Below are 72,089 nucleotides of genomic sequence, written 5' to 3'. Positions count from 1 at the left end.
TCGATTTCAGGGCACACATTCGCGTGGATGACGCGGACGCATGGGAGGCATTTTTTCCACATGACGCGGACGCGTCAGCGACGCGGTCGCGTGGACCAATTTGTGCTAAAGGCACGCCTCCAGCCACGCTTTCGCGTGAATCTCTGTTCAATTTTCTTTTTTTCCCAATGCAAATATGACGCGGACGCGTTGGCGACGCTGTCGCATCGCGTGCGTGAATTTTTTTTTAATAATGCAGTATGCAGAATGCAATGCTTAATATGAATACTATGCATGATTCCAGGTTCAATCAAAACTCAAAAACAGACTAAAATTAAAACAGAAAAAGGAACGATTATACCATGGTGGGTTGTCTCCTACCTAGCACTTTTAGTTAAAGTCCTTAAGTTGGACATTTGATGAGCTTCCTGTTATGGTGGCTTGTGCTTGAATTCGTCTAGAAATCTCCACTAGTGTTTGGAATGCCAGCATCCTCCGGGGTCCCAAACAAGGCATGTAAAGCCTTTGAGCAGTTTCAAACAGGTTTCTAGGCTCCCGGGGTGTTGAATGTCAGAATAGATTCTAGGATCCCAAACTCTACTTTTACACCCATGTTTGTCTTGATCTGCATTTTTCCAGTCGGGTGGTGAGTAATCTGAATTCTCACTAAAGTGGCCAAACAACTTCCTAGACCCATTCAGTTGAGCTTTATACCAACCCTTGCATTTAAACCTTGAGCACACAGCCATGTTGAACCTTGCTTGACAACTTCTACCACTGACCATCTCCCTCTTACGCTTAATGCCACAAAGGGCTCTAAGCTGACCATCCGTCTCCAGTAGCCCATATTCAAGTGGAATTAGAAAGCTAAGGGATATGAATTTTACCCACTTGAATGTTGTGAAGGATGATGGCAACTTAGGGGGATGGGTTTCTAATGAACTTGCAAGCTCCACTCCCTTGTGCTCTTCTTTGACCTCTTCCACCTCTTTGCAAGCTTCTTCAATTTCAACCTCTTCCTCTTATAGCTTTCTTCTGATTCAATTTCTTCTTCATTGTTCACCAAGGGCATGGGAGGTTGTGCTTCTTCTTCTTTAATCTCCATGTCAAGTCCAATGTGATATGATTCAAATGTAGATAAGAATTCATTAATGATTGAATCCATCTCTTGATCATCCCCTTTAAAGTCTTCAACCATGAGATGCCTTGGAGGTTGTACACCCTCCTCAACATCAATTTCAAATGTCTTTGAAGGAGGCTCTATGAATGGACTTTCCAATGGAGGTTCAGCATCTCCTAAGTCTTCAACCACTTCCTCTTCTTCAATAATTTCGGCTTCCTCCACTTGTTCCAGTACAAATTCATGCTCCTTACTGTTCACCGGAGTTTCTAATGTCTCCTTCATGCTACGTTCTTCATTAGATTTTCCACATGAAGCCATGGGGGTTCCTTGAGTGTCCGAACGTCGGGAAGGTAATCGACTTATCACTTGATCCAGGTGTTTAAGTATGAAATTGTATTCCTCCTTGATGGCCTCTTTTCTATGATAACTCCCTTCAACTATTCTTTTATCTTCGAGGGTCTCTCCTATCTCCACATTTTGGGCCTTTTCTTGCTTTAAGACAAAATCAGACTCCTCCTTGATGTCTTCCTTCACTGATTCTTCAACCACTCCTTCGACTTCAATGGTCTTAACTACCTTCACCTTCAAGGCCTCCTCTAGCTCCTTATGAATTATCGATTCGCGAAGATGATCCCTTCTCTCTTGTTTCATGTCAATAGCATCATTGGGATCATGTTGCTCTTGGATTGATGGATGTGGGTGCTCTTCCATGGATGGTGGTGATGGGATAGAGAGATCATTCTGTGGTTGAAAAGAAAGTACACTAGAGCTGGAGGGTTGATTGTTGAAGGTATTTAGTGGTCTGATTTGGGTGGCAAGAGCTTGTATCGTAGAGTTTAGATCAGCAAATGCTCTCTCCATGGAGGTTTGGGGTGGGTAGGAAGGTTCATTTGTTGGGAGAAAAGGTTCATGGTAGGAAGGTGGTTTATCTTGATAATGATAAGGAGATGGTGTATATTAAGGTGGTGGTTCTGTGTATGGTTCATTTGGTGGTTGGTGTGGTGGATAAGGGTTAGGGTCATATGGGGGTGTTTGGTGGTAAGGGGCTTGTAAGTGTGGTGGTTCAAAGTTATGTTGTGAGGATGGTCTCTGAGCATACGGTGGGGCTTGTTGGTAGCTACTAGGCGGTCCACCATATCTATCAGCTTGGTATGTATTCTAGAATGGTCTTTGTCTGTGATATCTAGGAGGGTGTTGTTGCCTAAAGGGTTGATCAGATCCTCTTGGCTCCGTCCATCTTTAATTGCCTTGACCTTGATGCATATTCCTGTTATAGCTTCCTCTTCCTGCAACATAGTTGTAACCAGACTCATAGCCAAAGGGGTGAGAGTTCATAGTAGTAGAAGAAAACAAAAACAAAAACTAACAAAAAGAAAATATTTTGAAAAAGATATGATTTTTGAAAAAAAAGATAAGACAAGATTTTGAAAAAGATGTGATTTTTGAAAAAGATTTGAAAAATATTTACAATAACCAATAATAAAGCACACGTTTGCAATTCCCCGGCAACAGCGCCATTTTGACATTAGGATTTTTGCTAGTAAAGAAAAAATATAGTCTCGTTGTAAGTATATATTTTAAACCAACAAAAAATCCCTTCGTACAAACATTTTGGTTGTCACAAGTAACAAACCCCTTTAAAATTGATAACCGAGTATTTAAACCTCGGGTCGTCTTCTCAAGGAATTGCAGGGAGGTGTTCTTATTATTGGTTATGCAAAGATATATTTTGGGGTTTCAAAAGAGTTGAACAAGTAATGTAAAATAACAAGTCATCAAAATAAAAACTAATAAAGCTCCTGGCAAGGTATGAGAACTAGAAGTCCTATCCCAGTTATTCTTATCAATTGTGATGAGAATTGGATTTTTCTCCCACTAAGTCAACCTCTAACTATGAAGGTAAGTTAAGTGGATGAATTAATTTTTATTCCTCAAGTCCTTGTCTTTCCTTGGGAAAGGCTAGAGTTAGTGGAACTCGAATTAATTCTTGAAGAATTCCAATTTTCAGTCAACAATGAGTTTGATAACTCAAGAGTCACCAATTAATCAACCAGAGCCAAAAGGCAGAAAAATCTAAATTATTTATATCATAAATAAAAGAGACAAATCATAGATCTGAAAATACCTCAAATTATATTAACCAAAGAAAATCATAACATGAATGGTCATTAAACAAATAAAAGAGAAAATAAATAAATAATAACATTGAACCTGAGATGGAGAAGAAAATATTCCTAATGTCTAAAAATCCTAATCCTAATCCTAAGAGAGAGGAGAGAACCTCTCTCTCTAAAAACTAAATCTAAAACTAAAATTGTGAATTATGAAAGCATGATGATGAATTCCCCCCTCTGAGTCTTTGCATGTTCCCTGACTTTAATCTGTGTTTCTAGGCCAAAAACTGGGTTGAAATGCGGCCCAGAATCTCTGCCAGCGACTTTTGTAATTCTGCAGATCACGCACGTCACGCGGCCGCGTCATCCATGCGATTGCGTCACTCAGCGTTTTTCGTACCACGCGTACGCGTCGTCCACGCATTCGCGTCATTCGTGCAGCTTCCAGTCCGCGCGGTCGCGTCAGGCACGCGAACGCGTCACTCTGATTTCTTCTATTTCGCGCGGTCGCGTGAGCCATGCGACCGCGTGACTTCTCGCTGGTCATCTCCTCAATTCTGTGTTCCTTCCATTTTTTGCATGCTTCCTCTTCATTCCTTATGTCATTCCTGCCCTATGAAGCCTGGAACAGTTAACATACAGATCACGGCATCGAATGGTACGAAGGAAGATAAAAATATTCAACTAAAAGGTCCTTAGGAAGCAAGTTATTAATCATAGGATATTTTTAGGAAGGAATTGTAAATACATGCAAATCATATGAATAAGTGGGTGAAAAGCTTGATAAAACCACTCAATAAAACACAATATAAACCATAAAATAGTGGTTTATCAAGCATTCGACTCTACACTACTCCTACTCCTATGGAAGCTTCCTAAAGCTAAATTAGAACCTCAAACTATGTCTATAGCCTAATGCCTTCATATGTGTTGAATTTTCCTTGATATAGCATCAATATTCAGCCTTCAAGCCTTTCAAAATGGGCCAAAAGCCCTCAAAATTTGTGTAGCACGTGTTTCATTGATAAAATCACGTGCAGGGTGCTGTGTGTATGCACGGGTAGTTGTGCGCACGAACACATGCAAATCTCTTCTTGTGCGCACGCACAGATGCTTGTGCGTACGCACACTTTGTTGTGTGTGCTTTTCCTTGTTTTCTTCATGTTTTCTCCCTTGTACATGCTTTTTTCCACTTTTGCCTAGCCAATCTTGCCTAAATGACCAAAAATCACTCACAAAATATATCACGGCATCGAATGGCATGAAAGTGGAATTAAATTGCTAAATTTAAGTACAAAATTGCATGTTTTCACATTTAGGATCAAATTAGGGATCAAACACAAAAGCATGCTATTTTAGTGAATAAGTGTGAGTTTATGTGTTAAAATCCATCCAAATTGAGTCAAAATATATCATCAAATATGGACTCATCAATTTCCCCACACTTGAACAATAGCATGTCCTCATGCTAAACCAACAAGGGAAATATTAAAATGGGTAATCAACTTATTAAATGCAACTATCTGTATGCATGCAAATATCTATCTATCTATCTATCTATCTATCTATCTATCTATCTATCTATCTATCTATCTATCTATAGTATCTATAGTTCCCTATGAAGATTGGTGTAAACAAACAAACAAATTCCAAGCAGGAGTATTGCCAAATAGGGCTAAGCAAAGAATTAATTCAATGCAATCAAAATCAAGAGAATTGATTTAACTCATCAAAATGAAGCAACTTGCAAGAATACATGATAAGAAGTGTGGAAACATAAAGTTGAGTAATTGAATCCTCACTAGGTGTGTATACACTCTAATCACTCGGTGTCTAGAGTTTAATCACTCAAATCTCTTCCTAATCATGCTTTCAAAGATTTTCTTTTCATCTAATAATCAACAACCAAGTGATGCATGAACGCAATTATCATGAGGGCTTCATATGATTGTAACAGAAAGGGTCAAGGTGGGATAGATATGGTTAAGTGGACTAACTTGATTGGATCCTTGATTAGTTTAAGTATCCGACTCAACCTTTATCAACCCAATAACAAAAATATGCAATCCTAACCTCCCACCATTTCCTTTTCACAAACACTCATGTATGCTTATCATTGACATCACATATGCATTTCTTATTCATTCTTCTTCTCTTTGGGGTAAATTTCATCCCCTTTAATGATGATGTTTTTTTTTTTAAAAATGAATGCATATGGTTTAATGGTTCATACATGAGTGTTCCCATTTTCCAAAATTTTCAATAAGTACCCAAAACAAAATTTTCATTCACTACCAATGTTTCTTAAACTTCCTCCACACTTAAATGAAACACATTCTTCAACCTAAGCTAGTCAAGGATACAGTCAAAGGGGGTTAACAATGGTAAATGTAAAGGGTAGGCTATATGGGTAAAGTATGCTTAATCAAAGATGGCCTCAATCTTGCTCAATACAGTATAAAACATCAATCAATGGAAATAAAGAATCAAGCAAAACCAAGATTACAATCATAGATGAGATATAACACACAATGAAAAAAATTAGTGGTTAAAATGTATAACCACTCAGTATGAGCTTAAAAACTTACAAGGTATTTGTTCTTTACTTTTCTATATTCCATAGAAATTATTCAAGCAAGTTTTAAAAACAATGTTCCAAATCAATCCAATAGAATGCCCTTTAACAAGATTCTTGGAAGTTTTGTTGTTTTTCACCAAAAATTATTTCCTATATGTATATACATGTATGTATGTTGTGATGGATGCAATTTTTTTCAAAATTGCCGAGTTCCTTTCCTAATTTTCAACAAACAAAAAAGTAACATGAACAATTAGGATTAAAATGAACTAGGCATATGCTATTTACATAATCCATTCACAATGAATGCCTATACTATATACCAAGCAATATAAAAGTGCAATATATATACCAAAACGAAAGTGCACTGCTAAAGATACTAGAAACAACAAATACATACCAAAGTACCAAAATGTAGTGCATAAGTCAAAGTACTAAAATATTCAGAAAAAAGCATAATAAAACTCAAAATAAACTAAATGATAAGTGTTAAGGAGAGAATGTTTACACCAAAAAAAATAGTAGATCCCCCTACACTTAGATGATGCACGGCCCTCCGTGCCAAGAATCGAACCGGGGTGATCAAATCTGCTAAGCTCCACCGTCTGGTCGTGGTGGGTGGTAATGACGCTGATATACAATCATGGCTCGGGAGGGCTCTGCGGTGGTCTCAACTGCTGGCTCCTCAGCTACCTGGCCAACTGTCTCTAATGTCTGCTCGGCTCCAGCTGTCGGCTTCTTAACTCTCTGAACTCTATCCTCCTCAACCGTGGGCTCCTCTGCTCTCTGCTCAGGGGCCTCGACTGCCTGGCCGGCTTCATCCGCTGGCTCCTCCGGTGTTTCCTCCTCAGTCTCAAGCTCAAGTGTATCCGGAGGAGGTGGCCTAGGGTCTGTACCCTCAAACTTTGCCATAATCCACTGGAAGTGGTGAGAGTTACAGCGCTCAAAATGGTGGAGGGTCTGAAGGATCTCCCGACCCTGCTCATAAGGTGTCTGAGGTCGGGGTGTAGGTGCAGGAGGTACTGAGGGTGCTGATGGCTCTGCTGATGATGGTGGCTCAGTCGTCTTCCTCTTCTTCTGTGGCGACGGTCCCCATACTTGGCGTATGGTAGGAATGGCTGGTTACTGATAAAGACAGACGTCCTGTCTGTTGGGTGTCTCTCCACTCCATAATAAGTGGCTAATCTGGTGATCATCGATGGGAAGGGAATATTGTACTTCAGTTGTTGGTTCACCTTCAACATCAATCTCTGATAAGGGGAAGAACAGAGATCCTCTTCCCCTCCAGAATAGCCCATAGAAGAACGGCCACATGGACGTGGATATGAGTGGCATGCGTACTCGGTAGGATATAGTCAGGGATGATCTGCTGCCAGATCCTCGCCTCAGTATGTAGGTCAGAGCACGCAATGCTCAGCGGGACCGCATTCTCTCTTCTACTGTACTCCCATTTGGCCTCAGGTTGGCCAATCTTCTTTAGAACCACGTCCAATGAAAGCTTGCTGGATGTCAAGTCCTTCACTATTTGAGGGTAAGCATCCCAAGCCGGAGTAGTATGCGGTATCTGCAAGTGGGCTTCCAAAGCATGGTCGAAGGTGTCAAGTGTGACCTCTTAGAAAACAGTTGGGGCATCCCTCTTTAGCAGATTTTCGTAGAATTCCCTGACCTGGTGTTCATTGATTTTCACCGGGTCGAATCCCACGAACTTTCATTGGTAAAAATTTAGTCTGTCAAGTATTTGGTCTGCATATTTCTCTGGTAAGTTCAGCTTCCTCTCATAGTGAAAGGCTCGCTTTTCTAGTTTCTTGTACTGTTCTTTGGCTGTTTCATTGATGAACGTGTCCGGTGAGTACTCGGAGGGGCAGGAGGAGGATGAGCCAAAGGATTGGCTTTTTCCTTTCCCTTCTGAGTCATCCTGAAAAAGACAAAAACTGAATACAACTCAGGAGAAACAGATAGAAATCACAAAACAAAGAGGAAATAGTCAAACAATGTAAATCAGAGCCAATAAGGTAAACAAACACTCAATTAAGGGAAAACATTTATAAAACAGTCTAATGCTAAAAGAAATGTATTTTCCCACAATCAAGCAACATAAGTAACATAAAAGAGAATGAACAGCAATTAAAGGACATATATGACTTAGGTATCAAAATGCAAGTAAATTGAGTTGAAAGGAATTGATTATTGCAATTTGCCATTGAATTGAAAAGATTAGCAAAAATTGGCACAAAAGGCAATAATCAATTCAATATATGAAGAACCGGCCTATTCATGGTAAAAAAATTGGAAATGATCACATATTAAACCTTTGTTCAAAAGCAATACTTAATCAAAATTATATTGCATTGCTCAAAAAGAATTTTAAGAGAAAGGTTATTGTACATGATCATTGATGTTAAAAAATATACGAATAAGCACTTATTCAATTCACTAAACAAAATAAGGCTATGCACTTATAATGCACCAAACATATTTCAAAATTTGCCAGTTTAAGGTAAGTTTGGTGTTTAAGCAGAAATAACACAAGGTGCATAATCAAATTCAAGCTCAGGCAGCATCCAAAATTACAGAAATTTGCACAAGTATAAAATAAAATGCCAAATGAAAGCAAAATCCAAGGTCTATGCTGATCAGACATAGAAATTAGACAAAAAAACTTTATTTAGGCAACATATCAAGCATGTTATGTGCATCAATGAAAACTAACAATCTCAGTTCAAGGTAGCATTCTAGCAACCCATAAAATTCAACAACAATCAACCAACATCAACATTCAGTCCAAAACACAAAAGTCATCTAACCTATAGCCTTCTAATCACTAAAATAGAATTAAAAAGCAGTTAAAGTAAAGGAACTAAAATAGAAACAGGGGAGAAGCAGGTTACAGGGAAAGAAAATGGAACCTGTAATGTAGAAAGGGAAAAGGGGAACAGACGGAGAAGGAGGGTGGTGGTAGATGTTGCAGTGGCACAGAAGCTTGCCGCTGCTAGCGGTGTTCACCGGACGGAGGTGGTTCTGACTAGAGCTGGCTGGGCACGGGGCTGTCGTAGAGACAGGGGATAATGGGGGCCGGGGGGGGGGAGGGGGAATGGAATTGGAGAAGAAAGAGAAGAAGCAAAGAGAGAGAGAGAGGGTGACGGTGGTGTGGTCAGACAGAGATGGAAGTTGGTGGTGGCTTGGGTTGAATAGTGGTGTTGCTTCAAAAAAGAAGAAGAGAATGGGTTGTGGGGTTTTGTGGAAATGAAGCGCGATAGGGGTTTCTTTTCGAATTAACGTTCGAAAAGTGACTTGTGCGTACGCACAGGATAGTGTGTGGATGCACAGAAGGAAAGAATGATGGGTGTGCAGGCGCTGCGAATAGAAGGGTTGTCGCAACTTGTGTGGATGCACAAGGGCTTGTGCGCGTGCACGGAAGGGAAACGAGGGGGGTGTTCATACGCACAAGGGATGCGTGTGCTGTGGACAGAAGGGTTGTCACAAGCTGTGCGGACGCACATGGGCTTTGCGCACGCATATGTGTTTTTTTTAACGTAAAGGGGTAGAGCATGCGTGTGCACGTATGGTGTGCGGACGCACAGAAAGAAAGGAAGGAAGGGTTCACACGCACAAGGGGTGCGTGTGCTGTGAGCAGAGTGGGTGTTCAAGAGTGTGTGTGTGCACAGATATGTGCGTACGCACAGAGACTGGAAAACAGTGGAACTATGCGTGCGCACGAGGCTGTGCGTACGCACAGGACTCTGTTCCTACAAAAAATTTTTTTGCCTCTAAGGCATCAACCATGACATCCAAAACAGGTTTTCAAGTCCTAAAACATGATAAAACTCCAAAAACACGTTATTCCATTGAAATTACCCAACAAACATCAAAATAAAGCTAACCAACTAAGAAAATTAACCAATTATTCAATGGATAAAAGCTAAAAGAGAGAAAGTTAGGAGGATATTACCATGGTGGGGTGTCTCCCACCTAGCACTTTGGTTTGAAGTCCTTAAGTTGGACTTTGAGGAGATCCTTGCTAGGGTGGCTTGTGTTTTCACTCCTCCTTGAATCTCCAACCAAGTTTGCTCTTGATTTGACCTCCGAGGTCCCAAATAATTCGCATCAAACTCGAGAGAGATTTCAAGCTAGCAACTAGGCTCCATGAGTGTTGACTCCTAAAACTAATACCCGGATCTCATATTCTAGTATCTCTATCACCATCCTGTTGGTTTTCACTTGTGCACCTGGATGAGCAACCTTTTTAATCACCTTTGAAGCACCCAAACAATCCTTGGAATCCTTTAATTGTATTTTGCACCATTTATGCCTTGAATTCCTTTTGCAACCAACATCCAATTCTTAATTATTTAACACACCAAGAAGTACCCTAAGTTGATAATCCATTTCCAAGAGAACAAACTGATACGGGCCTATGAAGTTCATTGAAGAAATTGTTACCTACTCAATTTGTCATCAGTTTGGAATTGCTTCTTCACCCACTTCTTCCTCCTCTTTCCCATCACTTAAGTCATAGCAAGGAGGTTGCGAGAAGTCTACCTCCATGTCTCTATCAAACTCAATGGGAAGAGGCTTATTAGGATCATCGAGGGGATGGACCAAGGAGGAAAAAAAATCACTGATGATGGAATCCTCATCTTGATCAATCTCTCTCAATTCTCCCTTTCTTTCCCCCGGTTCACATACTTCCCTTTCTTCCTCCTGTTGCACTTCAAGCTCTAACTTTTCTTCTTTTCCTTGAGGCTCCATGTTATTCTCCTTTCTATACTCCTTCATTGCTCCTCTACATTCCTCAAGGAGAACGTCTTGATTGCTTGAGCGTAGTGAGGCTAGGCGGTTTATCGCTTCGGCTATGGTAGCTATGAATTCACATTGCTTCCTTCAGAACTCTTCTTGCTCTTGGAAGAGTGCTTGATGGTCTTGTTCTTCTTGGGGCAAGGATTGGAAAACTTCACATTAAGGTGGAAGAGAAGGTTCAAAGGTTGGGAGAAAGATTGTATATATGGGAGGTGGTTCATATGGGTGGAGATATTGAGGTGGTATATAAGCGGGTGATGGTTCATATGGTTGGTAGCAAGGTCTGTAGATATTTTGATTCCATGGAGGTGCATGGTATAGTGCTTGAAAGTTTAGCGGTTGAGGGTTGTGTATGGGAATATCTTTCATATCTTTGGGGTTGGTATGCATATTGGGGAGGGCTTGGTGGAGGATTTGTCTCGTTGTAGCATGGGGAAGATCGTTCCTTCCTCCATCGCTTCTCCCATTCCATGACGTAATTCCAATTTGAATTCATCATACCTACAAAACATTCACAACCAAGCTCCAAGCAACAAGGGTGATATCTCATAACGAAAGTAGGAAATAAAAGCAAAAGACATTAACAAACAAGAAAATTAAACACCCAAATATTAACAAAAACAACCAAACAACCAAAAAAAGCAAGATATTCACACTATGGACATATTTACAAAAACCAAAAGATAGCAGTAAATTCCATCCCCGGCAACGGCGCCAAAAACTTGATGGTTTGAGAATTTGCACTGATCTAGAATTTCTCAAAATAAGATCGCTTTGTTGCAAGTTGGTGCACAAAATTGTGATTTACATGTTTCACAACTCCAGTGCCACTAACCAGCAAGTGCACTGGGTCGTCCAAGTAATACCTTACGTGAGTAAGGGTCGATCCCACGGAGATTGTCGGCTTGAAGCAAGCTATGGTTATCTTGTGACTCTTAGTCAGGATATCAATAATAATTCTTAGTTTTATTTATAAAAAGTAAAAGAACATGAAATAAATAATACTTGTTATGCAGTAATGGAGAACAGGTTGAGGTTTCAGAGATGCTCTACCCTCTGAGTTTCTGCTTTCCTACTGCCTTCTTCTTCAAACACGCCCAGATCCTTCTATGGCAAGCTTTATGTTGGTGGATCACCATTGTCAATGGCTACCATCCGTCCTCTCAGTGAAAACACGTCCGCTACGGTTTCCCGCATGGCTAATCATCTGTCGGTTCTCACTTGTGTTGGAATAAGATCCATTGATCTTTTTGCACACTGTCACTACGCTCAACAGTCGCGAGCTTGAAGCTCGTCACAGTCATCCCTTCCTAGATCTTACTCTGAATACCACAGACAAGGTTTAGACTTTCTGGATCTCAGGAATGCCGCCAATTGATTCTAGCCTATTCCACGAAGGTTCTGATCTCATGGAATTGAATGCTCTATTGTCAGGAGAGATAATGAAACTCGTGAATCAGGAGCCCAAAAGATACACACTCAAGCTGTTGCAGGTAGAACGAAAGTGGTTGTCAGGCACGCGTTCATAAGTTGGGAATGGTGATGAGTGTCACGGATCATCACATTCATCATATTGAAGTACGAGTGAATATCTTAGAACAGAAGCAAGCGCTATTGAATAGAAAATAGTAGTAATTGCATTAATTCATCGAGACACAGCAGAGCTCCTCACCCCCAACCATGGGGTTTAGAGACTCATTCTATCAAAGGTACAATAAGGAATGTAAAAATGTCATGAGGTACAAAGTGAATCTCTAAAAGTAGTTTTTATACTAAACTAGTAACCTAGGTTTACATAGAATGAGTAATTAGGTGCAGATAGTGCAGAAATCCTCTTCTGGGGCGCCATTGGTGTGTGTTTGGGCTGAGCTTCCTAGCTTTCATGAGAACAGGACGTTCTTGGAGTCTAGAAGCCAGTTTTGGTGCCAGTTTGGGCGTTTAACTCCAGCTTTGGTACCAATTCTGGCGTTTTACGCCAGAAAAGGGTCTTTGGTTGGCATTTTGACGCAAGTTTGGGCCATCAAATCTCGGGCAAAGTATGGATTATTATCCATTTCTGGAAATCTCAAGATGTCTACTTTCTAATGCAATTAAGAGCACGCCAATTAGGCTTCTGTAGCTCCATAAAATCCACTTCGAGTGCAGGGAGGTTAGAATCCAACAGCATCTTCAGTCCTTTCTCAGCCTCTGAATAAGATTTTTGCTCAGGTCCCTCAATTTCAGCCAGAAAATACCTAAAATCATAGAAAAACACACAAACTCATAGTAAAGTCCAGAAATGTGAGTTTTGCATAAAAACTAATAAAAATATAATAAAAAGTGAGTAAAATATGCTAAAAACTATGTGAAAATACTACCAAAAAGCGTATAATTTATCCGCTCATCACAACATCAAACTTAAAGTGTTACTTGTCCCCAAGCAACTAGACAAATAAAATAGGATAAAAAGAAGAAGGCTATGGTGCAATAACATCTTTGAGTCTTTAATGAAGCTCAAATTAAAATTAGATGAGCGGGGCTTAGAGCTTTTTGCTTCTGAATAGTTTTGGCATCTCAATTTATCCTTTGAAGTTTAGAATGATTGGCATCCATAAGAACTCAGAATTCAGATAGTGTCATTGATCCTCCTAGTTAAGTATGTTGATTCTTGAACATAGCTACTTATGAGTCTTGGCTGTGACCCTAAGCATCTTGTTTTCCAGTATTACCACCGGATACATAAATGCCACAGATACATAACTGAGTGAACCTTTTCAGATTGTGACTCAGCTTTGCTAGAGTCCCTAGTTAGAGGTGTCCAGAGTTCTTAAACACACTCTTTATGCTTTGGATCACGACTTTAACCACTCAGTCTCAAGCTTGTCACCTGGACCTTCATGCCACAAGTACATGGTTAAGGACAGCTTGATTTAGCCGCTTAGGCCAGGATTTTATTTCCTTGGTTCCTCCTATCCACTGGTACTCAAAGCCTTGGATCCCTTTCACCCTTGCCTTTTAGTTTAAAGGGTTATTGGCTTTTTCTGTTTGCTTTTTCTTTTTCTTTCTTCCTTTTTTTGTTTTTTTTTGTTTTTTTTTCACTGCTTTTTCTTGCTTCAAGAATCAATTCTATGATTTTTCAGATTATCAATAACATTTTTCTTTTTTCATTATTCTTTCAAGAGTCAACAATTTTAACATTCATAAACTTTACTATCAAAATTATGCACTGTTCAAGCATTCATTCAGAGAGCTAAAGTAATGCCACCACATATAAATAATTTGAATTTTTCTTATTTTGTACTCAAAATATTTGCACCCTTGACCTTCTAAAAAAAGTCTGCTATTTTATTCATGTTTGATGATGATAATAAAATTAAATTATACCCAAATTGATAAAAATAATACTAATGCTCATGCAATCCTAATACTAGTGCTTATGGAACTCTTAATATAGGTCCCTAATGACAGAAGTTATCACAAAGTTAGGACTCAACAATCTTGATTTTGGGAGATAGGTGCTCCTTCAATCTGTGGGACACCTGGTGCTTCAAGGGATAACCTCTGGCGCTTCAGCTCCTGTAGCTCACGCCCTTGCAGCTCTTGTTCCTTGAGCAATTTGCAAAGCATGCTGTTCTAGTTCTGCTGCCCTTCTTTGAGTTGATCCATAGCTTTTTGCAGCTTCGTGACAGATGCTTCCAAGCGGGCCCAATAGTCAAATTGGGGGATTTCTGGGAGAAGCTCATGCGCCCTCCTCTTAGTGGGGTTGTCTTGAGGTTGAGATCCATCCATTATCTTTTTAGTGATTGAGTGCTCAGTTGGGACGAAGTCATCCACTCCCATCTGTACCCTGCATCCTTATATAACAAATAGATCAAGTTTGGTGATGAGCGGATAATTTATACACTTTTTGGCATTATTTTTAGGTAGTTTTTAGTATGATTTAGTTAGTTTTTAGTATATAATTATTAGTTTTTTATGCAAAAATCACATTTTTGGACTTTACTATGAGTTTGTGTGTTTTTTTGTGATTTTAGGTATTTTCTGGCTGAAATTGAAGGACCTGAGCAAAAATCTGATTCAGAGGCTGAAAAAGGACTGCAGATGTTGTTGGATTCTGACCTCCCTGCACTCGAAATGAATTTTCTAGAGCTACAGAAGCCCAATTGGTGCGCTCTCAATTGCATTGGAAAATAGACATCTTGGGCTTTCCAGTAATATATAATAGTCTATACTTTTCCCGAGTTTTGATAATGAAAACTGGTGTTTTAACGTCAGCTTTCTATCCTTTTATGGCGTTAAACGCCAGAACTGGCATAAAAGTTGGAGTTAAATGCCCAAACTGGCACTAGAGCTGGCGTTTAACTCCAAGAAAAGCCTATGCACGTGAAAGCTTCAATGCTCAGCCCAAGCATACACCATGTGGGCCTCAGAAGTAGATTTCTGCATCATTTACTTATCTCTGTAAACCCTAGGTTACTAGTCATTATAAATAGGGCCTTTTACTATTGTATTTTCATCGGAAGATCTTTAGATCATTTTTGAGACTATCTTTGTATCACTGTTGATCTCTTGATCACGTTTAGGGGGCTGGCCAATCGGCCATTCCTGGACCTTCATCACTTATGTATTTTCAACGGTAGAGTTTCTACACCTCATAGATTAAGGTGTGGAGCTCTGCTGTTCCTCATGAATTAATGCAATTACTACTATTTTCTATTCAATTCAAGCTTATTCTTGTACTAAGATATTCATTCATACTTTAACATGATGAATGTGATGATCAAGTGACACTCATCACCATTCTCACTTATGAACGCGTGCCTGACAACCACTTCCGTTCTACCTGAAAATAAGATTGAATGTATATCTCTTGGCCTCCTGGTCCATGACACATGTTTGCCTCTCCTGATAACAGAGCCTTCCATTCCATGAGATCAGAGTCTTCGTGGTATAAGCTAGAATCAATTGGGAGCATTCTTGAGATCCGGAAAGTCTAAACCTTGTCTGTGGTATTCCAAGTAGGATCTGGGATGGGATGACTGTGACGAGCTTCAAACTCGCGAGTGCTGGGCGCAGTGACAATGCACAAAAGGATCATTGGATCTTATTCCAACACAAGTGAGAACTAATAGATGATTAGCCCTACGTAACCCGTTGCTGGACCATTTTCACTAAGAGGACGGACGGTAGCCATTGACAACGGTGATCCCCCAACATACAGCTTGCCATGGAAAGGAGTACGCATGACTAGATGAAAATAGTAGGAAAGCAGGGATTCAAAAGGAACAAAGCATCTCCATATGCTTATCTGAAATTCCTACCAATGAATTACATAAGTATCTCTATCCTATATTAGGTTTTATCTATCTTTTAATGATCAAAATCCCATATCCATTTGAATCTGCCTGACTGATACTTACAAGATGACCATATCTTGCTTCAAGCCGACAATCTCCATGGGATCGACCCTTACTCACGTAAGGTATTACTTGGACGACCCAGTGCACTTGCTGGTCAGCTATGCAGTGATGCAAGGGCATCTTGGCCAGTTTCACTGACCTTTTCTTTACTATTTTTAGGGTAGTTTCATGCATTTCCTTAGGAAATAAGCTAGTTTTGGGTAGTGATGAGCGGATAATTTATACGCTTTTTGGCATTGTTTTTAGGTAGTTTTTAGTGAGTTCAAGCTACTTTTAGGGATGTTTTCATTAGTTTTTATGTTAAATTCACATTTCTAGACTTTACTATGAGTTTGTGTGTTTTTCTGTGATTTCAGGTAATTTCTGGCTGAAATTGAGGGACTTGAGCAAAACGCTGAAAAAGGCTGACAAAAGGACTGCTGATGCTGTTGGAATCTGACCTCCCTGCACTCGAAATGGATTTTCTGGAGCTACAGAACACCAAATGACGCGCTCTCAACGGCATTGGAAAGTCGACATCTAGAGCTTTCCAGCAATATATAATAGTCCATACTTTATTCGGAAATTGATGACGTAACTTGGCGTTGAACGCCAAGTACATGCTGTTGTCTGGAGTTAAACGCCAGAAACACGTCATGATCCGGAGTTGAACGCCCAAAACACGTTATAACTTGGAGTTCAACTCCAAGAAAAGCCTCAGCTCGTGGATAGATCAAGCTCAGCCCATGCATACACCAAGTGGGCCCCGGAAGTGGATTTATGCATCAATTACTTACTCATGTAAACCCTAGTAGCTAGTCTAGTATAAATAGGATAAGTTACTATTGTATTAGACATCTTTTGACAGTTTAATCTTTTGACTGTTTATTTTCTGATCATTCGGTCTCTTGATCATTCAGGGGGGCTGGCCATTTGGCCATGCCTGAACCTTTCACTTATGTATTTTCAACAGTGGAGTTTCTACACACCATAGATTAAGGGTGTGGAGCTCTGCTGTACCTCAAGTTTCAATACAATTACTATTACTTTCTATTCAATTCTCTTTTATTCTTATTCCAAGATATACGTTGCACAACACTTTGATGAATGTGATGATCCGTGACACACCCTGGAGGAAGCACAGGCTGGCGTTCAACACCAGTAAGGAGCATCTGGCTGGCATTCAACGCCAAAAAAGAGCATCAACCTGGCGCTGAACGCCAGAAACAAGCAACATTCTGGTGCTGAACGCCAGGAATGTGCCTAAGAGGAAAAGCTGGCGCTGAACGCCAGTAACAAGCATGAAACTGGCGTTCAACGCCAGAAACATGTTACATGTGGGCGTTGAACGCCCAGAATGTGCACCACTCGGCGTTTAAACGCCAGAATGGTGTGCAAAGGCATTTTACATGCCTATTTGGTGCAGGGATGGAATTCCTTGACACCTCAGGATCTGTGGACCTCACAGGATCACCTCAGGATCTGTGGACCCCACAGGATCCCCATCTACTATATTCCCACCTTACCTCCTAATCCTATTTTGTGATGAGTATTCCCCATGTGACACTTCCTAACACTTTTCACCAATCACCTCAATTCCTCTTCCCAATCACCCCCTTCACCACTCACATCCATCCACTCTTCCCCATAAACCCCACCTACCTTCAAAAATTCAAAACCATTTTCCCACCCATTCCCCCCCTAAATGGCCGAACATACACTCCTCCCTCTCCCTATATATACCCTTCCATTCCACTTCATTTTCACAAAACCCAACCCCCTCTTCTTCACCTTGGCCGAACCTACATCTCTCCCTCTCTACCATATTCTCTTTTTCTTCTTCTTATCTTCTTTCTTCTATTTCTCGAGGACGAGCAATATTTTAAGTTTGGTGTGGTCAAAGCATAATCTTTTTTGTTTTCCATTACCATAAATGGCACCTAAGGCCGGAGAATCCTCTAGAAAAGGAAAAGGGAAGACAAAAGCTTCCACCTCCGAGTCATGGGAGATGGAAAAATTCATCTCCAAAAGCCATTAAGACCACTTCTATGATGTTGTGGCAAAGAAGAAGGTGATCCCTGAGGTCCCTTTCAAGCTCAAGAAGAATGAGTATCCGGAGATCCGACATGAGATCCAAAGAAGAGGTTGGGAAGTCTTAACCAACCCCATGCAACAAGTCGGAATCTTAATGGTTCAAGAGTTCTATGCCAATGCATGGATCACTAGGAACCATGATCAAAGTATGAACCCGAATCCAAAGAATTATCTCACAATGGTTTGGGGGAAATACTTATATTTTAGTCCAGAAAATGTGAGGTTGGCGTTTCACTTGCCCATGATGCAAGGAGATGAACGCCCCTACACTAGAAGGGTCAACTTTAATCAAAGGTTGGACCAAGTCCTAATGGACATATGTGTGGAAGGAGCTCAATGGAAAAGAGACTCCAAAGGCAAGCCAGTTCAACTAAGAAGACTGGACCTCAAGCCTGTGGCTAGAGGATGGTTGGAGTTCATTCAACGCTCCATCATTCCTACTAGCAACCGATCTGAAGTTACTGTGGATCGGGCCATCATGATTCATAGCATCATGATTGGAGAGGAGGTAGAAGTTCATGAGGTCATCTCCAATGAAATCTACAAAATAGCCGACAAGTCCTCCACCATGGCAAGGCTAGCTTTTCCTCACCTTATTTGCCATCTATGTTACTCAGATGGAGTTATCATAGAAGGAGACATCTCCATTGAAAAGGATAAGCCCATCACCAAGAAGAGGATGGAGCAAGCAAGAGAGACCCCTCACGGCTCTCAAGAAATGCATGAGGAAGCTCATCATCAAGAAATCCCTGAGATGCCTCAAGGGATGCACTTTCCTCCCAACAACTATTGGGAACAACTCAATACCTCCTTAGAAGATTTGAGCCACAATGTGGAACAATTAAGGGTGGAACATCATGAGCACTCCATCATTCTCCATGAAATAAGAGAAGATCAAAGAGCAATGAGGGAGGAGCAACAAAGGCAAGGAAGGGACATAGAAGAGCTTAAGGATATTGTTGGTCCTTCAAGAGGAAGACGCCACTAAGGTGGATTCATTCCTTGTTCTTATCTCTTTCTGTTTTTCGGTTTTTAATGTTGTGTTTATCTATGTTTTGTGTCTCTACTTCATGATCATTAGTATGTAGTAACCATGTCTTAAAGCTTTGAATAAAATCCATTAATCCTTCATCTCTCTTAAATGAAAAATGTTTTTAATTCAAAAGAACAAGAAGTACATAAATTTCGAATTTATCCTTGAATTTCGTTTAATTATATTGATGTGGTGACAATACTTTTTGTTTTCTGAATGAATGCTTGAACAGTGCATATTTTTGATCTTGTTGTTTATGAATGTTAAAACTGTTGGCTCTTGAAAGAATGATGAACAAAGAAAAATGTTATTGATGATCTGAAAAAACATAAAATTGATTCTTGAAGCAAGAAAAAGCAGTGAAAAAGCAAAAGCTTGCGAAAAAAAAAGTGGCGAAAAAAAAAGGTTGCAAAAAAAATAGAAAGAAAAAGAAAAAACAAGCAGAAAAAGCCAATAGCCCTTAAAACCAAAAGGCAAGGGTAAAAAAAAAAAGGGATCCAAGGCTTTGAGCATCAATGGATAGGAGGGCCCAAGGAAATAAAATCCAGGCCTAAGCGGCTACATCAAGCTGTCCCTAACCATGTGCTTGTGTCATGAAGGTCCAAGTGAAAAGCTTGAGACTGAGTGGTTAAAGTCGTGATCCAAAGCAAAAAGAGTGTGCTTAAGAGCTCTGGACACCTCTAACTGGGGACTCTAGCAAAGCTGAGTCACAATCTGAAAAGGTTCACCCAGTTATGTGTCTGTGGCATTTGTGTATCCGGTGGTAATACTGGACAACAAAGTGCTTAGGGCCACAGCCAAGACTCATAAGTAGCTGTGTTCAAGAATCAACATGCTTAACTAGGAAAGTCAATAGCACTATCCGAAATTCTAAGTTCCTAGAGAAGCCAATCATTCTAAACTTCAAAGAAAAAAGTGAGATGCCAAAACTGTTCAGAAGCAAAAAGCTACAAGTCCCGCTCATCTAATTAGAATTAATATTCATTGATATTTTGGAATTTATAGTATATTCTCTTCTTTTTATCCTAATTGATTTTCAGTTGCTTGGGGACAAGCAACAATTTAAGTTTGGTGTTGTGATGAGCGGATAATTTATACGCTTTTTGGCATTGTTTTTAGGTAGTTTTTAGTGAGTTCAAGCTACTTTTAGGGATGTTTTCATTAGTTTTTATGTTAAATTCACATTTCTGGTCTTTACTATGAGTTTGTGTGTTTTTCTGTGATTTCAGGTAATTTCTGGCTGAAATTGAGGGACTTGAGCAAAACTCTGAAAAAGGTTGACAAAAGGACTGCTGATGCTGTTGGAATCTGACCTCCCTGCACTCGAAATGGATTTTCTGGAGCTACAGAACTCCAAATGGCACGCTCTCAACGGCATTGGAAAGTAGACATCCAGAGATTTCCAGCAATATATAATAGTCCATACTTTATTCGGAAATTGATGACATAACTTGGCGTTGAACGCCAAGTACATGCTGCTGTCTGGAGTTAAACGCCAGAAACACGTCATGATCCGGAGTTGAACGCCCAAAACACGTTATAACTTGGAGTTCAACTCCAAGAAAAGCCTCAGCTCGTGGATAGATCAAGCTCAGCCCATGCATACACCAAGTGGGCCCCGGAAGTGGATTTATGCATCAATTACTTACTCATGTAAACCCTAGTAGCTAGTCTAGTATAAATAGGATAAGTTACTATTGTATTAGACATCTTTTGACAGTTTAATCTTTTGACTATTTAGTTTCTGATCATTTGGTCTCTTGATCATTCAGGGGGGCTGGCCATTTGGCCATGCCTGAACCTTTCACTTATGTATTTTTAACAGTGGAGTTTCTACACACCATAGATTAAGGGTGTGGAGCTCTGCTGTACCTCAAGTTTCAATACAATTACTATTACTTTCTATTCAATTCTCTTTTATTCTTATTCCAAGATATACGTTGCACAACACTTTGATGAATGTGATGATCCGTGACACTCATCATCATTCTCACCTATGAACATGCGTGACTGACAACCACTTCCGTTCTACTCTAGGCCGGGCGCATATCTCTTAGATTCCCCAACAGAATCTTCGTGGTATAAGCTAGATAGATGGCGGCATTCATGGGGATCCGGAAAGTCTAAGCTTGTCTGTGGTATTCCGAGTAGGATCCCGGGAATCCGGAAAGTCTAACCTTGTCTGTGGTATTCCGAGTAGGATTCCGGTATTGAATGACTGTGACGAGCTTCAAACTCCTGAAGGCTGGGCGTGATGACAAACGCAAAAGAATCAATGGATTCTACTCCAACCTGATTGAGAACCGACAGATGATTAGCCATGCTGTGACAGAGCATTTTGGACCATTTTTATTGAGAGGATGGGATGTAGCTATTAACAAGGGTGATGCCTCCAGACGATTAGCCGTGCAGTGACAGCGCATAGGACCATTTTCCCGAGAGGATTAAAAGTAGCCATTGATGATGGTGATGCCCTACATACGTCTTGCCGTGGAAAGGAGTAGGAAGGATTGGATGAATGTAATAAAAACGTAGAGATCCGAGAGGAGCACAGCATCTCCATACGCCTATCTGAAATTCCCACTATTGATTTACATAAGTATTTGTATCTTAGTTTATTTATCTTTATTTTCTATTTATTCCATTAATCAAATTTAAACCAATAATCCAATTATACTTGAATCCGCCTGACTGAGATTTGCAAGGTGACCATAGCTTGCTTCATACCAACAATCTCTGTGGGATCGACCCTTACTCACGTAAGGTATTACTTGGATGACCCAGTACACTTGCTGGTTAAGTTGAACGGAGTTGTGAGCTTCTCTAACAGTGCCTGGAACTCTTGTATCACAATTTCGTCCACCAGGTAGATATTCACTTACACCTTGATTCAAGCATACATTGTGCATTTTACATGATTTCATGAGGATTTTGCATAAATTTAGTGACAAATTGTATGTTGCATTACCCATGTCTTGGACTAGAACTTTGATGCACTCTATTGCTTGATTTTAGGACCAAAGGAAGCAAGGAGGAACCACTTAGCAGTCACGTTAATCTAATTAACGAGGCCACTAACGTGGAATGGGAGGTAACTTGCAAAGTTAATGAGAAAAGTGATTGCCAATAACGCTCTCGAAGCCATCATTGCCCATGTTAAGAGTCATGTTAACTAAGTTAACGTGAGCTCTAACGTGAAGAAAGGATTTTGAGCCAACGTTAGTGACACTTAACATTATCACTAACGTTGGCCAATGATCATAAGTGGCCTCTAACGTTAACAAGGGGAAGGAAGCCAACGCTAGTGACATTCAACATTGTCACTAACGTTGGCCTAAGGTGCAATGTACCACGTTAACTTCCACGTTAACTTGGTTAACGTGGGAGCTAACGTGAAAGGCAAGAATGGTCGACAACGTTAGTGACACCCAACATTGTCACTAATGTTGGAAGCAACCACAAAACCCCAAGGAGCCACGTTAACTTCTATGTTAACTTAGTTAACGTGGAAGCTAACGACAATGAGTGAAAGATGAGCCAACGTTAGTGACACTCAACATTGTCACTAACGTTGGAAATGGTTTGCAAAGCCACGTTAGAAGCCACGTTAACCTAGATAACGTGGACTCTAACGTCAATAGGGGCATATTGGAACGTTAGTGACAATGTTAAGTGTCACTAACGTTCTCGAAGATTGGCATGCCTACGTTAAAAGAGCCACGTTAACTAAGTTAACGTGGACTCTAACGTGGGAAAGGGGGAGGCTCTCAACGTTATCGGGAAAGTTGAGTCCCAATAACGTGTGCGAAGGACAAAGAGGCAATGTTAGTGGCAACGTTTGTGCCACTAACATTGAGGTTAATGTGGCCTTTACTTGGGGAAGAAATGTTAGTGAAAAAGTTGAATGACACTAACGTTTTCGAACCCATTTTCTCACTGAATGTTAACACCTCTAACGTCCTGAGCTAAAGTCTCTGCCCACTTCACACTTTCTCTCTGCAAGTAAAACCAAGCCCAAGTGAAGAAGAGAACTGCTCCAAACTGAAGATCCAAAGGCCCAAAACTTGAAGAATCAACTAGAAGAATAGAAGAATAGTATATATAGGAGTAGCTTTGAATTATATTGGGAGGTTTTTGGGGGAGAGAGTTGGAAAAGAGTCTGAAAGGAAAAGAAAAGCATTACTCTCTATATTTTTACTTTCTCTGCTCTTCTAGTTCAGAATGTATTCTCCATCTTTGTTTTCATTTTTTAGAGCTATGAACAACTAAACCCATTTCATTGGGTAGGGAGCTCTGTTGTAATTTGATGGATCAATACTAGTTTTCTTCATTCTTCTTCTATCTTTTCTCTTGATTTTACTTGAAAGCTTTCGATCTTCATCCCATTGGGTAGTTATCTTGGAAAAGAAACTATTCAAACTTGGATCCCTTCTGAACCTTGAAAGAGGAATGAAGAGATCAAGCTAGAAATGCTTTCTCATGCTGGACCAAATTGGGTTTGGATGGATATGTGACTATAATCCTCTCAAAACTTGATTTGGGAAATGCATGTGGTATAATCAGTGACCACACTTCATCTCTTCTCATGAGCAATTAACCAAGGAATTGGCTATTGATCAAGATTTGAGAGATTGAATTGCAAGAAATTGTAATTCAATCAATTAAGATTGCCAAGGAGATTAATGAATGCATTGATTGAGGAAGAGATGAAAATGAACTTGATCCGGAGAATTGCAACATCTCCTGTGCCCAATGAACTCCCCAAATTCTGATCTCACCCATTCTCTTTAATTTCTGCGTTTATTTTCATGAGCAAACACCCCATTCCCATTTACAATTCTGCAATTTAATTTCAGTCATTTACTTCCAGTTCTTTAATTATAGCATTTACTTTTCCGTCATTTACATTCCGCCATTTTATTTTCTGCAACTCTCAACCCAAATTCTGAATTCGCACAACTAGAACAATCTTCTAATCAAAGTTGCTTGATCAATCAATCCCTGTGGGATTCGACCTCACTCTATTGTGAGTTTTTACTTGACGACAAAATTCGGTACACTTGCCGAAGGAAATTTGTTGAGAGACAATTTCCACCTGCATCAAGTTTATGGCGCCATTGCCGGGGATTGATTGTGCATCAACAATGATTAGATTGGAAGATTACTAGATTGAGCATTTTTGTTTTGATTTAATTTTCTGTTTAAGCAATTTACTTTCTGTCTTGGTTAACCTCTTCCCTTCCCCCTCTACTCTTTCATTTTCTTTGTTATTTACAACTCAGTTTGCTAACCCACTAACTGTTTGATATATTGCTTCACTCATAACTAACAGTAATTTTGACAATAATACTATCTGCACATAGTTTTTCTTTGCTTGTACTTGTTGGTTGTATGATAGGGAGTAGAAGTGGGGCTTCAACTTCTTTCGATTCTGAACCAGAGAGGACCCTCCTTAGATTAAGAAGGGAAGCAAGAGGGAAACGTGCAATCGGTGCTGAAGAGGAGGAGGAACACTTTGAACTAAACATGGAAGGCAACATAGAAAACCAACATGAAGAAGAGGCTAATAACCATGGGGGAGGAGGTAGAGCAAATCATATTAGGGAGGATAGAAGAGTGTTAAGCTCTTATATCAATCCCAACCCAGGCAATTGTGGGAGCAGCATTCAGAAGCCCACCATACACGCCAACAATTTCGAGCTAAAACCTCAGCTCATCACTCTTGTGCAGAATAATTGCTCATTTGGAGGAGGTGCTCAAAAAGATCCGAATCAACACTTGACCATCTTCTTGAGGATTTGTGACACAGTGAAGTCCAATGGAGTCCACCAGGATGTCTATAGGCTGCTCTTGTTCCCTTTCTCACTCAGGGACAAGGCATTCAAATGGCTCGAATCCTTCCCAAAAGAAAGGCTGACAAATTGGGAGGAGGTAGTGAATAAGTTTTTGGCAAGGTTTTACCCCCCGCAAAGGATCAATAGGCTGAGAACTGAAGTACAGATGTTCAGACAGCAAGATGGGGAGACACTTTATGAAGCTTGGGAAAGGTTCAAAGACCTAACAAGAAGGTGTCCACCAAATATGTTTAATGAATGGGTGCAGTTGCATATCTTCTATGAAGGCTTGTCATATGAATCAAAGAAGGCAGTAGATCATTCATCTGGAGGATCTTTGAACAAGAAGAAGACCATTGAAGAAGCCATAGATGTCATTGAAACTGTAGCTGAGAATGACTACTTCTATGCTTCCGAAAGAGGGAACACTAAGGGAGTAATCGAGCTAAACAATGTGGATGCTCTGCTGGCTTAGAACAAGCTCATTACCAAGCAGTTAGCTGACCTCACCAAGAAGATGGAGAGGAACCAAGTGGCAGCAATCACCACCTCATTAACAACCCAAGAAGAAGTTGAAGAAGAGGACCTTGAGCAAGCCAACTACATTGGGAATTCACCTAGACAGAACCATGATCCATACTCCAAGACATACAACTCTGGATGGAGGAACCACCCAAACTTTGGGTGGGGGAATCAGCAAGAGGAAAGCCAAAACCAGAGACGTTACAACTCCAACAACAATGCAGCTCATCAACAATTCACACAGAGGACATATCAACACCCCCACAACAACACCTCTCATCTTTCCACCTTTAATCCCAATTTACCATCAATTGATGACAGACTCTCTATGCTTGAAACCTTACTTGAAGAAATATGCCAAGAGATTCAAGAAGATAAGGTGTTCAAAGAAGAGGTGCGAGCCAACATTAAGAACCAAGGAGAGACCATCAAGAAGCTGGAATTCCAAGTGGGATGCTTAGCGGAGAAGATTCCCAAACCTACTGATGGCTTCCCAAGTGACACGGAGAAAAACCCAAGAGGAGAAGCAAAGAAAGTAAGATGGGAAGATTGCAAAATGGTCACTACAAGTGATCAAGAGGATGAAGACGAGAAAAGCAACCTCTCCCAACAGCCTGAAAACAACTCAACAGAGGAGGAGGATAGAGATCACCAAGAACCAGAAATCTCACAACAAGAGTTGCTGAAGCTCTATGCACCATTTTCCCAACTGCTCAATGGTGCTGTGGGGAAGAGAATATACTCAAGGTTCCTAAACTTGTTTGCATCTCTGCATGTGAACATACCATTCATCAAGGCCATACAACAAATGCCTGCATTCATCAAGTACATGAAGGAACTTCTTCCCAGGAAAAGCTCACTCAAAGGAGGCCAAACTATAGTGTTAAAGAAGGAATGTAGTGCCCTTATTCAACCTGAATTGCCTGCAAAAAGAAGAGACCCAGGGAGTTTTCACATCCCCTATGCCATAGGGGAAACAATGTTTGATAAAGCACTCTATGATTTAGGGGCAAGCATCAACTTACTGCCCCTATCCCTGGCGAAAAGGCTATAGATCAATGAGATAATACCCACAGATGTGGTCATCAGACTGGCTGATAAGGCTCAAAAGCAAGCAATAGGAGTGGTGGAAAATGTGTTACTAAAGGTTGGGAAATACTTTCTCCTAACAGACTTTGTCATCTTGGACATGGAAGAAAGTCACACTCACCCAATCATATTGGGAAGACCCTTCCTAGCTACGGCCAGAGCACTCATAGATGTGGAGAAAAGAGAGCTAATATTGAGGATCCATGATGAACGGCTCAGCTTTAATGTCTTCAAACCCTCACAAGAAGTAGACCAAGAGCACAAGGAACCAAGTAAAGACCATGATGAGATGCTAAAGGAGGAAGCAAGCACAGAAGCACACCCAACCTATCTGGAGACTCCTTTGGTTGATAAACAAGGGAAACAGCAACTACCACAGCTCAAGGAGAAGTTAGAAGAACCTAAACCTCTAGAGGCATGTGAAGACAACATCACAAATCCCTTAGAAAAAGAAGTCATCAAGAGCAAGGCAATATCAAAGGACACAAGGAAGAAGGTACCAAGGAAGTGGAGGAACAAAAAGATCCCTACGGAAGACTTCTCTCCAGGAGATAGAGTGATCTCAGCTTACTTTCCAGATATCCCCCCTAATCTCCCTACTGTACCATCTCAGTTACCTAAAGTCTTCAGAATCAACCGAATTCTCTCCCTGGAACATGTAGAGATCATTGATACAACCAATGGATACAAGTCCACAGCAAGAGGGGAGGACTTCAAGCATTACCAACCACCCTGATGAGGGAGAATCGTCAAGCTAGTGACGATAAAGAAGCGCTTTGTTGGGAGGCAACCCAACCTTAGGTAACTACCTTTTCAGCTGCATTTCAATAAAGATCACAAGTTGTTTCCCCTGCATTGCAAGGAGCTAAGTTTGGTGTTCCACACCAAAACAATTCAAGAGTGAAAGTGCGATTCTAGGTTTGGTGTCCCACCAGAGGATGCTAGTTAGAATCACACTATACTCTCAAAGCACATTGCTAGCTCTAACCAATTAAGGGAACCACTTGGATATAGATTAGTCTTTAGTTAATTTGTTGCTAACAGCAAGATACGAGGTTCTACGCATGCATGCAAGGTTTTGTAGTAAGCAAGGAACTAAGTTTGGTATTCACACACCCAAAATAAGTTCAGAAATCATAAGCATACATGCGAGCTGACTATTCCTCAAGTGCTTGGGAAACAAGCAACTTCCAATAACCTTGCAGGAAGCTTATGAGGAGATGGTGCACCTTCAACTAAGAAAGTAAGGCATCAAGAACTATGACAATGACAACAAGAAGGCAACTGGATTGGCGGAGCAAACCATCTTTCAAAGGTTGTATTGCTACTTAATTCCTTCTACTCATCTTGTTAAAAATTAGAAGTCCGAATGCACTGTTAATTAATAGTCATGCGCTGATTGGAACCTAGTTCAACTCTGCATTTTAAGTTTTATTGCTTATGTCTATGATTTCTGGTTTAAGTGTCACTGCATCATATCTTTACTTATTGTATGCTTGTCTTTAAAATCAAATGAAGGAGAGAATGTTTATGTTTCAAAAGACCAGAGTGGAGTTCATACTATGGAGTAATTTTCTGAATCTTTGGTGTGATCATAAGTTAGCTAAGTTGGTTCAACCACGAGGTGGGAATACAACTATCTGTCCTGAATACTTTGCTTTGAATACACCCATAAGACTAAGTAAATAGCAAGATCCTAATAAGAGAAAGGGAAAGAACACTTAAAGTGAAAAACAAAAGAAAAAGAGTAAGTAATAAGGCTAGGCACCAATAGTTTTAATCTTGAGGCATGTGTCTGTGGTGTTCCTTTGTGAGGGATCTACTTGGATGAATAAGCTCTTAGGGGTGCCTTATCACTTGGTAACTTGGGTTAACTAACTCGGGATTATCAGCTGAAAGTCCACTATCAAGAGTAACCTTCACTACAGAGCATTTAGTAACCCAAAGAGGTGCTGGACACCAAGGTCTCAAGAAAAGAAAATAAATAAACCATATGCCTGTGGTGTGTATGTATGGGGGGAGAGACTTGAGGAAGTAAGTCCGTAGGGGTGTTTCAACACCTAGCACCTTGAACCAACTGGTTCGGGAGTGTTGGCTGAAAGCTTATTTTAAAGAGTTGCCCCCTTACAGAGCACCTAGCCTGAAGAAAACAAATAAGCCCTGAAATGACAATAAAAGGATCAATATAAGTCTCATGGTATGTAAGCAAAACCAGTGTTTTAGAACATGATAAAGGTCTGAAAGCCAGTAATGGAATGAGCCTAAGTTGCTATGCATGAAACCACCATAAAATCAGTAACATGACCTCCACAAGAATGACTCATTTCTCTTGGCATTCCATTCATCATTCTCTTGTTCCAGTACTTGCTTAGGGACAAGCAAGCTTTAAGTTTGGTGTTGTGATGCAAGGGCATCTTGGCCAGTTTCACTGACCTTTTCTTTACTGTTTTTAGGGTAGTTTCATGCATTTCCTTAGGAAATAAGCTAGTTTTGGGTAGATATTCACTTACACCTTGATTCAAGCATACATTGTGCATTTTACAAGATTTCATGAGGATTTTGCATAAATTTAGTGACAAATTGTATGTTACATTACCCATGACTTGGACTAGAACTTTGATGCACTCTATTGCTTGATTTCAGGACCAAAGGAAGCAAGGAGGAACCACTTAGCAGTCACGTTAATCTAATTAACGTGGCCACTAACGTGGAATGGGAGGTAACTTACAATGTTAATGAGAAAAGTGATTGCCAATAACGCTCTCGAAGCCATCATTGCCCACGTTAAGAGTCAAGTTAACTAAGTTAACGTGAGCTCTAACGTGAAGAAAGGATTTTGAGCCAACGTTAGTGACACTTAACATTATCACTAACATTGGCCAATGATCATAAGTGGCCTCTAACGTTAACAAGGGGAAGGAAGCCAACGCTAGTGACATTCAACATTGTCACTAACGTTGGCCTAAGGTGCAATGTACCACGTTAACTTGGTTAACATGGGAGCTAACGTGAAAGGCAAGAATGGTCGACAACGTTAGTGACACCCAACATTGTCACTAACGTTGGAAGCAACCACAAAACCCCAAGGAGCCACGTTAACTTCTACGTTAACTTAGTTAACGTGGAAGCTAACGGCAATGAGTGAAAGATGAGCCAACGTTAGTGACACTCCACATTGTCACTAACATTGGAAATGGTTTGCAAAGCCACGTTAGAAGCCACGTTAACCTAGTTAACGTGGACTCTAACGTGAATAGGGGCATATTGGAACGTTAGTGACAATGTTAAGTGTCACTAACGTTCTCGAAGATTGGCATGCCTACGTTAAAAGAGCCACGTTAACTAAGTTAACGTGGACTCTAACGTGGGAATGGGGGAGGCTCTCAACGTTATTGGGAAAGTTGAGTCCCAATAACGTGTGCGAAGGACAAAGAGGCAACGTTAGTGGCAACATTTGTACCACTAACGTTGAGGTTAACGTGGCCTTTACTTGGGTAAGAAACGTTAGTGAAAAAGTTGAATGACACTAACGTTTTCGAACCCATTTTCTCACTGAATGTTAACACCTCTAACGTCCTGAGCTAAAGTCTCTGCCCACTTCACACTTTCTCTCTGCAAATAAAACCAAGCCCAAGTGAAGAAGAGAACTGCTCCAAAATGAAGATCCAAAGGCCCAAAACTTGAAGAATCAACTAGAAGAATAGAAGAATAGTATATATAGGAGTAGCTTTGAATTATATTGGGAGGTTTTTGGGGGAGAGAGTTGGAAAAGAGTCTGAAAGGAAAAGAAAAGCATTACTCTCTATATATTTACTTTCTCAGCTCTTCTAGTTCAGAATGTATTCTCCATCTTTGTTTTTATTTTTTAGAGCTATGAACAACTAAACCCATTTCATTGGGTAGGGAGCTCTGTTGTAATTTGACAGATCAATACTAGTTTTCTTCATTCTTCTTCTATCTTTTCTCTTGATTTTACTTGAAAGCTTTCGATCTTCATCCCATTGGGTAGTTATCTTGGAAAAGAAACTATTCAAACTTGGATCCCTTCTGAACCTTGAAAGAGGAATGAAGAGATCAAGCTAGAAATGCTTTCTCATGCTGGACCAAATTGGGTTTGGATGGATATGTGACTATAATCCTCTCAAAACTTGATTTGGGAAATGCATGTGGTATAATCAGTGACCACACTTCATCTCTTCTCATGAGCAATTGACCAAGGAATTGGCTATTGATCAAGATTTGAGAGATTGAATTGCAAGAAATTGTAATTCAATCAATTAAGATTGCCAAGGAGATCAATGAATGCATTGATTGAGGAAGAGATGAAAATGAACTTGATCCGTAGAATTGCAACATCTCTTGTGCCCAATGAACTCCCCAAATTCTGATCTCACCCATTCTCTTTAATTTCTGCGTTTATTTTCATGAGCAAACACCCCATTCCCATTTACAATTCTGCAATTTAATTTCAGTCATTTACTTCCAGTTCTTTAATTCTAGCATTTACTTTTCCGTCATTTACATTCCGCCATTTTATTTTCTGCAACTCTCAACCCAAATTCTGAATTCGCACAACTAGAAACAATCTTCTAATCAAAGTTGCTTGATCAATCAATCCCTGTGAGATTCGACCTCACTCTATTGTGAGTTTTTACTTGACGACAAAATTCGGTACACTTGCCGAAGGAAATTTGTTGAGAGACAATTTCCACCTGCATCATGCGGAGTTGTGAAGAAAGTGTGTGAGATCACAATTTCGCGTACCAAGTTTTTGGCGCCGTTGTCGAGGTTTGTTCGAGTTTGGACAACTGACAGTTCATCTTACTGCTTAGATTAGGTATTTTTCTTTTTTATTTTTTTTCTTTAGAATTTTTAAGAATGAATTCTAGAGTTTCAGATGATGCTTTTATCATCACAGGAGCCTTTTTGATTCCCCTCAATTTGGCTATTGTATGTAATGCTCTGCTAAAGCTTGGCTAGCCATGTCTAATCTTTTTAGACTGAAGCTTTAAACTAAACATTGCATGATTCTTTGAATTCTTATTAAAAATTTTGAGTTTCTTATTTTCTTTTTCAAAATAATTTTCGAAAGAATACAAAAAAATTTATAAAATCATAAAAAAAATATATATAATATTTTGTGTTTCTTGTTTGAGTCTAGTGTCAAATTTTAAGTTTGGTGTCAATTGCATGTTTCTATTTTTCTTGCATTTTTTGAAAATATATGCATTGTGTTCTTCATTGATCTTCAAGTTTTTCTTGATGATTTTCTTTGTCTGATCTTTAAATTCTCTTGTTTCGTGTCTTTTGTTATTTTTCATGTGCATTCCCAACTTGTTAGTGTCTCTAGTGTGAAAATTTCTAAGTTTGGTGTCTTGCATGTCTTTCTTTTCTTAAAATTTTTTTTCAAAAATATGTTCTTGATGTTCATTGGTGGACGAAATTGTGATAAAAGAATTTCAGGCACTGTTAGAGAAGCTCACAACTCCGTTCAACTAACCAGCAAGTGTACTGGGTCGTCCAAGTAATAAACCTTACGTGAGTCAGGGTCGATCCCACAGAGATTGTTGGTATGAAGCAAGCTATGGTCACCTTGTAAATCTCAGTTAGGCAGATTAAATTGGTTTATGGGTTTTCGAAAATAGAAATAAGAAAATAAATAATAAAAGGGATAGAGTACTCATGCAGCTTCATTGGTGGGAATTTCAGATAAGCGAATGAAGATACTGTATGGCTCAAGGACGCCTGCTCTCCCACTGCTTCAACTCAATCCTTCTTACTCCTTTCCATGGCAAGCTGTATGTAGGGCATCACCGTTGTCAATGGCTACATCCCATCCTCTCAGTGAAAACGTTCCTATGCTCTGTCACAGCACGGCTAATCATCTGTCGGTTCTCAATCAGGTTGGAATAGAATCCCTTGATTCTTTTGCGCTTGTCATCACGCCCAGCCTTCAGGAGTTTGAAGCTCGTCACAGTCATTCAATCATAGAGTCCTACTCGGAATACCACAGACAAGGTTTAGACTTTCCGGATCCTCATGAATGCCGCCATCTATCTAACTTATACCACGAAGATTCTGTTGGGGAATCTAAGAGATACACATTCAAGCTCTTGTTGCATGTAGAACGGAAGTGGTTGTCAATCACGTGCGTTCATAAGTGAGAATGATAATGAGGGTTACTTATCATCACATTCATCATGTTCTTGGGTGCGAATGAATATCTTGGAATAAGAATAAGAGAGATTTGAATAAAAGAGAATAGAATTGCATTAATACTTGAGGTACAGCAGAGCTCCACACCCTTAATCTATGGTGTGCAGAAACTCCACCGTTGAAAATACATAAGTAAAAGGTTCAGGCATGGCCGAATGGCCAGCCCCCAAAACGTGATCACAGGATTCAAAATACAATCCAGGATATCTAATACAATAGTTAAATGTTCTATTTATAATAAACTAGCTCCTAGGGTTTACATGCGTAAGTAATAGATGCATAAATCCACTTCCGGGGCCCACTTGGTGTATGTTTGGGCTGAGCTTGATGAATTCACGAGCTGAGACTTCTCTTGGAGTTGAACTCCGAGTTATGACGTGTTTTGGGCGTTCAACTCCGGATCATGACGTTTTTCTGGCGTTTAACTCCAGACAGCAGCATGTACTTGGCGTTCAACGCCAGGTTACGTCGTCAATTTCCGAATAAAGTATGGACTATTATATATTGCTGGAAAGCTCTGGATGTCTACTTTCCAACGCCGTTAAGAGCGCGCCAATTGAAGTTTTGTAGCTCCAGAAAATCCATTTCGAGTGCAGGGAGGTCAGATTCCAACAACATCAGCAGTCCTTTTGTCAGCCTTTTTCAGAGTTTTGCTCAAGTCCCTCAATTTCAGCCAGAAATTACCTGAAATCACAGAAAAACACACAAACTCATAGTAAAGTCCAGAAATGTGAATTTAACATAAAAACTAATGAAAACATCCCTAAAAGTAGCTCAAACTTACTAAAAACTACCTAAAAACAATGCCAAAAAGCGTATAAATTATCCGCTCATCATTCATCATGATATTCAAAGTGTTTTGGGTGTTCATCTTGATATTCAAAGTGTTCTTGCATGCATTGTTTGTTTGATCTTAGTTTTTCATGATTATTTTCATTTTGTTATTTTTCTCTCTCATCATTAAAAATTCAAAAAAATTCAAAATGATGTCTTTTCAAGTCAATAATACCGAGAATTGAAGATTTAGAACATACAGCAGAGGAATCACAGAGAAAAAGCTGGGCATTCAAAACGCCTAGTAAAGAAGGATTTTCTGGCGTTTAAACGCCAGCCACGGTACCTGGCTGGGCATTTAATGCCCAAAGAGGTAGCATTCTGGGCGTTAAACGCCAGAATGGATAGCATCCTGGGCGTTTAACGCTAAGATGACACAAAGGAGGTGATTTTGTTTCCAATTCAATTTTTTTTTTCAATTTTTCATGTTTTAATTCATATTTTTTTGCATCAAACATATTTTAAATTTCTATTTTTCATTTTTCTTTTAATGTTTTCAAAAAATTTTCAAAACTAATTTTTCAAAAATCTTTTTCTTAATCTTATCTCATATTTTCAAAAATCCTTGCTAATAATTAATGTTTTGATTCAAAAATTGCAAGTTTGTTACTTTCTAGTTAAGAAAGGATCAATCTTTAAATTTTAGAATCATATCTTTTAATTTCTTGTTAGTCAAGTCATCAATTTTTAAAAATTAAATCTTTTCAATCATATCTTTTTAAAATCATATCTTTTTCAATCAAATCTTTTTTTTTCAATCATATCTTTTTCAAATTTTGATTTCAAAATCTTTTTCTAACTTCTTATCTTTTCAAATTTATTTTCAAATCTTTTTCAACTAATTACTATTTCTTATCTTTTTCAAAACCACCTAACCATTTTCCACTTCTAATTTTCGAAAATCACTAACCACTTTTTCAAAAATCTTTTTAGTTTTCAAAAACTCTCTCTCCCTCTGTGTTCGAATTCTTCTCATTCTCTATCTACCTCATCCTTCTATTCTTCTTTTCTTCTGACACATCAAGGAATCTCTATACTATGACATAGAGGATTCCATACTTTCTTTGTTCTCTTCTTTTTCACATGAGCAGGAACAAGGATAAAGATATTCTTGTTGAAGCCGATCCTGAACTTGAAAGGACTCTGAAGAGGAAGCTATGAGAAGCCAAAGCACAACTCTCTAGAGAGGACCTTATAGAGACTTTTGAAAAAGAAGCAGACATGGCCGAACCCAACAACAACAATGCAAGGAAGGTGCTTGGTGACTTTACTGCACCAACTTCCAACTTTTATGGAAGAAGCATCTCAATTCTTGTCATTGAAGAAAACAACTTTTAGCTTAAGCCTCAATTAGTCTCTCTAATGCAGCAGAACTGCAAGTTTCATGGACTTCCATAAGAAGATCCTCATAAATTCTTGTCTAAATTCTTGCAGATCTGTGGTACTATTAAGACCAATGGGGTTGATCCTGAAGTCTACAGACTTATGCTTTTCCCTTTTGCTGTAAAAGACAGAGCTAGAACATGGTTGGACTCACAACCTAGAGAAATCATGAACTCTTGGGACAAGCTGGTCAATGCTTTCTTGACCAAATTCTTTCTACCTCAAAAGATGAGTAAGCTCAGAGTGGATGTCCAAACCTTCAGACAAAAGGAAGGTGAATCCCTCTATGAAGCTTGGGAAAGATACAAGCAATTAACCAAAAGGTTTCCTTCTGACATGTTTCCAGAATAGAGCATCATATGTATATTCTATGATGGTCTGTCTGAGTGATCCAAGATGTCATTGGACCACTCTGCTGGTGGATCTCTTCATCTGAAAATGCCTGTAGAAGCACAGGAACTCATTGAAATGGTTGCAAATAACCAGTTCATGTACACTTCTGAGAGAAATCCTGTGAATAATGGGGTGACTCAAAAGAAAGGAGTTCTTGAGATTGATACTCTGAATGCCATATTGGCTCAGAACAAATTATTGACTAAGCAAGTCAATATGATTTCTTAGAATCTAACTGTATTACAAGCTGCATCCAGCAGTAATAAAGAAGCATCTTCTGAAGAAGAAGCTTGTGATCCTGAGAATCCTGCAATGGAAGAGGTGAATTACATAGGAGAACCCTATGGAAACACCTATAATCCTTCATGGAGAAATCATCAAAATCTATCATGGAAGGACCAACAGAAGCCTCAACAAGGCTTCAACAATAATAATGGTGGAAGAAATAGGTTTCGCAATAGCAAGCCTTTTCCATCATCTTCTTAGCAACAGACAGAGAACTCTAAGCAGAGTCGTTCTGGCTTAGGAACCATAGTCTCTAATCTATCTAATACCACACTAAGTTTCATGAATGAAACAAGATCCTCCATTAGAAATTTGTAGGCACAAGTGGGTCAGCTGAGTAAAAAGGTTACTGAAACTCCTCCTAGCACTCTCCTAAGCAATACAGAAGAAAATCCCAAGAGAGAGTGCAAGGCCATAACCATGACCAACATGGCCAAACCTGGAGAGAGTGAGGAGGACGTGATTCCCAGTGAGGAAAACCTCATGGGATGTCCTCTGAATGAAAAGAAGTTCCCTTTTGAGGAACCAAGGGAATCTGAGGCTCATACAGAGACCATAGAGATTCCATTAAACCTACTTCTGCCATTCATGAGCTCTGATGAGTATTCTTTCTCTGAAGAGGATGAAGATATTACTGAAGAGCAAGTTGTTAAGTACCTTGGAGCAATCATGAAGCTGAATGTCAAGTTATTTGGTAATGAGACTTAGGAGGATGAACCCCCTTTGCTCACCAATGAATTGAATGACTTGATTAGAGAGACATTACCTCAGAAGAAACAGGATCCCGAAAAACTCTTAATACCTTGTACCATAGGTACCATGACCTTTGAGAAGGCTCCGTGTGACCTGGGGTCAGGCATAAACCTCATGCCACTCTCTGTAATGGAGAAACTGGGAATCTTTGAGGTACTGATGACTTGCATCATCTACCCTTCTTTCTTTTATAAAGAAGACCATAAAAGAGCACAAATCTCATTTGATTAGTACAATTCATGCATTATTTGATGAATATTATGGTACACTACTTTGAGATGAGTTGTGCTGAATTGCAGGTGAAAAAGGTATAAAAAATGGGTAGAAGACAAGCAAGAAGCTGGGCGTGTGAAATTGATGTGCCACTTGAGGGAAAACGCCACAAAAATGCACTGGCGTGGCACGCCAGGAACTAAGCGTGGCACGCCAGTACTAAATTCCAGAAGGTAGATCCAAGCATGCATGTAGGCGTGGCGCGCCAGGGACTGGGCATGGCACGCTAGTAATAGATTCTAGAGAGCAAAAAGAGGAAACACAAGAAGGACGTGGCACGCCAGGCTGGGTGTGGCACGCCGGATCCATCAACTACTATGGGCGTGCCACTTGAAGACCCAGGCGTGGCATGCCAAGCTTGAAGAGTGAACAAATACATTGGCGTGCCACTTTAAGTCGAAGGCGTGGCACGCCAACCTCTCAACCTCACTTAGGCGTGCCACTTAAGCAACCGGGCGTGGCACGCCAATGCACGAGACAACACAAGCAAGAACTGGGCGTGCCACTTGGTATCAAAGGTGTGGCACGACAGTTCCAAAAAGTCACTTTGGCATGACAGTTGAAGGTCAAGGCGTGGCACGCCAACCCCTAGAACAAGACAAGATCATGGGCGTGGCACGCTGGTATAACTCTCCAAAGAGGGTGGAAGAGGCCAATTACATGGGGCGTGCCACTTGAGCTCGAAGGCGTGGCACGCCATTTACTATTCCTCACTTAGGCGTGCCACTTGAGCAACAAGGCCTGGCACGCTAGTGTCATCCAGAGGCAGAGAAGCATTGGGGCGTGCCACTTGAGTTCATGGCGTGGCACGCCAGGCAGAGGGATCATTCACCTAACAAGGGCGTGGCACGCCAGTTCAATTTTCCAGAAGCAAGGAAAGTGGAGAAATCAAAGGGCATGCCACTTGAGCTCGAAGGCGTGGCACGCCAACACAAGAATTCCACTTCGGCGTGCCACTTGAGTTCGAAGGCGTGGCACGCCAAGGTTGAAAGAGGGACGAGCGTGCCACTTGAGGGATTGAGCGTGGCACGCCAAGCCAATTTGAAAGGCACGTGACACGCCTGAGAAGCGCCAGCCACACGCCAGCTAAGGGGTCATGTTTATTGAGTTCTTTCTTTCCCTCTAAAATGTAATTTTCCTTTTCACTTTTGTAATTCTTTTATTTTACTAGGAGTAGTATATATACCCTAAAAGAGTACTGAAGAAGGGGTTAAGCAGTTAGTTCTAGATTCACTTTTACATTCCACTTTTGAGTACTTTCTAAGCTCTGAGTAGCTAACTTCCCTCTCATTGAGAGAGGGAGCTCTGTTGTACTTGATGGATTGATAATAGTGAAATTCTTCTTCTCTTCATCTTCTCTTTGATTTGCTAGAAGGAATTTCGTTCTTAATGCTTAGTGTTCAATTATCTTGGGAAAGAGATTGAATACAATTGGGTTTCATGGGAACCTTGGGAAAGGAAACATGAAACTATGCTTGAAATCCCTTCTCACATTTGAGTAGATTATGGGATTTGGTGATGGGATACGTGACATATAATCCTCCCTCTACCTGGATCTACAAAGGTGTGTGGTATAATCAGGGACCAAGCATATCTCTCTTTATGAGCAATTAGACCAAGAAATTGGCTATTGATCAAGATCTGAGAGATTGAGTCACCAAGGGATTGGGGCTCAATCAATCATGATTGTCAAGAGGTCAGTGAGTTGCATGATTGAAGAAGATCTAAGCTAGATTTGATCCAAAGAGGCAATATCTCCCAATCTCAATGAATTCCCCCATTCTTATCTATCCATTTCTTTATAGCTTCATTTTACTTTCAGCAATTCTCCCATTCCCATTTACATTCAAGTCATTTATGATTCAGCAATTTACATTCTGCAATTTCCATTCCTGCACTTTACTGTTTTTCTTTACATTCTAGTCACTTACATTTATGCCATTTACAATTCTGCACTTCACACTATTATTGATCCGCTTGACTAATTCATCGATCAATTAAAACTGCTTGGGTTTACCAATCTCTGTTTATATGATCCCACTCCACTGTGGGTTATTACTTGGCGATAATTTTGGTGCGCTTGCCAAAAGAACTCGTTCACTAAATTTTTAAAAGGGGGTAGTGAATGAGATTCATCAAGTTTTATGGTGCCGTTGCCGGGGATTGGCTTAAATTTGACAGTGATTAAATTGATTGGAGAGCTAGATTAAGCAATTTAATTTCCTTGTTATTTTAATTCCCTTCATTTAGCATTTTTTATTTTTTTATTATTTTGAGCTCTATTTCCTTCTTCCTTGTTTATCCCTATTCCTACTCTTCTAACTGTTTAATCAATTACACCACTCAGACTAACAACCACTATAACAAAGTAATTCATTCACCCACTTTCTTTCTTGTGTCTTTTTGTCTTGATTGGTTGTATGACAGGTAGGAGAAGCAGAGCTTCAACTTCCTTTGATTCTGAACCTGAGAGAACCTTCTTTAGATTAAGGAGGGAAGCAAGAGGGAAGAGAGCCGTTGGTGCTGAGGAAGAGGAAGAGTATTTTGAGACAAACATGGAGGAGAATATGGAGAATCATCATGAGGAGGAAGTTCATAACCATGCCAGGGGAGGCCCAGTCAATCATGATGGGCAAGAAAGGAGAGTCTTAGGCTCTTACATCAACCCAAATCCAGGGAACTGTGGCAGCAGCATCCTAAAGTCAACAATTCATGCCAATAATTTTGAGCTGAAGCCTCAGATCATTACACTTGTTCAGAATAATTGCTCATATGGAGGAAGTGCCCAAGAAGATCCTAATCAACATCTCAGCACATTCTTGAGGATATGCGATATTGTAAAGTCCAACGGGGTACACCCCGACATCTACAAACTACTCTTGTTTCCTTTCTCACTCAGAGATAAGGCAGCAAAGTGGTTGGAATCATTCCCCAAGGACAGCCTAACTACATGGGAAGAGGTCGTGAATAGATTCCTTTCAAGATTTTACCCTCCACAAAGAATCAATAGGCTGAGAGCTGAGGTGCAAACTTTCAAACAATAAGATGGAAAAACACTCTATAAAGCCTGGGAGAGATTCAAAGATCTGACAAGAAGATGCCCACTAGAAATGTTCAATGAATGGGTACAACTACATATCTTTTATGAGGGACTGTCCTATGAAGCAAAGAAAGCAGTGGACCATTCTTCAGGAGGCTCACTCAACAAAAAGAAAACCATTGATGAGGTCATAGATGTCATTGAAACTGTAGCTGAAAATGAGTATTTCTATGCCTCAGAAAGGACTCAGAAGAAGGGAGTGCTAGAACTCAACTTTGTAGATGCTTTGTTATCTCAGAACAAGGCAATTGCAGCACAAATAGCAATCCTAACCAAGAGGATGGAGGCCAACCAAGCCTCAGTTATTCAAGACCAAACTCCTCAGCAAGAAGGAAATGCATCAAAATCTGAAGGTGACTGGGAACAAGTTAATTATGTGCACAATTCATCCAGAACACCATATGACCCACACTCTAAGACATACAACCCAGGTTGGAAAAATCACCCAAACTTTGGGTGGGAAAATCAACAAAACCACAACTAGGACCACAACAAGCCTTATCCATCGAATCAACAAACCCACAACCCCAACCATCAAGCAGGGAACCATAGACCTTACCATAACTCACAAAACCACTCATACCATAACAACCAACCCATACACAACAACCTCAATCAAGACACACCATCCTCAACTATGCAATCATGCGAAATCAATAGCAACTTTGAGAGGATGGAGGCTGCAATAGCACAACTTTCATCCCAAATTTCAGGGGCGGTTGATAAACCCCAATTTGACGGTTTATCTTGTATTGAATTTAGGGTATTTTGACGACCTTTTCTCGCATTTAACCTATGAATTAGCATGGTTTTGTAATCTCTCCCGTATTTGTGCTTAAGTGTAAAAACATGCTTTTTTAAGCCTTATTTTGATGAATTCTAATTCCTCTTTGATTCCATAAGATACCTTGATGTGTTTGCTAGTAATTCCAGGGTTGAAATAAGCTAGGCATGGATTAAAGGGAGCAAGGAAGGAAGCATACAAGTGGAGAGAAGCATGAAAAGTCAAAGAAGTAAAATCAGCCAAGCACGCGCACGCAAACAAGGCGCTCGCGCAGGCATTGCAGAATCGGCCAGGGGCGTGCACCGTACCGTGTGCGCACGCGCCGCAGTTCGCACATGACTTCATTAAAGCAACACGTGCTTGGCGATTTGGAAGGGTTTCTGAACCCATTTTGGCGCCAATTGCTGATAGAAAGGAATAAAATGATCAAGGATTGAAGGGGAAGACAATCTTGGAAATCTTGGAAATCTGGGGAATCATTTTTAGCATCATTAGGATTAGGATTAGTTAGTTTTAAAGAGAGAAGCTCTCACTTCTCTCTAGAATTACGATTAGGTTTAGGTTAATCTCTCTTCTTAGATCTAGGTTTAATTCATGCTTTGATTCACTTTTCCTCTATCAATCCTTACTCTTCTCATCTTCCTCTCTCTAGTTATGTACTTTACTTCTTATAATTCTTCACCTTGTTATGGATAGATTGTTGTTCCTTTGTTTTCTTTCAATAATGCAATTTAAGGTAATTCATGATAATTGTGATTTCCTTGAATTGTTGTTGTTAATTCTTTGCAATAATTGTTGTTAGATTTCATTCTTGTTGTTGATTTACTATGCTTTTCTTTTGTGCCTTCCAAGTGTTTGATGAAATGCTTGGTTGGATTTTAGTGTAGATTTTATTCCTCTTGGCCTAGGTAGAGTGATTAGTGACTCTTGAGTTATCTAACTCCTTTGTTGATTGATATTTAGAAGTTGCTAATTGATTTGAATGTCTCTAAAGCTAGTCATTCCTTTAGGAGTTGATTAAGACTTGAGGAATCAAATTGGTTCATCCACTTGACTTCCCTCCATGGTTAGAGGTTAACTAAGTGGGAGCAATGGACAATTTGTTATCACAATTGAGGAGGATAACTAGGATAGGACTTCTAGTTCTCATATCTTGCCAAGAGCTTTGCTAGTTGTTAGTTTATTTTCTTTGCCATTTATATTTCTTGTCTAAAATCTTAAAAACCCCAAATATAACTCCCAACCAATAACAAGACACTTCATTACAATTCCTAGGGAGAACGACCCGAGGTTCAATACTTCGGTTTATAAATTTTAGGGGTTTGTTTTAGTGACAAACAACTTTTTGTATGAAAGGACTATTGTTGGTTTAGAAACTATATTGCAACGAGATTTCATTTGTGAATTCTAAACCGTCAAAAATCTAATCATCAAAATGGCGCCGTTGCCGGGGAGTTGCAATGGTGTTATGTTATTGGTTATTGTATATATGTGAATATTGTGAATATGTTTGCTTTTTGCTTCTTTGTTAGTTTTTAGTTTGTTCTCTTTATTTGTTACTATTTTTTGTTTTTGCCTTCTCTTGCTACCATGAATTCTCACTTTGGCTATGAGTTTGGTTCTAATTATGTTGTAGGAAATGAGAGCTTCAATGAAGAGATGTATCAAGGATGGAACAATCAAAGGTGGGAGGAGCCATATGCATATGATCAATCTTCATGGCAACAACCTCCACCAATGCACTATGAGGAAGAGCCATACTTTGATACATACCAATCCAATGGCTATGGTGAATCACCTTGTGACTTTCAAGAACCACCACCATATGCCTATGAACCATATCCTCAACGTAGCCCTCAACCATACTCGCAAGCCTCTCTTCACCAACCACCTTCATATGACCCTAATCCATATCCATCCTACCAACAACCATATGAGCCATATGAACCACACATAGAGCCACCACCACTCCAACATCAATATTTTCAAGAGCCACCCCTTCCATATTATTACCAAGATGAACCACCTCCAATATATGAAAATTTCCAACCACAAGATGAATACTACTTTCCACCACAACCTCTCATGGAAGAATACTCATATCCATTGATCCAAGAGTCACATGACCCTAATCATATTATCCAAGAGGAACAAGAGTCAAGGGATCGTCTCAAGGAAGCATTGAATCAATTTCAAGCAACCATGGAGTGTGTTGTGCAACAAGTGGAAAGAGTGGAAAACATAGAACCACCATAACTCTACCAAGAAGAACCATCTTCCTACTATGAACCCTTCCCCCCAAAATGATGAACCCTTCCACCCACCCCAACCTCTAATGGATGAAACCCTTGGTGTTCTTGTTCAAGGGCAAGAAGAGATGAAAAGGGATGTGCAAAATTTCATGGCCGCCCTGGATGCGGTAACAAATCAATTAACCTTCCAATGCTTGAACACTCAAGGAACTCCCATGGCTACATGTGGAGAATTGAATGAAGAACATAGCATGAAGGAGAGATTAGAAACACCGGTGGGAAAGGAAGGAAGTTGCTTTGTATTGGAACAATTGGAGGAAGCTTTAATTGTTGAAGACAAGAAAGAAGCGGTAGAAGACTTGGGAGATGCGGAGCCTCCAATGGGAACATAGAGTTGAAGAAAACCCCTCTAAGATGATTGAAATTAATGCTGGGGAGGAAAGTGCACACCTTCCAAGGCATATTCCATATGAAGACTTGGTTGGGATAGAGCAAGATTTGAGTTCCCATGGCAATGAAGAGCAAGCATCAAGTCCTAGTGGTGGAGAATCCTTTGAACTTGAAGAACCTTCTCCCGGTGTATCTGAAAATGTTGTGGAGGTAAACTTCTTCCACCCTCCCAATTATAGTTTGAATAAGGGAAAAGGCTTAGATAGTATTAATGAACAAAGGATTGAATTAGAGAAATCTAGTGAAGAGGTGGAAGTCCTTAGAAATAGAAGGATGGGAGTGGAATACGCTTTGTCAAGATCGTTGGAAGCATCTTTGCCTAGGTTGTCATCTACTCCTTCACTTGAGTGGGTAAAATTCATTTCTATTAGCTTTATTGTCCCACTTGAGTATGGCTTGCTTGAAAAGGATGGTCAACTTAGGATGCTTTGTGGGATGAAGCGTAAGCGAAAGATGTTTCGTGGGTGACGTTGCAAATCAAGGCTCATTATGGTTGATGCATCAAACATGAGATATAAAGGTTGGAGTAGTACTCAAATAGATGGGTCTAGGAGGATTGGTTGCCACTATATAGAGAATTCACCTTACTCACCACCCGGATGGACCAATAATGATGATCAACTTCAAGACGGGTGTGAAGACAAAGTGTGGGATCCCGGATCACAAGAAGAGGATCAACTTAGGGAGCCCCAAGCTTGTGAAGAACTCCATCAACACTTGGCTCAATCCATGAGAAATCTTGGGGCACAATGGAGAACCAAGCATTGGTGGGAGTTCCAAGATGAGTACAAGCACAAGCCACCATGACAAATAAGCTTCTCAACATGTCCAACTTAAGGACTTAAAATAAAAGTGCTAGGTGGGAGACACCCCACCATGGTAACTCTTTCCGTACTCTTTTAATTTTGCTTAATAAGGGATTTGAGTTGCCATTGTAAGTATATTTCAGATAGATTTGTTTGTACAATTAGATTGTTAGCATAGTCACATGTATGTTGTGTTAGTAGTAAATGAATAGTATCAATTTGCATGTTTTGGTGAATTAGATGATAGTTGAGTGAATAAAGAGTTGTGAGCATTATAGGAAACACCTGGGCAAACTAAAAAAAAAGGGGTTAGACGCGCGCGCACGATGTACGCGCACGCGTCCATGAGCGGATGCATCATCACCCATATTCCAGAGAGTTGGGCCTCTCCTAGGCCAGCGTTATGCCTCAAGCCCAACTCATTCCACGCTGACGCGCACTACGTGCGTGCGCGTCCATACAGCTCTAAGGAAATGCACGCAGATGCACCCCTGCCGCGTCCGCGTCGATCTGGTGCTGCAGCTTCTGAGCCACTATCCAGAGAGTTACGCTGGATCTGGGCCAACTTTAAGCCCCCAGCCCAACTCATCTCGCGCGGACGCGCACTCGCCGCGTGCGCGCCCATATGCCAAAAGGAGGAAAGGACGTGAGCGCACGCATCGCGCTTGCGCGCTTTATGATAAACTACCAATGTACGCGGACACGCACTTGCCGCGCGCGCGTCACCTATATGATGCCGCCACTCCAGGCCGTTGTCTAGAGAGTTGGGCGTGCGTCAAGCCCACTCTAAGCTTTCAGCCCAACTCAATGTACGTGTGCGCACACTGTACGCGCACGCGCACCTATATAGTTTCCCTATCCACGCTTGAGCGCGTTGTACGCGCACGCGTAGGTCCCTAATTTCATCAATGTACGCGGACGCGCACAGTACGCGCCCGCGCCAATTCAAAATAAGGGGATAACCCTAATGCGCGAAGGTGTGGCGCAGTCGCGCACATCTCTTCTTCCCCCATCATCTTCTTCCTCTTTCCTCCTTCAACCTCTGTTCAACCTCCTCCAATAGCAGCAACGGCCACCACCACTATCGGCAACCTTCGTCCATCATCTCTCTCTTACGTCCAATCTCCCATTCTCTCGCTCTGCACACCACCCGTCCCTGCCCGAACCACCTCCGCCATCACCGCCGGCGACAAGCACTCGACGGCCCCTCCCTCTCTTTCCCCATTCACATTCCCCTCTCACTCTCCCTCTCAACCGCTCTGCCTCTCCCACCCACTCACTCTCCCCTCTGCTCTCCCCCACCACCAGCGCGCGTCTGCTGCTCCACCGCCGTGAGGCCCTCCTCACTTCCTTTCATTCTTTCTGCCGTCACCACCTTCTAAGGCGGCGACTCTGCTGCTGATTCAACCCTCGTTCATCCCAGTTCCATTTCCATTTTCTGCTCTGCCCCCAGGTTACTGGCCTCAACTCTGTTTCCTTTAATTTTCTCTACTGATTAATTTTAGTTAATTAGAATGTAGTTTCTGCATGCCAGGTTAGATAGATATATCTGCTATTAGGTAGCTAGGTCTGGATAGAGGATTCTAGGCCTAATAAGTGCTCTGTTTGTGTTCATTCTCTGTTTGATTTCTTGTCTGATGAGTGCTGATTTTGATTTGCTCTATATTCAATTTTTACTACCTGGATGCTATCTCATGGCTGTTGTGATTAATTGATGTTGTAATCATACTATTTGTGCTATGTTGCTATCCGGGAACATTCAAATTACTGCCGGAATGCTGCCCGAATTTCCGAAAACCCCTGTTTAGCAACTTGTTATCTAAGAATTGAACTTGGTACTTTTCAAAGTTAGCTTTACAAGATACAGCGAGTTCAATTTTGAGGTAACTCTGGGCTGGTCTTTTCCATGATTCACATGTTCCCAATGATATGATTTGAACCCTTCCATATCATCATCCTTTAAGTTGATCAAATATCTTCGCATTCTGCTTCATTCATTATTTGAAATCAACTTGCTTATTTTCTGGGAAATGGTTCATTCTTCCGTAATAATTGGTACATTCTACTTGTGTAACTTTTTTTTTCATTCCACCTAATTTTTTTACTCATTCTAGTTACACAAAGTGCATTTCAATATCTTCAATACCAACTATTGCAACTTAGTGACCGTGACATTGATGATTTGCTTTCAATTCATTGCACCCCGTTGCAATTTCATTTTCATCATCAATAATTACACCTAATTGTATGCATTTTGTGAATCCTTTTGTTAGGCAAGCTTTCTTTCATCATAACACTAACTATCAATCTCACCTCTTACTCACTAACTTGTTTAACCTACTCACTTCATTTTTCTTTACTCGACTCATTAACCATTCTTTTGAGTTATGATGATGAATATGCCTATTCTTTAAGAATTGTGTACATTGTTGGATGTATTGATTTCTTGGTTTATGTTTCCACTTATGCTTATTTGCACACCAAGTTTTCAATGCACATCATGATTTCTTGTCGTTCATCTTACATCTTGAAGTTGCTATTAATTGCTATGTGCTACATGTTTAATTGCTATCATATTTGTCTTTTCCAGGATGTCAGATAAAGGAAAAGCCATAGCCACTACCTCCAAGAAAAGAAAACATTCTACACCCTCTATTCCCTCCATTTACAAGAATTATGCTAAGAATCCATTGAATGACGAGGAAAAGGAAAATCAGTTGCTACCTTCTACCGATCCAACCAAGTTTCCCAATCTTTACTGTGAGCTTCGCCTTTCCAAGTATCGGACGACGAAACTGAATACTGAGAAGAAATTACTCCTACCTAATGATGTGAGACGAGCCATTACTAGTCGCATCCTAGAGTTGGGTATTGACTTTGTTGATAGAGATTTGGGAGATATCAACATTTCTTGGGTTAAGGAATTCTATTGCAACTTCTTCCGTCCCACTTTGGATTCAGTTCAGGTGAGGGGTAGAGAGATTATGATCACTGAGTCAGCCATAGAGGAGGCCTTGCAATGCCGACATCTTATTGATGGCACCTGCGCTTATCAGCAGGCTGAGATAGCTATTCACAGCATGACCTTTGACTATGAGGCGCTCAGGCGTGTGATTGGTTTACCGGATGCCACTTGGGTCATGGATGCGACCAACACTAAGCCTAAAGGGATGCTCTTTGCTCATCTGACTAGAGAGGCCAAGACTTGGCAGATGATATTTGCCCACTATGTCTTACCCACCACTCACTTTTCTGAGATCCCTATGGAGATGCTACTTTTGATTGGTTGTGTTATGGAGGGCAAGGAGGTTTATTTTCCTCGATTGATCCGGCAGTGTATGTGGCGAGCACATATTCATGGCCTACTTCCGTTTCCCACCTTGGTTACCAGTATGGCCGCCTTGGCTGAGGTCCCCTGGTTGGCTGATGATGTGACACCACCACCCCCAGATGACGATGACAAGGAGGTTACTATTCCTTGGGGTGGTTGGGTGCACGAGAAGCCACCGGCTAGATGCCGATCTAGGGCTAGAGCAGTGGTAGGGACAGCTGGACCTTCAGCAGCCCCATCCTCTTCTACAGTAGCCCCATCTTCTTCGATTGTCCCTTCTTCAGCTCCTGAGCCCACATATCTACTGGTTCAGCGTCTATTTCGATTTTTAGAGCGCGAAAAGCGCCACATCAAGCGTCGACTGGATCGGATGGATCAGGCACTCATCTCCCTGGGCGCTGAGTTACCCCCACTTCCAGACTCTTCAGCCTCTGATGAGCAGGAGCATCAGGAGGAGGACACCCATGAGGAGCCACTTCAGCAGGACGCACCTCCAGCTGCACCAGACATAGAGATTCTGCAGCCTCAGACAGAGTCAGCACCTACCGGTGTTCCTTTCCCGGATCCTCAGGTTTAGCATCGAGGACGATGTTCGATCTTAAGTGTGGAGAGGTCACCGGTAGCATCATTAGAGGACCGGTGAACATTTTGGCCACTTTCCTAGTTATCTTACTTTGCATACCTTTGTATATATTTGATGCATTTTGAGTTTATTTTGGATACCCTTACTATTTTGGTTCGTTTTGGATACCTTTACTGCTTATTTTGGATTTTTAAATGTTTTGGATGATAGATTCCATACTTTTAGTTGGATTTTTCTTTATACATTTTTGCATATCTTCTTTTGTATATCTTTCTTTTTAGTTTGTGGTTGTGATTAGAAACCATGTTTGGAATTGTTAAAACTTAGTCACCCTTTTCGCATAAGAAATTGGCTTTAAGTGAAAAAGGAAAGGGTAAACTAAGGAAAATTTTTGAATTTTTCAATCACAACAATGCTTAGTCAAATATTGAGATTTTCCAAGAAAACTTAATTATAGGGCACCAACCCAATTGATTGAAAAAAAAATATTTTGAGGTAACCTGCTTGAATTTTATACTTTGTGAAGCATGTATTGAGCTAAGAACACAAGTTTGTGAGATTTGAGCCTATTGATGTGGTTACATTTTATAACCACTTATTTTCCATTCTATGTGAAATTGTTCTCTTTCTATGATTGTGATCCTTGATTTGCTTGATTCTATATGTCCATTTATTTCTTGTATTCATGCATTTGTACGATTGAGGCCATTATTTCATTAGCCCACTTACCCAAATAGCCCACCTTTTACTCTCCATTGTTAGCCAATTTTGAGCCTACGCTTAACTAACTTATTCCCATTTTAGCTCATTACAAGCCCAAGGCGGAAAACCAATGAAAGTCCCTTGTTGGATCTTTGATTAGCCTAGGCTAGTGAGAGTGTTTATTATTCAAAGTATGTGAGGCTTGGAAACATTGGATGGGATAAAAAAGGTAGTACACTTCTATATTTAGGAATTGGGAACATATTCATGTATTGATTGGATGTGTAAGACCTTATGCAATTGATGTCCTTGTAGAAAGTATAAAAAGAAAAGAAAAAAGAAGAGAAAAATAAAATGAAAAAAAAGGAATATAGAAAAAAAAAAAAGAGAAGAAAAATAATAAAATGGGACAAAATGCCCCAAAGTGAAGTTCAATAAAAGGGAATCAATGCATAAGTGTTACGAATCAAGAAATAAGATGCATGAATATGTAAGAAAAAGTGAAGAATGGGTAGTTAGAGTAGTTTGAATTTGTATAGATTATTATATAGTTAGGTGGGAAAGTCTATGCTAATCCAAGATCTAAACTCTAGTCCACTTAACCATAAATGATCCTACCTTGACCCTAACCCCATTACAACCTAAATGAAAGACCTCATGATGAATGTATGCATGCATTGAATAGGTGTTGATTGTTAGAAGAAAATCAAATTTTGGAAAGCATTATTAGAAGAGAATTGAGTGAATTAACCCTTAAACACTTGAGTGAATAGAGCAGATATAAACACTTGAGTGAATAGAGCGGATACACATCCGGTGAGGGTTCAAAAGTTCAATCACATGTGTTCAATCATACTATCTATATTCTTGCAAGCATGAATTTCTTTTGATAATTCAATACAATTGTGGTTTGGACTTGATCCCTATTGCCCTAGCTCTTGTGCCTACACATGTCTCTTGGGAATTGATATGTTTGGACTAAGCATTCCCACTTGCTTTAGATAATTGCATTTAGGTAGGTTCATATAGTTTACTGCATTTAATGAATGTCTTACCCCTTAGTTCCTTCTTATTTTAGCATGAGGACATGCTAAGGTTTAAGTGTGGGGAGGTTGATAAACCCCAATTTGACGGTTTATCTTGTATTGAATTTAGGGTATTTTGACGACCTTTTCTCGCATTTAACCTATGAATTAGCATGGTTTTGTAATCTCTCCTGTATTTGTGCTTAAGTGTAAAAACATGCTTTTTTAAGCCTTATTTTGATGAATTCTAATTCCTCTTTGATTCCATAAGATGCCTTGATGTGTTTGCTAGTAATTCCAGGGTTGAAATAAGCTAGGCATGGATCAAAGGGAGCAAGGAAGGAAGCATACAAGTGGAGAGAAGCATGAAAAGTCAAAGAAGTGAAATCAGCCAAGCACGCGCACGCGCACATTGCAGAATCGGCCAAGGGTGCGCACGCGTACCGTGCGCGCACGCGTCGCAGTCCGCACATGACTTCATTAAAGCAACACCTGCCTGGCGATTTGGAAGGGTTTCTGAACCCATTTTGGCGTCAATTGCTGATAGAAAGGAATAAAAGGATCAAGGATTGAAGGGGAAGACAATCTTATAAATCTTGGAAATCTGGGGAATCATTTTTAGCATCATTAGGATTAGGATTAGTTAGTTTTAGAGAGAGAATATCTCACTTCTCTCTAGAATTAGGATTAGGTTTAGGTTAATCTCTCTTCTTAGATCTAGGTTTAATTCATGTTTTGATTCACTTTTCCTCTATCAATCCTTACTCTTCTCATCTTCCTCTCTCTAGTTATGTACTTTACTTCTTATAATTCTTCACCTTGTTATGGATAGATTGTTGTTCCTTTGTTTTCTTTCAATAATGCAATTTGAGGTAATTCATGATAATTGTGATTTCCTTGAATTGTTGTTGTTAATTCTTTGCAATAATTGTTGTTAGATTTCATTCTTGTTGTTGATTTACTATGCTTTTCTTTTGTGCCTTCCAAGTGTTTGATGAAATGCTTGGTTGGATTTTAGTGTAGATTTTGTTCCTCTTGGCCTAGGTAGAGTGATTAGTGACTCTTGAGTTATCTAACTCCTTTGTTGATTGATAATTAGAAGTTGCTAATTGATTTGAATGTCTCTAAAGCTAGTCATTCCTTTAGGAGTTGATTAGGACTTGAGGAATCAAATTGATTCATCCACTTGACTTCCCTCCATGGTTAGAGGTTAACTAAGTGGGAGCAATGGACAATTTGTTATCACAATTGAGGAGGATAACTAGGATAGGACTTCTAGTTCTCATATCTTGCCAAGAGCTTTGCTAGTTGTTAGTTTATTTTCTTTGCCATTTATATTTCTTGTCTAAAATCTTAAAAACCCCAAATATAACTCACAACCAATAACAAGAAACTTCATTACAATTCCTAGGGAGAACGACCCGAGGTTCAATACTTCGGTTTATAAATTTTAGGGGTTTGTTTTAGTGACAAACAACTTTTTGTATGAAAGGACTGTTGTTGGTTTAGAAACTATATTGCAACGAGATTTCATTTGTGAATTCTAAATCGTCAAAAATCTAATCATCAGCAGTCTCCTCCCTTATGGATAGACAAGCACAAACTGACAGAATGATAGATGCTAATCAAGAGGAATACAGGTTAAATCTGAAAAATCAAGGTGCAGCAATCTCAAAGTTGGAAGCACAAGTAGGGATTGTTTCCAAACAAATCCCACTTTCCACTCACACATTTCCCAGCGATACAATGGCTAACCCAAGAGGGGAATGCAAAGCCATAACTCTAAGAAGTGGGAAGGTTGTAGAGGAAGGAGCCCCAAGCAAAGATAATCATGAAGAGGTTGCACCAAAACATGGTAAAGAGGATGAAGGAAAGATCCCAGCTTCACCTCCACCAAAACCAGTTTTGAAGCCATATGTACCAAAGGCACCTGGTGCACGAATTTGTGATCATCAACAATGGCTCCAAAGACTTGGTGCTCTCAAATGTGAATCTCACTTTGTCACAACTCTGCACAACTAACCAGCAAGTGTACTGGGTCGTCCAGGTAATACCTTACGTGAGTAAGGGTCGATCCCACAGAGATTGTTGGTATGAAGCAAGCTATGGTCATCTTGTAATTCTCAGTCAGGCGGATAATAATTGATTATTGGGTTTTCGAAAATATAAAGAGATAATTAATTTATTAATAAAGGATAGAAATACTTATGTAATTTCATTGGTAGGAATTTCAGATAAGTGTATGGAGATGCTGTATTCCTTTTGAATCTCTGCTTTCCTATTGCATCCATCCAATCCTTCTTACTCCTTTCCATGGCAAGCTGTATGTAGGGCATCACCATCGTCAATGGCTACATCCCATCCTCTCAGTGAAAAAAGGTCCAAATGCTCTGTCATGGCACGGCTAATCATCTGTTGGTTCTCGATCATGTTGGAATAGAATCCCTTGATTCTTTTGCGTTTGTCATCACGCCCAACAATCACGAGTTTGAAGCTCATCACAGTCATTCAATCCCGGAATCCTACTCGGAATACCACAGACAAGGTTAGACTTTCCGGATTCCTATGAATGCCGCCATCAATTCTAGTTTATACCAAGAAGATTCTGATTAAGGAATCCAAGAGATACGCACTCTAGCTTTCGCTTGTAGAATGGAAGTGGTTGTCAGTCACACGTTCATACTGATGGATGATGATGAGTGTCACGGATCATCACATCCATCAGGTTGAAGTACGAATGGTATCTTAGAACAGGAATAAATCGAATTGAATAGAAAATAATAGTAATTGCATTAAAACTTGAGGTACAGCAGAGCTCCACACCCTTAATCTATGGTGTGTAGAAACTCCACCATTGAAAATACATAAGTGATGAAGGTTCAGGCATGGCCGAGAGGCATCAGCAGTTGATGAGCGGATATTTTATACGCTTTTTTGGGGTAATTTCATGTAGATTTTAGCATGTTTTAATTAGTTTTTAGTAGAATAGTATTAGTTTTTAGGCAAAAATCATATTTCTGGACTTTACTATGAGTTTGTGTGTTTTTCTGTGATTTCAGGTATTTTCTGGCTAAAATTGAGGGAGCTGAGCAAAGATCTGAGTTAGGCTGAAAAAGGACTGCTGATGCTGTTGGATTCTGACCTCTCTGCACTCGAAATAGATTTTCTAGAGCTACAAGAGTTCAATTAGCGCGCTCTCAACGACTTTGGAAAGTAGACATCCAGGGCTTTCCAGCAATATATAATAGTCTATACTTTGCGCGAAGATAGATGACGTAAATTGGCGTTTAACGCCAGTATCATGCTGCTGTCTGGCGTCCAGCGCCAGAAACAGGTTACAAGTTGGAGTTCAACGCCCAAAACACATCACAACCTGGCATTCAACTCCAGAAATAGCCCAAGCACGTGAGAAGCTTACGTCTCAGCCCCAGCACACACCAAGTGGGCCCCAGAAGTGGATTTCTGCACTATCTATCATAGTTTACTCATTTTCTGTAAACCTAGGTTATTAGTTTACTATTTAAACAACTTTTAGAGACTTATTTTGCACCTTATGACATTTTCAGATCTGAATTTTATACACTTTGACGGCATGAGTCTCTAAACTCCATTGTTGGGGGTGAGGAGCTCTGCAGCGTCTCGATGAATTAATGCAATTATTTCTGTTTCTCCTTTCAAACATGCGTGTTCCTATCTAAGATATTCATTTTCGCTTAATTATGGAGAAGGTGATGATCCGTGACACTCATCACCTTCCTCAATCCATGAACGTGTGCCTGACAAACACCTCCATTCTACATCAGATTGAATGATTATCTCTTAGCTTCCTTAATCAGAATCTTCGTAGTATAAGCTAGAACTGATGGTGGCCACTCTTGAGGATCCGGAAAGTCTAAACCTTTCCGAGTAGGATTCAAGGATTGAATGGCTGTGACGAGCTTCAAACTCGTGATTGCTGGGCGTGATGACAAACGCAAAAGGATCAATGTATCCTCTTCCAACATGATCGAGAACCAACAGCTGATTAGCCGTGCTGTGACAGAGCATCTGGACCGTTTTCACTGAGAGGATGGGAGGTAGCCACTCACAATGGTGATTCCCTACATACAACTTGCCATGGAAGGAGCCTTGCATTTATGAAAGTGAGTAAGCATTATGTTGCAGGGATTCAGAGGACAAAGCATCTCCAAAAACCCCAACATATTCTCCATTACTGCACAACAAGTAACTATTTCACACTCTTTTATTTTTCTAATAATTCCAACTGATAATTTTAATTAATATCCTGACTAAGAATAATAAAATAAACATAGCTTGCTTCAAACCAATAATCTCCGTGGGATCGACCCTTACTCACGTAAGGTATTACTTGGACGACCCAGTGCACTTGCTGGTTAGTGGTACGAAGCTGTGTTAAATAGTCCATTAATATTGGCATACACAATTTCGTGCACCAAGTTTTTGGCGCCGTTGCCAGGGATTGTTCGAGTTTGAACAACTAAAGGTTTATTTTATTTCTTAGATTAGGAAGATTTTGGCAATTGGGTCAGAGTCTTTTATTTTCTGTTCAAAAATATCATTTTTCTTTATTAATTTTTTTATTTTTCTTTGAGTCTAGTGTCTTGTTATAAGTTTGGTGTCAATTGCATATTTTATATTTTTCTTTAAAATTTTTGTATTAGTGTTCTTTGTTCTTCCTTTATCTTCAAGTTGTTCTTGTTTATTTTTCTTGTTTGATCTTTAATTTTTCTTGTTCTGTGTCTTTTCTTGTTTCACTTGTGTTCTTTTTAAAGCATTAATCTTCCTAAAGGAATATACCTATTTAGAACAAGTGTTACATTTACTCCCAATTGGCTAGAGCGTTGGACTATGTTCTTGGCAATTGGGCGTCTTCTTTTTAAAATCTTTTTTCAAAAATAATTTTTCTTGATTTAATCTTGTGCCAAACTTTAAGTTTGGTGTTTTCTTGTTGATCTTTCTTTAATTTTCGCAAATTTATCTTGGTTTTCTAAAAATTTAAAGTTTGGTGTTCTTTCTTTTGTTCTTGGTGTTCTTGTGAATCTTCAAGGTGTTCTTGAGTCTTTCTTGTGTTTTGATCTTAAAATTTTTAAGTTTGGTGTTCCTTGGTGTTTTCCCTCCAAAATTTTCGAAAATAAGGAGCATTAGATCTAAAAATTTTAAGTCTTGTGTCTTTTTTGTGTTTTTCTCTTTCATCATAAAATTCAAAATTCAAAAAAAATCTTTTCTAACTAATTTTAAACTATATTTTCAAAATTTTTATATAAAAATTCAGATTTCAATTTCAAAATTTTTCAATTCTTATCCTTTTACATTTTTTTTAAAATATCCTAACCCCTTTCTCTCTCCTCAAATTTTCGAAAATATTCATAAACTTTTTCAAATTTTTTATAAATTTTAATTTTTAATTTTCTTTCTTTATTTATTTTATTTTTATTTCGGTTTTTGTTTTATTTTATTATTTCAAAAATTATTTTTATAATAAAATAGACAATATCAACATCCATATCATCTCCCTTGCTCCATCATGAAACTAAGTGAAATGAACAGTCCAGGAGGACTCTGGGGTCATATGCTAACCCCACTACTGCTTCATATGGGAGTAGTATCTGTATACCCTCCATTGGAGTTAGTAGCTTTGAGTTGAATCCTCAGCTCATTATCATGGTACAGCAAAGCTGCCAGTATTCCGGTCTTCCACATGAAGAACATACAAAGTTTCTGGCACAATTTTTACAAATTGCTGACACAGTGCATGATAAGGAAGTAGATCAGGATGTCTACTGATTACTACTGTTTCCATTTGCTGTAAAAGATCAAGCTAAGAGATGGTTAAATAACCAACCTAAGAACAGCATAAAGACATGGAAACAGCTGTCAGAAAAATTCCTGAATCACTACTTTCCTCCAAAACGGATGACATAGCTAAGGCTAAGCATCCAAGGCTTCAAACAAGGAGATAATGAATCCCTTTATGATGCCTGGGAGAGATACAGAGAGATGCTAAGAAAATGCCCCTCTGAGATGTTTTCAGAGTGGGTGCAATTAGACATCTTCTACTATGGGCTTACAGAAAAAGCTCAGATTTCTCTAGATCACTCAGCTGGTGGATCTATACATATGAGAAAAACAATTGAAGAAGCTCAAGAGCTTATTGATACAGTTGCCAGAAATCAGCATCTGTACCTAAGCAGTGAATCTTCCATGAAAGAAGAAGCTAAAACAGTAACTGCTGAACTCAGTCCTGTAGATCAGGCTAATGAATTCAATTAGCAATTAGACTTTCTAACTCAGCAGCTAGCCGAATTCAAGGAAATACTACAGGAAACAAGAATGGCTAACAGGAATATGAAAGTACAGTTAAAGCAAATAGAAAAGCAACTGTCAAAACAAATAACAGAAGAATGCCAAGCAGTTCAATTAAGAAGTGGGAAAACATTAAATACCTCACTTCAAATCAGCAGGAAGCCAAGAAATGAACAAACGGCTACTCAAAATCCCTCTGAGGACAATTAGAGCCCAGAGAGGAATAAGGCTTGCGCTGAACGCCCAGACCATGCTCATTCCTGGCGTTCAACGCCAGAAACAAGCATGAATCCGGCGTTGAACGCCCAAAGGAAGCACAGTTCTGGCGTTCAGACGCTAGTAACAGATAAGGAGTTGGCGTCTAACACCACTCCAGCTTCCACCTCTGGCATTCAAACGCCAGTGGGGGATCAATCACATACAAGTGCTGATAACAACCCTTCTAAAAAGGCTTTCCAACCCACTTCTACATGTAATAAACCTGCAGCAACTAAGGTTGAGGAATACAAAGCCAAAATGCCTTATCCTCAAAAACTCCGCCAAGCGGAACAGGATAAGCAATTTGCCCGCTTTGCAGACTATCTCAGGACTCTTGAAATAAAGATTCTGTTTGCAGAAGCACTTGAGCAAATACCCTCTTATGCCAAGTTCATGAAAGAGATCTTAAGTCATAAGAAGGATTGGAGGGAAACTGAAAAAGTTTACCTCACTGAAGAATGCAGTGCAGTTATCCTAGAAAGCTTACCTGAGAAGCTTAAGGATCCCGGAAGCTTTATGATACCATGCACATTAGAGGGTACTTGCACCAAGCAAGTTCTGTGTGACCTTGGGGCAAGTATCAACCTAATACCTGCATCTATTATCACAAAGCTTGGTTTAACTGAAGAAGTCAAACCAACCCGGATATGTCTTCAACTTGCTGATGGCTCCATTAAATACCCATCAGGCGTGATTGAAGACATGATTGTCAAGGTTGGGCCATTTGCCTTTCCTACTGACTTTGTGGTGCTGGAAATAGAGGAGCACAAGAGTGCAACTCTCATTCTAGGAAGACCTTTCCTAGCAACTGGCCGAACCCTCATTGACGTCCAAAAAGGGGAAGTAACCCTGAGAGTCAATGAGGAGGAGTTCAAGTTGAATGTTGTCAAAGCTATGCAACATCTAGACACCCCAAATGACTGCATGAGTGTTGATATCATTGACTCTCTGGTAAGAGAGGTCAATATGGCTGAGAGTCTCGAATCAGAGCTAGAGGACATCTTTAAAGATGTTCAGCCTGATTTGGAGGAATCAGAGAGGATAATAGAACCTCTGAAAATCCCTCAGGAAGAGGAGAAACCTCCCAAACCCAAGCTCAAACCATTACCACCATCCCTGAAATATGCATTTCTGGGAGAAGGTGATACCTTTCCTGTAATCATAAGCTCTACCTTAGAGCCACAGGAAGAGGAAGCACTAATTCAAGTGCTAAGGACACACAAGACAGCTCTTGGGTGGTCCATCAGTGATCTTAAGGGCATTAGCCCAGCCAGATGCATGCACAAGATCCTATTGGAGGGTGACGCCAAGCCAGTGGTCCAACCACAAATGCGGCTGAATCCAGACATGAAGGAAGTGGTGCAGAAGGAGGTCACTAAATTACTAGAGGCTGAGATTATTTATCATATTTCTGATAGCCCCTAGGTAAGCCCTGTCCAAGTCGTCCCTAAGAAGGGAGGCATGACAGTGGTTCATAATGAAAAAAATGAACTGGTTCCTACAAGAACAGTTACAGGGTGGCGTATGTGTATTGATTATAGAAGGCTCAATACAGCCACCAGAAAGGATCATTTTCCTTTACCATTCATAGACCAGATGCTAGAAAGACTAGCAGGTCATGAATACTACTGCTTCTTGGATGGATATTTAGGTTATAATCAAATTGCAGTAGATCCCCAGGATCAAGAGAAAACAGCATTCACATGTCCATCTAGATTATTTGCATACAAAAGGATGCCATTTGGCCTGTGCAATGCACCTGCAACCTTTCAGAGGTGCATGCTCTCAATTTTCTCTGATATGGTGGAAAAATTTCTGGAAGTTTTCATGGATGACTTTTCAGTATTTAGAGACTCATTCAGCTCCTGTCTTGACCATCTAGCACTTGTTCTAAAGAGATGCCAAGAGACTAACCTGGTTTTAAACTGGGAGAAGTGTCACTTTATGGTGACTGAAGGAATTGTCCTTGGGCACAAAATTTCGAACAAGGGAATAGAGGTGGATCAAGCTAAGGTAGAGGTAATTGAAAAATTACCACCACCTGCCAATGTTAAGGCAATCAGAAGCTTTTTGGGGCATACAGGATTCTATAGGAGGTTTATAAAGGATTTTTCAAAAATCACCAAACCTCTGAGCAACTTGCTAGCTGCTGACACGCCATTTATCTTTGATAAAGAGTGTCTGCAGGCATTTGAGACTCTGAAAGCTAAATTGGTCACAGCACCAATCATCTCTGCACCAAACTGGACATTGCCATTTGAACTAATGTGTGATGCCAGTGACCATGCCATTGGTGCAGTGTTGGGACAGAGGCATTTACTATGCCAGTCATGTTTTAAATGACGCACAGAAGAATTACACAACTACAGAAAAAGAGCTGCTTGCAATGGTTTACGCCATTGACAAATTCAGATCCTATTTAGTAGGATCAAAAGTGATTGTGTACACTGATCATGCTGCTCTTAAATATCTACTCACAAAGCAGGATTCAAAACCCAGACTTATAAGATGGGTGTTGCTTCTGCAAGAGTTTGATATAGAAATAAGAGACAGAAAAGGGACAGAGAATTAGGTAGCAGACCACCTGTCCCGAATAGAACCAGTAGAAGGGGCGTCCCTCACTCTTACTGAGATCTCTGAAAACTTTCCGGATGAGCAACTCTTTGCCATCCAGGAAGTGCCATGGTTTGCAGACATTGCAAACTACAAGGCAGTGAGATTCATACCCAAAGAATACAGTAGGCAGCAATCAAAGAAGCTGATCACGGATGCAAAGTATTATCTTTGGGATGAACCGTATCTCTTTAAGAGATGTGCAGACGGAGTAATCCGTAGATGTGTGCCTAAAGAAGAAGCGCAGAAGATTCTAGGCATTGCCATGGATCCCAGTATGGAGGACATTTTGGAAGTGAGCGAACAGCCACAAAAGTCCTCCAATGTGGCTTCTACTGGCCTACTCTCTATAAAGATTCCCGAGTGTTTGTACTTAATTGTGACAGTTGCCAAAGATCTGGTAATCTGCCTCACAGTTATGCCATGCCTCAACAAGGGATCTTGGAGATTGAGTTGTTTGATGTATAGGGTATTGACTTCATGGGACCTTTCCCACCATCATACTCAAATACTTATATTCTGGTGGTAGTGGATTATATATCCAAATTGGTGGAAGCTATTGCAACACCTACTAATGACACTAAAACAGTGTTAAAATTCCTCCAGAAACACATCTTCAGCATATTTGGTACCCCTAGAGTATTAATCAGTGATGGGGGCACTCATTTCTGCAATAAATAGATTTACTCTGCTTTGGTTCGTTATGGAGTTAGCCACAGGGTAGCCACTCCATATCATCCACAGACAAATAGGCAAGCTGAAGTCTCTAACAGAGAACTTAAAAGAATCCTGGAACGGACTGTAATTAATCATAGAAAGGATTGGGCAAGAAGCTTAGATGATGCTCTGTGGGCATACAGAACAGCATTCAAGACCCCTATAGGGACCTCTCCATACTAGCTTGTGTATGGAAAGGCATGTCACTTGCCAGTGGAACTGGAACATAAGACCTACTGGGCAACCAGATTCCTGAACCTTGATGCCAAGTTAGCTGGAGAAAAACGATTGCTTCAGTTAAATGAGCTAGAGGAATTTAGACTCAATGCTTTCGAGAATGCAAAAATTTACAAAGAGAAAGCAAAAAGATGGCATGATAAGAAATTGTCATCCAGAGTCTTTGAGCCGGGGCAGAAAGTTCTGCTATTTAATTCTAGGCTCAAGTTATTCCCCGGGAAATTAAAATCCCGGTGGAGAGGTCCATATGTAATTACAAGTGTATCACCATATGGATACGTAGAGCTTCAGGATAATGACTCTAACAAAAAGTTCATTGTTAATGGACAGAGAGTTAAACATTATCTTGAAAGAAATTTTGAGCAAGAATGCTCAAAACTGAGACTTAATTAAAGCTCAATAATAGTCCAGCTAACGACATTAAAGAAGCGCTTGCTGGGAGGCAACCCAGCCATTCACAAAATTTAATTTTATTTGTTTTTGTTAATTAATTGATTTTTACAGGTATATGTCAAAGTATCTTCAAGGTAAAAAAGCAATTGATTGAATTCACAGTTACAGGGGAATTTGGAAGCTCACTGGCATGAAAAAGCCAGTAAGAAATGTTTTGGGTGTTGAACGCCCAAAAGAAGCATCCACTGGGCGTTCAACGCCAGTAAGGATAGCCATCTGGGCGTTGAACGCCAGAAAGGAGCATCTTCTGGGCGTTGAATGCCAGAAAGAAGCTCCTTCTGGGCGTTTAACCCTAGAATTACAGCATCCTAGGCGTTTAGAAAAACGCCCAGTGACAAAGGACTTCCTGGCATTCAACGCCAGAAAGAAGCAACAGCTGGGCATTGAACGCCCAGGAGAAGCATCAATTGGGCGTTGAACGCCGAAAACATGCAGTAGTTGGACGGTTAATGCCAGGATGGTGGGGAGGAGGTAAAATTCGTTTTCCTTTACAAATTTTCTAATTTTTTATGTTTCGAATCATGATTTCTTGCATAAACATGTTTCAAAATGTCATCCTTCAAATCAAAATAGTTTTCTGAGAACCCTAATTTCTAAAATCCCTTTTTTCAAAAATAATATAGCTTCATACATACACATAAACCTTTTTCCAATCCAATCCAACTCTTTTTCCAATTTTTTTTCAAACTTAATTATCTTTTAAAATCTTTTTCAAATTATAAATTTCAAATTTATTTTTAAATATCATTCATATCTTTTTAAATTATATCCTTTTTCTTGTCATATTTATCTTTTATAAATCATATCTTTTATCTTATATCTTTTTCTTATTTTCGAAAACCCACCCCCTCCCTTTATATCCACTTTCGGCGCCCCTCTCATCATCCACCATTCCACACCTGCTCTCCTTCTATCCCTCTTCTCTCTTTTCTTTTGCTTGAGGACAAGCAAACCTCTAAGTTTGGTGTGCTTATCCGTGATCACAAAAAACATACTCACTTTGATCATGGCCCCTAAAGGAAAACAACCCAACCCAAGAGGTAAGAAAGAGAATATTCCAAAGCCACTTTGGAATCAAGGGAAGTTCGTAACTAAAGAACATTCAAACCATTACTACAAAATAATGAGTCTAAGATCAGTGATCCCGGAAGTCAAGTTCGATCTGAAAGAAGATGAATATTCGGAGATCCAAGAACAAATTCGAAACAGGAACTGGGAAATCCTAGCTAATCGTGAAACGAAAGTGGGAAGGAATATGGTTCAGGAGTTCTATGCAAATCTATGGCAGACAGACAGGCAAAGAATAATTGGAGCTGCCCTCTATGATCATCGGACCTTAGTCAGAGGAAAGATTGTTCACACCCATCCTGACAAAATCAGGGAGATCTTTAAGCTTCCTCAACTGAAGGATGACCCAGACTCCTTTAATAGGAGAATGATGAGGGTAAACAAAGGCCTGGACAAGATTCTAGAGGATATATGCATCCCTGAAGCCAGGTGGACCACCAGCACAACTGGCATCCCAAATCAACTCAAAAGAGAAGATCTCAAACCAGCTGCCAGAGGCTGGCTAGATTTCATTGGGCATTCTATATTGCCCACCAGCAACCGTTCTGAAGTTACTGTTAAAAGAGCAGTGATGATTCACTGCATCATGTTGGGAAAAGAAGTAGAAGTCCATCAACTGATCTCGTGTGAACTATACAAAATAGCAAACAAGAATTCCAAGGATGCCAGATTGGCCTATCCAAGCTTAATTTCTATGCTCTGCAGAGATGCCGGAGTGAAGATGGGAATAACAGAGTATATTCATTTGAAAGGCCAATCACTAAAATATCAATGGAAAGACAACAGTTGCAGGATGATCCAATCAAGAGGAGAGCACAAGAAGTCCTCCCAGAACTTCCTCAATTCAAAAATTGGGAACATCTTGAAGCATCTATTTCCAAATTGCAAGAAGCTATGAACCAAATAAAGGAAGAACAGAACAATCAAAGTAGCATGCTTTGCAAACTGCTTGAGGAACAAGAAGAGCAAGGGCGTGATTTAAGGGAGCTGAAGCGCCAGAAATTAATCCTTGAAGGACCAAGCAACCCACAGATCAAAGGAACATCCACTTCCCAAAATACAGGTTGTTGAGTTCTAATTTTAGCTTTAACTCTGTGATAGTGTTATTTTAGAAATTTACCTTAGAAGTTATACAGTAGTAGTAGTAATTAGCATATCTATTCTGGTTTTATTTCCAATTAAGTTATAATTTATTTTTCTCATCATCATCAGACATGAATAAAATAGTAGATTTTTAGAATAAAGGAGTAATTTATATTTTTCGAGTTCTTAATAATAAAAATTATAATTAATTATATGTGGTGGCAATACTTTTTGTTCTCTGAATGAATGCTTGAACAGTGCATATTTTATCCTGAATTTTACGAATGTTGGCTCCGGAAAGAATGAGGAACACAAAAAATATTATTGATGATCTGAAAAATCATGAATTTGATTCTTGAAGCAAGAAAAAGCAGTGAAAAAAAAACACTTGTACAAGAAATCATTGGATCAAGAAAAAGAAAAAGCCAATAGCCCTTAAAACCAAAAGGCAAGGGTGAAAAGGATCCAAGGCTTTGAGCATCAGTGGATAGGAGGGCCCAAGGAAGTAATTCCAGGCCTAAGCGGCTAAATCAAGCTGTCCCTAACCATGTGCTTGTGGCATGCAGGTCCAAGTGAAAAAGCTTGAGACTAAGTGGTTAAAGTCGTGATCCAAAGCAAAAAGAGTGTGCTTAAGAGCTCTGGACACCTCTAGCTGGGGACTTTAGCAAAGCTAAGTCACAATCTGAAAAGGTTCACCCAGTCATGTGTCTGTGGCATTTATGTATCCGATGGTAATACTGGAAAACAAAGTGCTTAGGGCCACGACCAAGACTCATAAAGTAATTGTGTTCAAGAATCAACATATTAAACTAGGAGAATCAATAATACTATTTGAATTCTGAGTTCCTATGGATGCCAACCATCCTGAATTTCAAGGGATAAGGTGAGATGCCAACACTATTCAGAAGCAAAAAGCTACAAGCCTCGCTCATTGATGAGCGGATAATTTGTACGCTTTTTGGCATTGTTTTTAGTATGTTTTTAGTATGATCTAGTTAATTTTTAATATATTTTTATTAGTTTTTAGTTAAAATTCACTTTTCTGGACTTTACTATGAGTTTGTGAGTTTTTCTGTGATTTCAGGTATTTTCTGGCTGAAATTGAGGGACCTGAGCAAAAATCTGATTCAGAGACTAAAAAGGACTGCAGATGCTGTTGGATTCTGACCTCCCTGCACTCGAAGTGGATTTTCTGGAGCTACAGAGGCCCAATTGGCGCGCTCTCAACGGCGTTGCAAAGTAGACATCCTGGGCTTTCCAGCAATATATGATAGTCCATACTTTGCCCAAGATTTGATGGCCCAAACCGGCGTTCAAAGTCACCCTCAGAATTCCCAGCGTTAAACGCCCAAACTGGCACCAAAATGGGAGTTAAACGCCCAAACTGGCACCAAAGCTGGCGTTTAACTCCAAGAGGAGTCTCTACAAGAAAATGCTTCAATGCTCAGCCCAAGCACACACCAAGTGGGCCCGGAAGTGGATTTTTATGTCATTTACTCATCTCTGTACACCCTAGGCTACTAGTTTTCTATAAGTAGGACATTATACTATTGTATTTTCATCTTGGTTCTTCTGGTTCCCACTTTGGGGCCGAAACCAATGATCACACTATCACTTATGTATTTTCAATGGTGGAGTTTCTACACACCATAGATTAAGGTGTGGAGCTCTGCTGTACCTCGAGTATTAATGCAATTACTATTGTTCTTCTATTCAATTCCGCTTGTTCTTGTTCTAAGCTATCACTTGTTCTTCAACTTGATGAATGTGATGATCCGTGACACTCATCATCATTCTCACCTATGAACGTGTGACTGACAACCACCTCCGTTCTACCTTAGACTGGGTGAATATCTCTTGGATTCTTTAACCGGAATCTTCGTGGTATAGGCTAGAACTGATGGCGGCATTCAAGAGAATCCGGAAGGTCTAACCTTGTCTGTGGTATTCTGAGTAGGATTCAATGATTGAATGACTGTGACGTGCTTCAAACTCCTGAGGGCAGGGCGTTAGTGACAGACGCAAAAGAATCACTGGATTCTATTCCGGCCTGATCGAGAACCGACAGATGGATAGCCGTGCCGTGACAGGGTACGTTGAACATTTCCACTGAGAGGATGGGAGGTAGCCACTGACAACGGTGAAACCCTTGCTTAAGCTTGCCATGGAAAGGATTAGGAAGAATTGGATGAAGACAGTAGGAAAGCAGAGAGACGGAAGGGACAAGCATCTTCATACGCTTATCTGAAATTCCTACCAATGAATTACATAAGTATCTCTATCTTTATCTTTATATTTTATTCGCATATCACCATACCCATTTGAGTTTGCCTGACTAAGATTTACAAGGTAACCAAAGCTTGCTTCATACCAACAATCTCTGTGGGATCGACCCTTACTCGCGTAAGGTTTATTACTTGGACGACCCAGTACACTTGCTGGTTAGTTGTGCGAAGTTGTGTTTATGCCATGGTATTGAGCACCAAGTTTTTGGATTTATTACCGGGGATTATTTGATTTGTGAAAAGTATTGATCACAATTTCGCATACCAAGTTTTTGGCGCCGTTGCCGGGGATTGTTGAGTTTGGACAACTGACAGTTCATCTTGTTGCTTAGATTAGGTATTTTTTTTTCGGAGTTCTTAAAGATGAATTCTAGAGTTTCATGATGATTTGTTGAAATCTGGCTGGCTGTGAAGCCATGTCTAATTCCATTGGACCGAGGTTTCAACTTATCATCACAAGAGCTTGTTGATTTCTATCAATCTTGCTTTTGGAGCAGTGATCTGCTAAGGCTTGGCTGGCCATTGGCCATGTCTAGTGTTTTGGACCAAAGCTTTCCTTGAAAGCTTGGCTGGCTGTGAAGCCATGTCTAATTCCTGGACCAGAGTCTTAGACTAGCATTGCACTGATTCCTGGAATTCTCATTAAGAACTTTGATATCTTTTTCCACTTAATTTTCGAAAAAAAATCCAAAAATATTTCTTGTTTGAGTCTAGAGTCTCATTTTAAGTTTGGTGTCAATTGCATGCTTTCATTCATGTGTCTTAAGGATCTTCAAGATGTTCTTGATGATTTCTTACTCTAATCTTTAAATTCTCTTGACTTAAGTGTTTTATGTGTCTCATATGCATTCTCATTAGTGTCAGTAGTATACAAACTGCTAAGTTTGGTGTCTTGCATGCATTGTTATTTGATTCTTGTTGCATTTTGATTTTTCCTTATTATTAAAAATCCAAAAATATTTTTAATTTGTGTCTTCTCAAGTCAATAATACAGAGAATTGAAGATTCAGAACATACGGCAGAGGAATTACACAGAAAAAGCTGGGCGTTCAAAACGCCCAGTGAAGAAGGACAGACTGGCGTTTAAACGCCAGCCAGGGTACCTGGTTGGGCGTTTAACGCCCAAAAGGGTATAGTTTTGGGCGTTAAACGCCAGAATGTGCACCATTCTGGGCGTTTAACGCCAGGATGGCACAAGAGGGAAGATTTTGTTTTCAATGCAAATTTTTTTCAAGTTTTCAAACTTTTTCAAAATCAAATCTTTTTCAAATCATATCTTTTCAATCAAATCTTTTTCAAGATCAATTTCTCTCTATTTTTAAAAATACTTGCTATCAATCAATGATTTGATTCAACATTTCAAGTATGTTGCCTTTTCTATTGAGAAAGGTTTAATGTTTGAATCATATCTTTTCTTGTTAGCCAAGTTTCTAATTTTCAAAATCAAATCTTTTTAAAATGTTTTTCAAATCATATCTTCTCAATCACATCTTTTTAAAACTAATCATATCTTCTTAACCACATCTTTTTCAAAATAGTTTTTAATCAAATCTTTTTGATTTCTAATTTCAAAATCTTTTTCAAAAAGCACTTGATTTCTTTTCCACTATCATTTTCGAAAATCAATTAGTGTTTTTCAAAAATGTTTTCAAAATCTTTTACTTAATTTTCGAAAATTACTTCCCTTCTTCTCACATCCTTCTATTTATGGACTAACACTATTCCTTAATGCAAAATTCGAACTCCATCTTCTTTGATGAGTTCGAATTTTCTACTTCTGTCTTCTACTTTTATTTTCCTCTGACACCTAAAGGAATCTCTATACTGTGACATAGAGGATTCCACATTTTCTTGTTCCCTTCTCTTTCTTATGAGCAGGAGCAAGGACAAAAGCATTCTTGTTGAGGCTGATCCTGAACCTGAAAGGACCTTGAAGAGAAAGCTAAGCCAAAGCACAACTCTCTGTAGAGGACCTAACAGAAATCTTCAAAGAAGAAGAACCCATGGCAGCCGAAAACAACAACAATGCCAACAATGCAAGGAAGGTGCTGGGTGACTTTACTGCACCTACTCCCAACTTTTATGGGAGAAGCATCTCTATCCCTGCCATTGGAGCAAGCAACTTTGAGCTTAAGCCTCAATTAGTTTCTCTAATGCAACAGAATTGCAAGTTCCATGGACTTCCATTGGAAGATCCTCATCAGTTTTTAGCTGAATTCTTGCAAATCTGTGACACTGTCAAGACTAATGGGGTTGACCCTGAGGTCTACAGACTGATGCTATTCCCTTTTGCTGTAAGAGACAGAGCTAGGACATGGTTGGACTCTCAACCTAAAGAAAGCCTGGACTCTTGGGAAAAGCTAGTCAATGCCTTCTTGGCAAAGTTCTTTCCACCTCAAAACTTGAGTAAGCTTAGAGTGGAAGTCCAAACCTTCAGACAGAAGGAAGGAGAATCCCTCTATGAAGCTTGGGAAAGATACAAACAATTAATCAGAAAGTGTCCTTCTGATATGCTTTCTGAATGGAGCATCATAGGTATTTTCTATGATGGTCTCTCTGAACTGTCAAAAATGTCTTTGGATAGCTCTGCTGGAGGATCTCTTCATCTGAAGAAGACGCCTACAGAAGCTCAAGAGCTGATTGAAATGGTTGCAAATAACCAATTCATGTACACTTCTGAAAGAAATCCTGTGAACAATGGGACTAGTTAGAAGAAAGGAGTTCTTGAGATTGACACTCTGAATGCCATACTGGCTCAGAATAAAATATTGACTCAACAAGTCAATATGATTTCTCAAAGTCTGTCTGGAATGCAAAATGCACCAAGCAGTACTAAAGAAGCTTCATCTGAGGAAGAAGCTTATGATCCTGAGAACCCTTCAATGGAAGAGGTGAATTACATGGGAGAACCCTATGGAAACACCTATAATCCTTCATGGAGAAATCATCCAAATTTCTCATGGAAGGATCAACAGAAACCTCAACAAGGTTTCAACAATAATAATGGTGGAAGAAACAGGTTTAGCAATAGCAAGCCTTTCCCATCATCTTCTCAGTAACAGACAGAGAGTTCTAAGCAGAATACCTCTGACTTAGCAACCATGGTCTCTGATCTAATCAAAACCACTCAAAGTTTCATGACTGAAACAAGGTCCTCCATTAGAAACTTAGAGGCACAAGTGGGACAGCTGAGCAAGAAAATTACTGAACTCCCTCCTAGTACTCTTCCAAGCAATACAGAAGAAAATCCAAAAGGAGAGTGCAAGGCCATCAACATGGCCGAATTTTGGGAGGAAGAAGAGGCAGTGAACGCCACTGAGGAAGACCTCAATGGACGTCCACTGGCCTCCAATGAGTTCCCCGATGAGGAACCATGGGAATCTGAGGCTCAAAATGAGACCATAGAGATTCCCTTGGACTTACTTCTGCCATTCATGAGCTCTGATGAGTATTCTTCCTCTGAAGAGGATGCGTATGTCACTGAAGAGCAAGTTGCTAAATACCTTGAAGCAATCATGAAGCTAAATGACAAGTTATTTGGAAATGAGACTTGGGAGGATGAACCCCCTTTGCTCACCATAGAACTGGATGACTTGTCTAGGCAGAAACTGCCTCAAAAGAGACAAGATCCTGGGAAGTTTTCAATACCTTGTACTATAGGCACCATGACCTTCAAGAAGGCCTTGTGTGACTTAGGATCAAGTGTAAACCTCATGCCTCTCTCTGTAATGGAGAAGTTAGGAATCTTTGAGGTACAAGCTGCAAAAATCTCACTAGAGATGGCAGACAACTCAAGAAAACAAGCTTATGGACTTGCAGAGGATGTTCTGGTAAAAGTTGAAGACCATTACATCCCTACTGATTTCATAGTCCTAGAGACTGGGAAGTGCATTGATGAATCCATCATCCTTGGCAGACCCTTCCTAGCCACAGCAAGGGCTGTGATTGATGTTGATAGAGGAGAGTTGATCATTCAAGTGAATGAAGAATCCTTTGTGTTTGAGGCTCAAGGATATCCCTCTGTCACCATGGAGAGGAAGCATGAAGAGCTTCTCTCAAAACAGAGCCAAACAGAGCCCCACAGTCAAACTCTAAGTTTGGTGTTGGGAGGCCACAACCAACTTCTAAGTTTGGTGTTGAACCCACACATTCAAACTCTAAGTTTGGTGTTGGGAGGTTCCAACATAGCTCTGAGCATTTCTGAGGCTCCATGAGAGTCCTCTGTCAAGCTAATGACATTAAAGAAGCGCTTGTTGGGAGGCAACCCAATGTTATATTTTATCTATTCTCTTTTGTTATTTTATGTTTTTTGTAGGTTGATGATCATGAGAAGTCACAAAATCAATGAAAAAAGCAAAAACAGAATGAAAAACAGGAAGAAAAACAGCACACCCTGGAGGAAGAACTTACTGGCGTTTAAACGCCAGTAAGGCTAGCTGTTGGGCGTTTAACGCCCAGTCTGGCACCATTCTGGGCGTTTAACGCCAGAAAGGGGCACCAGACTGGCGTTAAACGCCAGAAAAAGGCAAGAAGCTGGCGTTAAACGCCAGAAATGGGCACCAGCCTGGCGTTTAACGCCAGAAATGGCTAAAAACGCATTTTTGCATGCCATTTGGTGCAGGGATGACTTTTCCTTGACACCTCAGGATCTGTGGACCCCACAGGATCCCCACCTACCCCACCACTCTCTCTCTTCTTCACCCATTCACCAATCACCTCAACACCTCTTCCCCAAAAACCCTTCACCTATCAAATCCCATCTTTCTCTTCACCACTCACATCCATCCTTCATAAAGCCCCACCTACCTCACCATTCAAATTCAAACCACTTTCCCACCCAAACCCACCCATACATGACCGAACCCTACCCTCCCCCCACTCCTATATAAACCCATCTTCACTCCTTCATTTTCACACAACCTAAACAACACTACTCTCCCTTTTTGGCCGAACACCAAGCCATTCCATTCTTCTTCATTTCTTCTTCTTCTACTCTCTTCTTTCTTCTTTTGCTCGAGGACGAGCAAACCTTTTAAGTTTGGTGTGGTAAAAGCATTGCTTTTTGTTTTTCCATAACCATTTATGGCATCCAAGGCCGGAGAAACCTCTAGAAAGAGGAAAGGGAAGGCAAAAGCTTCCACCTCCGAGTCATGGGAGATGGAGAGATTCATCTTAAGGATGCATCAAGACCACTTTTATGAAGTTGTGACCTTGAAGAAGGTGATCCCCGAGGTCCTTTTTTCACTCAAAAAGGGTCAACTTTGATCAAAGGTTGGACCAAGTCCTCATAAACATTTGTGAAGAGGGCGCTCAATGGAAGAGAAACTCAAGAGGGAAGCCGGTTCAACTGAGAAGGCATGACCTCAAGCCCATCACTAAGAAAAGGATGGAGCAAGCATGAGGAAATTCCTCCTCATAAAATCCCTGAGATACCTCAAGGGATGCACTTTCCTCCACAAAACTATTGGGAGCAACTAAACACCTCCCTAGGAGAATTGAGTTCCAATATGGGACAACTAAGGGTGGAGCATCAAGAGCACTCCATCATCCTCCATGAAATTAGAGAAGATCAAAGAATCATGAGAGAGGAGCAACAAAGACAAGGAAGAGACATTGAGGAGCTCAAGCACTCCATAGGATCTTCAAGAGGAAGAAAGAGCCGCCATCACTAAGGTGGACCCGTTCCTTAATTTCCTTGTTCTTTATTTTCCTGTTTTTCAAAATTTTAGTGCTTATGTTTGTCTATGTTTGTGTCTTGCGATCATTAGTATCTTAGTGTCTATGCCTTAAAGTTATGAATGTCCTATGAATCCATCACCTTTCTTGAATGAAAAATGTTCTTAATTGAAAAAGAAAAGAATTGCATGAATTTTGAATTTTATAACAGTTTGATTATTTTGATGTGGTGGCAATACTTTTGTTTTCTGAATGTATGCTTAAACAATGCATATATCTTTTGAATTTGTGGTTCATGAATGTTGGCTCTTGAAAGAATGATGAAAAAGGAGACATGTTACTGAGGATCTAAAAAATCATTAAAATGATTCTTGAAGCAAGAAAAAGCAGTGAATACAAAAAAAAAATTTCGAAAAAAAAAAGAAAGAAAAAGAAAGAGATAAAGTTGTGATCCAAGGCAAAAAGAGTGTGCTTAAGAACCCTGGACACCTCTAATTGGGGACTCTAGCAAAGCTGAGTCACAATCTGAAAAGGTTCACCCACTTATGTGTCTGTGGCATGTATGTATCCGGTGGTAATACTGGAAGACAGAGTGCTTTGGGCCACGGCCAAGACTCAATAAGTAGCTATGTTCAAGAATCATCATACTTAACTAGGAGAATCAATAACACTATCTGGATTCTGAGTTCCTAAAGAAGCCAACCATTCTGAATTTCAAAGGATAGAGTGAGATGCCAAAACTGTTCAGAGGCAAAAAGCTAAAAGCCCCGCTCATCTAATTGATACTGATCTTCATAGATGTCTTTGGAATTCATTGCATATTCTCTTCTTTTTATCTTATTTGATTTTCAGTTGCTTGAGGACAAGCAACAATTTAAGTTTGGTGTTGTGATGAGCGGATAATTTGTACGCTTTTTGGCATTGTTTTTAGTATGTTTTTAGTATGATCTAGTTAGTTTTTAATATATTTTTATTAGTTTTTAGTTAAAATTCACTTTTCTGGACTTTACTATGAGTTTGTGAGTTTTTCTGTGATTTCAGGTATTTTCTGGCTGAAATTGAGGGACCTGAGCAAAAATCTGATTCAGAGACTAAAAAGGACTGCAGATGCTGTTGGATTCTGACCTCCCTGCACTCGAAGTGGATTTTCTGGAGCTACAGAAGCCCAATTGGCGCGCTCTCAACGGCGTTGCAAAGTAGACATCCTGGGCTTTCCAGCAATATATGATAGTCCATACTTTGCCCAAGATTTGATGGCCCAAACCGGCGTTCAAAGTCACCCTCAGAATTCCCAGCGTTAAACGCCCAAACTGGCACCAAAATGGGAGTTAAACGCCCAAACTGGCACCAAAGCTGGCGTTTAACTCCAAGAGGAGTCTCTACACGAAAATGCTTCAATGCTCAGCCCAAGCACACACCAAGTGGGCCCGGAAGTGGATTTCTATGTCATTTACTCATCTCTGTACACCCTAGGCTACTAGTTTTCTATAAGTAGGACATTATACTATTGTATTTTCATCTTGGTTCTTCTGGTTCCCTCTTTGGGGCCGAAACCAATGATCACACTATCACTTATGTATTTTCAACGGTGGAGTTTCTACACACCATAGATTAAGGTGTGGAGCTCTGCTGTACCTCGAGTATTAATGCAATTACTATTGTTC

General features: G+C 40.0%; 2 non-coding genes across 2 annotated transcripts; both read right to left on the bottom strand.

The window, feature by feature from the left end:
• Window positions 1-35,208: 35,208 nt before the first annotated feature.
• LOC112804271 (small nucleolar RNA R71) lies at window positions 35,209-35,312 on the bottom strand. Its single transcript, XR_003202886.1, has one exon. It is a non-coding gene; the product is annotated as a small nucleolar RNA R71 (small nucleolar RNA).
• A 31,845-nt stretch (window positions 35,313-67,157) lies between these two features.
• LOC112804814 (small nucleolar RNA R71) lies at window positions 67,158-67,265 on the bottom strand. The gene has a single exon (XR_003203433.1). It is a non-coding gene; the product is annotated as a small nucleolar RNA R71 (small nucleolar RNA).
• Window positions 67,266-72,089: the final 4,824 nt, after the last annotated feature.

This window comes from Arachis hypogaea, chromosome 5, assembly GCF_003086295.3.
Source record: "Arachis hypogaea cultivar Tifrunner chromosome 5, arahy.Tifrunner.gnm2.J5K5, whole genome shotgun sequence".
Lineage (NCBI taxonomy): Eukaryota > Viridiplantae > Streptophyta > Magnoliopsida > Fabales > Fabaceae > Arachis > Arachis hypogaea.
Note: the sequence above shows the minus strand (reverse complement) of the source record. Positions and strands in the feature narration are given on the sequence as shown.